Source organism: Rattus norvegicus, chromosome 10 (genome assembly GCF_021556685.1).
Source record: "Rattus norvegicus strain SHRSP/BbbUtx chromosome 10, alternate assembly SHRSP_T2T, whole genome shotgun sequence".
Lineage (NCBI taxonomy): Eukaryota > Metazoa > Chordata > Mammalia > Rodentia > Muridae > Rattus > Rattus norvegicus.
The window spans coordinates 46047186-46119274 of NC_141543.1; the positions used below are offsets into that span (position 1 = coordinate 46047186).

Below are 72089 nucleotides of genomic sequence, written 5' to 3' on the forward strand. Positions count from 1 at the left end.
AAAGCAAAAATAATTTTAATTAGTAGGCAAAATAAAAGGGCTTTCTGACATTTTTATACATGAATATCATGAATTTCATCCATATTTACCACCTTTTTCTTTACTCCCTCTTGTTTTATCTTCTGAAGTATCTGGTCATGTTCTTTTGCCCAATGTCCACTTTCTACTTTTATATCATTTTAATATATAAAATATATATTATATATGATATTTATGCATACATATAGACTATAGAAATATATACATATACACACATACACACATGTATATATGTGTGTGTGTATGTGTATATGTATATCCTACATATGAGAGAAGATGAATATTTCAATTTTATTGGGAAGAAAGTACACAGTGGTGCTTGACTCAGTGGATAAAGCGCTTGCCAAACAAGCTTGAAGACAAGAGTTCACATCCTGAGAATCTATATGAAAGTTGAATGGGTGCACTGACTTGTCTTAATCCCAGCACTGTACTCGGGACGTGGAAATAGGCAAGCTGGCCAGATAGACTAGCCAAATTTGTAAGCTCTGGGGTTCAGTGAGAGACCCCATCTCTGTAAATAAGCTAGAAAGAAATCGAGGAAGATATCAGTTGTCAACCTCTGCCCTCTACATCTGTACATATACATTTATGCACTCACAACTACATACATGCAAAAAAGGAAAAGGATACATTGTTATCATTTTTTGATCTTCTTTTAAGAGTCAACATAGTGAGCTCCAGATTCACCAAGAGACCCTGTCTCAAAACAAGGTATTATCAATTGGCATCCATGTGTACATGCATGTGTGAGCATAACACACATACTATACACACATGCACACACATACACACCACACACACCACACACACATACACATATACACATGCACATGCATATACACATATGCACACACATATACACATATGCACACACACATACACACACACATACACATACACACACATACACACACACATACACACACACACCACACACACATACACACACACTACAACACACACACACCACACACACATACACACACACTACAACACACACACCACACACACATACACATATACACATATGCACACACACATACACATATGCACACACACATACACATATGCACACACATATACACATATGCACACACATATACACCACACACACATACACACACACACCACACACACACATACACACACACCACACACACATGCACACACACAACACATACACACACCACACACACCACACACATACATACACATATACACATATGCACATACACATACACATATGCACACACATATACACATGTACACACACACACACACACACACACACACACACACACACCCCACATGCACCGATATCCACTGATACTCGTTCACCTTTCTTGTCCTCAGTAGAAACCAGTGGCCCTGGACCTGAACAGTCATAAGCCACCCATGCCTTCTTCTTTTCCCACAGAGCATCCCATATTCCTTCAACCCCTCTTCAGAGCAGACTACGCATTCCTGCCGAGCCTGTGTTAGTCTGGCATCTGCTGTGTCCTCAGACTGGGAGATCTACAGTTGGCCAGTCTTTCTCCTGATCAGTTAAATTTGTTGCAACCCTATTTTACTTTCAGTGTTCTTCCTCTGGGGAACCCGTTGTTTCAGCATCTGGGTTATAAAAATTGAGCTGAATTTTGTAATGTCATTGAATTCATGTAGCCCTGGGTATAGTGCCTTGAATAGGAAAGGACTCCACATCAGTTGGGTTTTTTGTTTGTTTGTTTGTTTTTTAATGTTGTTGAAATCCGAGCTAAACAGAGAGCACAAAGCATCCGTTTTCACTTCCCCTGCATTCTAAGCATCTCTGTTCTGTTTCTAACACCTTAAAACCACAGGAATCACATCTCCTTATCAGATCTTGAGTTCAGCTTTTATATCTTGAGGGTGTGGGAATGCCTGAGACAGAATCTTGCTGCTTAGCCCAGGCTGGCCCAGAGCTCACTCAGTAGCATAGACTTGTCTTAGAACACATGATTCTTCCCCTGCCTATGTAGTACGGGGCTTTCAGGCATGGGGCACCCAGGCTTCATCTTCTATTTCTAACCAGCAAAAGAAGAAATGCATCTATTAGAAATCACTGGCACTGTCTTAGCCAGTTTTCTGTTGCTGTGAAGAGACACCATGATCACAGAAACTCTTAAAAGCATTTAACTGGGGTCTGGCTTACAGGTTCCGGAGTTTAGTGCATAAAGCATGACAGGAAGCAAGCAGCACACAGGCAGACATGGTGCTGAAGAGCTGAGAGTTCTCTGCATCAGGATCTCCAAGCATCTGGAAGGAGAGACAGCCACTGGGTCTAGTTTGGCTACTGAAACCCCCCCCCCCCGTCCCCAACCACTTCTTCCAACAGGGCCACACCTACTCCAACAAGGACACACTTCCTAATCCTCAAGTAGACCACTTTCTAATGACCAGGCAGTCAAATTCATGTGCCTATGGAGAACCATTTCAAACCAGCACAGGTACTTTCTCTGTGTGTAAAAGTTCAGGTAAATTAGCTCATTTAACACACATGATGAGCTATGGTGTAAGTGTTTCAAAACACATGGATGTTCAGCCAGGGTCAGCCTTTGGCTAAGGCTTCCCAGCTCCCCAGCTAAGGAGCAAAAGCTGAAAGTCAAGCCCAGATCGGGGAGTTCCAGGGTTACATTTTTTTCTTTATTATAAGGTGTCTTTTCCTACCTAACAGTGTATTGATGCATCTTTCTGGATATCTGCACTTAGCAGTGGTCTTTAAAAGTTAGTGTTTATGACATTTAGAGAGATTCTGGTCATTTCGTGTTTTGTAATTCTTTGGCGTATCTCCCAGGATTTTGCAAATACTGGTACTCCAAGACCTCTTACCCTCCCCAACTCATCCCCATTAGGTGGCTGGCTCATTGACTCGCTCAGAGCTGGCTAACACTAGTTCCAACCTCAGAAGAAAATGAGGCTAACACCTTTATAGAAAGTGAACCAGCCTTCCTTGCAAAAGTCCCTGAGCTGAGTTTTGAAGCATCCAGGAAGCCCTTTAAGTAAGAATGCAATTTTAAAACCAGACCTGTGTGCATCCTTCTAGCTTTCTGCAGCTCACCAGCAGCCCCTAGTGGCTCAGGGCTGCAAACTCAATTGGGCTATGAATCCTGGCTTTGGGATGGGTTGTAAAAACTATGCTAAGGGCAGTTCTAAGTGCCCAGATACCCAGTCAATATTATGTAGCATTGATTCAGAAAAACAAAATAATCAAGCCCCAAATTCAGGACATTGTGGAGACATTAAAACGGTGCACAAAACTGTATGAAGTCAAGGATATGTGACCCCTTAACTTTTCATTGACCATGAAAGAGTCAAAATAGTTCCTACCTATGAGGGGTAGATATATAAGAGTTAAATGAATTTTTACATAGCACCTGGCAAGGGTTAATCCCATTGAGCATATAAGTAACTTGACATACGACACTGACCATGGTGCAACCCTACCCAATCTTAGGTACCACAGGCAGGGTTGAGTTGTGTCTCCCTGCCTCGTGCAGCAACTAATTTATTGAAGCAAAGCCAACATACTGAAAGCCATGGGCCAAGAATGCCTCTAAAAGGATTAAAATATTGCGAAGATGTAATAACCAAGCCTTTGTTGGAAGCCACAGCCCCCAGACCTCTTGCCAAGAGAGTATTGACTCTTGGGAACTACAAGAGACAAAGCCACAAAGGAATTAATTTGCCTCAGAAGGAATGGTCGTGACTAAATGACTGTATTGAACCCTAAGTATTATAGCCCACTGACTTCCATTTTCTGGAAATCAGAGTCACAAGTGCTGTCTCCCCAGTCCTTACTGGTTGATTCCGGCGTTCTTCCTCTTGTCGTGCACCTCTGTTTACTGTGCTCATGTCCATTACTTGGCAACTAGGTTGGGCAGATGTGCTGATGGCCAGGCGAAACTTCAACATGCCTCACTGACTGAAGACCTTGGCACTAGCTGAGTGACAGGTGCCCTTTCAAGGCTCTTGGTGCTAGTTTAGCCGTAAAATGAGTTTGAGAAATCTGTGTTCTTCAAACAAGCTCTGGAAATAAAGAGCCTGACTTTGGGAGTTCTTTGGGATGTTTCTTGGTAGCTACGTTGAGGGATGGAAGAAAACATGTTTCGAGCCTCAGTATGTCCCAGCGTCAGCTGCACAGAGTCCTGAATAAGTAAAACCCACCTTAGGCTCAGATGTTTGGACACCGAGTTCCCAGTAGGTGGCGCTGTTTGGGGAAAGTTGTGAAACCTTTAGGAGGCAGGCTCTAACTCCCCATTTCTCCCTCCGCCTGACTCTCTGGAGTTTGCCCTCATGGCTCTTGCTGTGCTGCACCGTCCACCCAGGTGGAATTTGAACTCTTTACCCCTTGCGTGTAGCTCATTTTATCTCTCATCGTCTGAAGCTCAGCCATGCCACCTTGTGTCTGACTATCGAATTCTTGCCTATATCTAAAGAATTGTTCTTCGTGTGCTACATTGTCTTGGTTTGTACAAGGACATCATTTGTCTTTGATCTCAGCTTTAGGAATCACTGGTTTGGTATTGTCCCCAGCAAGGTGGATGCCTCTCAGGAGCAGATTTCTGAAGTGTGTTGGGTGTGCTTGGCCTTTAGAGGGGGAGCCAGGACAGCATGACTAAATTAGGCAGATCAGCACTGTATCCTGATGTCTCAGGTAAACCCAGAGGAATGACGGTTAAGGGAGATGTGACTTGCAACCCAGGTCTTTAGGTTATGGAGGAGCTGCTTCAACTCTGACCCTCTCCTTCCTTGTTCATAACACTGAATTGCTTTCACAGTCCTGCTGTTCGAGTTAGATGAAGTCATATGTATTAACACTTGCTAAAGGGCCTGGCACAGGATGAGCAGCACGCAGTTGAAAACAGCCGTGGGTTTCTTTTTTTATTCCTTTCTAGAAAGGGGACGATGTGGAACTGGCTGGTAGGTAGGTTAAGCAGACAGAGAGGAACTCTCTCAGAAGTATTTTTTTTATATAATACTAATGGGCCCGTGTGCATAACATTAAAAGCATTTTCATTATTCCTTGCTCTGAGTGATTAAATTACAGGTAATTGTGAAGCTGGAGAGTGGCTCTATGGTTAAAAGCTTTTGCTGCACTTACAGAGGACTGCAGTTCAATTCCTAGTACCCTGTCCTTGTCTGGTGACTCAAAACTGCTTGTGTCTCCAGCACTAGGGGATTAGACGCCCTCTTCTGGCCCTCAGTGAGCACTAGACACATGTGAACTTTACACGCATTGTGCTCCCTAGTTTTATATCAATTCAACACAAGTTTGAGTCATTTTGGAAAAATGAGTGTCCGCTGAGAAAATGTTCCTACTAGATTGGCTTGTGGGCAACTCCGTGGTACATTTTCTTGATTGACAATAAATGTGGGAGGTGATCCTGGGTTGTATAAAGAAGCAAGCTGAGCTTTGGGAAGCACAGAGAGCAAGTCAATAAGCAGCATCCCTCCATGGCATCTGCTCATTTCCTCCCTCCAGGTTCCTGCCTTGAGTTCCTTGCCTTGATTTCCCTCAGTGATGGAGTGTGACCTGGGAGTTGTAAGCTGAAATAAACCCTTTCCTCCCCCAAGGTGCTTTTGGTCATGGTGTTATATCACAGCAGTAGAAACCCTAAGGTACACCTATGCGGAAATAAAAACAAATCTTTAAAAAAATACATATAATTTTATCTGTTTATATCTTATGCAATTTCTAGTGTTTTGACACTTCACATGCAATGAAATACAACAGTGCTAAGGGTGATGAGTTTCCTTTGCTCTGATGATGGTGTTTTCTTAGACCTTTAGGGTGTGTGAAGTCTTCAACAGTACCCGCTATGAAGATGAGAAAGCCCAGGGGAGCTCTAGGAACACAGGTATCAGGCAAGGCTACTGCAGCCTCTAGAAGGACAGCATGCTCTTGTTTTGTCAGTGAGAAGATGCTCTCTAAGCATCCCTGTGTCCAGCCTTGACTCTGTGCTTTGCCCCAAGCTGTAGTATCTTTGGTCCACATGGAGACAAGGTAGAGCCTCTCGTTGCTCAGCAAATCGGCCATAGACTAGTTTCAACCAGATAAATTTGAACCTTACAAGGGATGAATTGACCACGCAAATTAATTCTGTCCAGGAAATTAAAGGGAAAAGAAAGAATCTGGGCTGCAAATGCATAGAAGAAATAAGCATTTCTGTTGAACTGGAAACAGAGATACTTGTCAAGCACTGGCTTTCTTATCTGTTCAGTTAAGTGATCGTAGTTCCCCATGCCCCAGGCCTGAGGCTTTGTTCCTGAGCCAAGGGAGGCTGTCTCACTTCGTCTTTTGCTCCAGAGAGGCTCCTGGGCTTTTTGGACCAGTTCACATCTCCTAGATGCTCCTCCAAGGACTGATAGAAGTGTCAGCATATTAGAGAGTGCAACTGACATTCATTCTGGGTTGTCTACAGAGTGTGGAAACCTACAACAGTGGTGTGCTAATGAGAGACTGACTCTCTCTCTCTCTCTCTCTCTCTCTCTCTGTGTGTGTGTGTGTGTATGTGTGTGTATGTGTGTAGGACCACACATATATGTGTACAGTCCTGTCCTTTAGTCTCCACCAGGAGTTGGTTCTTGGATATTGATATCCATGAATGCTCAAAGCTCATGTGTAAAATAGCATAGCCTTGAGATATAACCTATGTTCATCTTCCCCCAAGCTTTAAGTCATCACTGTGACACCAATACAATGACAATGACACTGGACAGTTACTATATTGTATTATTGAGAGTGGCTGTCATTTCTGTTGTGATAAAAATACATGGAAAAAATAACTTTTACATGAAAAGGGTTCATTTCAGTTTATAGTTCCAGATTACAATTCATCTTGGTAGAGAACTCAAGAAAAGAACTTGGAACTGTCACAGCACATCCTCAGTCAAGAGCAGAGAGAAGAGAATGCATATGCATTTGTTTCCTTGTGATTGGCTAGGGTTTTCTACTCTTAAATTCAGGACCCTCTGCCTAAGGAATGGTGCCACCCACAATGGGCTGTGTCTAAGCAACACAAATTAACTTAATAAGAAAACACCTTATAATATGCTCACAGGTCAAGCCAATGTAGACAATTCCTTACAGGGACTCTTCCTGGGTCATTCTAGATTTTATAAGGCTGACATTTTATGCTAATCTTCACAGTCTTGACAAGAAAGATATATACAACTATTATAGGTCTGACTAATATATATGAGTAATACTATGTAGAGAGACAATGCCCCAGTATAGAGAAATGCTGAAAGAATGGGAGACTGCACAGTAGTTGGAGTCTGTGTCATGCCTGCATGCCATTGTGTCTGTGTGAATTCTGTGTAGTGCCCAGTGTGTGGCAATCTCAACTTCTTCTTTTTGGATCTTTGTGGCTCCCCCTGCCTCCCCTCCCCCACATTTTCATTGTCTGACAACATGATGCATGCCATTAATACAGAAGTCATCCACAGGAAGACAGAAGCAGAGAAAGAAAATAGATAAGAAGTTGAGATCTATTCCAAAGTGTGATTCCCATGGTTATAAAGGCACAGAAGCCTTGAGAGCTGTGCTTGGCACACTGGAGACCAGGAAGCCTAGATGCAGAGCTCAGGCCTGACTGAGAAGGCCTGAGATCCAGGAGCAAGGCTGTCAGTTTTGGTCCTGAAAGCAGTATTCCAGTTCCCAGGCTGAGGATGCTAGGTGGGCCATAGCATCCGTAGGAGGGTCAGCCTCTTTCCTGTTTATGTTTTTAATCGTGTGGATGAGGCCCACCTGTACCAGAGACAGCAATTTGTTTAACTTATTCTATAGGCACAAGTGCTTGATCTAGAATTTTCTCACAGACTTGTGCAGTGAGCAAGGATTTACCCTTCCATGGTCTTGTCATGGTCTTGTCAAAAAAAAAAAAAAATCAACCCAAGATTACCACCATGCAAGGATTGTGTAATTCACAGGATTTTGCAAAGTTAATTGTGTTCTAATTTTTTTGTTTGGGGGAGGGCTGTATGCGTGTGTGTGTGTGTGTGTGTGTGTGTGTGTGTATACCTGTGTGTAAGCATATTTGTGTAAGGGTGTAAAGTTTGAGACAGGGTCTGTTAATGACCCCTTTACTTATCAATTGGCTGAGTTAGCTGGCAGGTAAGCTCAGGGGTTGTGCCTGTGCACCCCATCTCTATCCTTACCCCAGCCAACATTGGCATTTTAATTCCAGGCCAACACACCTAGTTTTGCTTTTGTTGTCATCTTTTGGATAGACCATTATGTAACCCAGACCAGTCCAAACTGTCCTTGTAGTTGAGGATGATCTTGAACTCCTGTCTCACCAGCCTCTGCCTCTGAAGCATTGGGATCACAGCCCTGTGTCACCACCTTTCATTCCATTGTAAAGATCAGACATTCGAACTTAAAATGTTTATGTTGTACGTGAATAACAATAGCTAGTGCCTGGGCTTTGGACCCAGTTAGGTGACTCTGGAGGGCCACATTCACAGTTGTGTGTTATAATAAATTAGCCTACTACTGACTAGTTACATATCTCAGACATAGAAAATTAACAAAAATATAAACAATAGTGATAGATCCCTAACTTTAACCATCCTTTAATACCAGAGGCCGTGTGCATCAATGGACCCAGCATTTGTATCAGTCTTTTAAGACCAAGCTTCACAACTGCTGCTAGAGAAGGAAGGTGCAGGTACTGGGTGGAGTGTGTTGTTTAGAACTCTCTGACCCTTTTGAATAGTTTGGTTTCCCTTTCTCCAGGATAATCCTAAATCAGAGAAGCTACAATTGGGGAAAATAAGAATTGGCGTATTACGGCATGGAGAAGATGAGGCGTTCTGAGTTGAAATTGCTTGTCATAAGAACAGGACACCTATATTGTCAACTCACAAGATGATTCCCAGAAAGTGGAATGCTGGGATCACTTCCAGAGTATCTACCTAGAGTATTTGAATGTGGTTAAATACTAACCCAGTGCAGTCTGAAGAGGAGTCTCAGATTCTGGGAGCTGACAGTTCTTCCGACGCCATGCTGCCTTGTGACACCCCAATATACCCTTGGTGGTCCCTCCCCTTACTACTCAGCCTTTTCTGAGTTGTTTCCATCTCTGAAATAGATTACTATCTGAAAGACGAAGGAGGCTCTGAATTCAAACTATTACTTTGGAAACACAAATATACCTTCAAGGTTTATTACAAGTTGACATATTTTTCAATACAAACTTCCTTAAATTAGGACACAGCTAGATTTGTAAGAAATGTCTCAATTACAATAATGGGATACAATTTAATATTCAGTTTCCCTAACTATTTAATACTTTGTCAAATAGATACAGGCTGATTGTTTTGTTTTGGTACTTTTTCCAGAGCACCTAGAGAGCAATGAAGCTAATTCAGATTAGGTGCTTATTTTCAACTGAAATCTAGATAATGCAGGAGAAGGTAAAAATGAGCAAAGAATCCCATAGAAATATTGTCATTGCTGAAATTGACTCGACAGCAAGGACTGTTGGTATTCTCTTTCTCTCCTTACAATCAGTATTTTATTTCATGTGTCTGAATGTTTGGCTCACATGAGTATTTGTGGACCATATGTGTGCCTGGTGCCTGAGGAGGTCAGAAGAGGGCTTTGGATCTTATGGAATTGGAGCTACAGACAGTTGCGAGTTGCTATGGGGGATCTGGGCACTGAACACACATCCTTTGCAAAAGCAGCAAGTGCTCTTTGCCACCGAGACATCTCTCCAGACCCATATGGGGGTGTTTTCATGGTACAGGCTGGTGGAGGAAGATAGCCCATGCTGGTGAGACTTCTAAATGGTCACACCGGAGAGACCAGTGTTCACCATTTAGAAGAATTCAGTGAAGGCAGATCTTAAACCAAACTCCCTCCAGCTGTTTCAGGAAAAGGAGAATTTGGAAACGATACAAGAATATTTAATGATAACGAAGTTCCCCCTGCTCAGTGCTCTTTACTTCAGGGAGAGATGTGCTTTGCTCAGAAGGTCCCTGGAGTGAATTTCCACATCTGTCTGGTTTTGTCTTTTTGGCTGCATTAAAATGCAGATTGATGCTTCTCTAAAGAAACTTCCTAAGGTGACTGAGTAAGCATGGGGCAGAGAATGACCGCCTGATGGCATCCCGAGTCCATGTGCACTGTTAGGCAACAAACTCACTAGAGTCCACCACAGACTTCCGCCTTCCTTTTCTTTGTTCACACTCCAAGGGCAGCGTGATTTGCCAATCACTTTGGGGATAGCTTTCCTTTGGTTGGTGGCATTTCTGGTGTTAGTTTCTGTAGTTGGCTATGTCCTGGAGTGGATCCCATACTGAATTCCATGAAGCTTAATTAACTCCTCCAATCTCGGTATCAGGGGCAATGGTGCATTTAGGAATTGCCCTGAGAAAGAGTTGAGACTTGCCAGTATCTTAAAATGATACACCAAAAAGAGTACCCTCCCTTTTTCATCAGTGGCATTGTCTGCATCCCCAGAGGTATCACAGGTCCATACTCCGTCATTTCCTCTAAGCAGATCTTCAACTATTGAGTGGGGGCTCCAGAGACAGGCCTTAGTCCAATAAGCTTGAATTCAAAACAGGATTCCAACTTCTTAACATGAATGGGGATGACTGGAAAACAGGACAGGGATTCTGGGAAATGCGTAAACACAGGAGCTGTTATCAACATCTACACAAACCTAGTAACCCACATGGGCAATTCTCCACAGAAGATCATGGGGTGAATATGACATTATATCAGTTTCTGAAATGCCTGACTTCTATGGTCCAAGGTGATTTACACATCCCACATTATTAGGCCACCCTACAGCAGCAAGGACCTGGGCAACCTGACTTCCAGTGATGGGCTCTTTGCTTTGACCTCCTGTTTCCTCCTCTGGTAATGAAGGTCATCACATCTCTTTTCTACATTAAAGAAATGCTTTGTCTTCATGTAAACATGGGCACTCAGACTGGATGGTTGGCACAACCTCGCATGAGCAGAAATACCAAAAAAAACTGCATTTTGAGTCAGGGCGTCTATACTATAGCAACTATGCTCTGTCACTCAGAGAAGATACAAGGCGATGAGAAATGTGTCTACCTTTGGGGTTGAATACCCATTTTGTATCTTTAGGGGTTTCCACTGTAGACCTTCCAAGCTCCAGGGCACTGAATGCTTGCTGAGGTAAGAAGATGGCACACTATCTCAAAGCTAACCCTGGTTCTAAAGCCTCTACCTCAACATGATACACGTGGGTGCAATTCCTATGCCACTGGCAAAGCCAAATCCCATTAATTAGTCAGGGGCATACAATCCTACTACCAGGCTAGAAGAGGACGGTCATTCGTACAGCCTAGAATTAAGGTGTAAACTTGTTTTCTATGGCACCTCTGGTATCTACAGGGTGCCTGGGACATGACCTGTGCTTAAAGATTTCTGTCAAATAAATGAATGAACAAGAAATAATACTTTATGTCACCCGGAGTTCACCTTGGTACCTGCACACAGTTCTGAAAGCATTTTGGTTAAAACGTTATAGGTGCTGGATGCTCGAAGCCAACCATTGAACTGAGAACAGGGTCCCCAGTGGAGGAATTAGAGAAAGGACTGAAGTAGCTGAAGGGGTTTGCAACCCCATAAGTGGAGCACAATATCAACCAAACAGATCCCCAGAACTTCCAGGGACTAAACCCTGAGAACACAGGAATCGACTTATGGCTCCACCTGCATATGTAGCAGAGGATGGCCTTGTTGGGCATCAGTGGGAGGAAAGGCTCTTGGTTCTGTCAAGGCTTGATTCCATAGCATAGGGGAATGTCAGGGTGGGGAAGTGGGAGGGAGTAGGTGGGTAGGTAAGGGAGCACCCTTATAGAGAAGGGTGTGGGGTGGGATAGTGGGTTTTTTTGGAGGGGAAACCAGGAAATGGGATAACATTTAAAATGTAAATAAAATAATGCAATTTAAAAAAGAATGTTATAGGTAGAAACCCACGAAAGGGCTATGTTTTAAAAAATAGCATTAATATAGATGATTTATCTCTTTAATGAGTATGTGTGTGTTTGTGCACATACACATGTACACAGAGGTCAGAAGTCAACGTTGAGTGTTGTAACTCAAGGTTTACAACTTCAATTTTTTTGAACAGAACAACACCATTTCAGATCCCTTATTCATGATTGGAAAGCCTTAGTACTGGTGAGCCCTGGTGGAACTGAGCTGGATGAGTTCCTAATTGTAGTCTGTATTGGTGCACAGAAAACTTTTTCATACCTATCCAAAATGTTCAGCAGGTCAATGTGAGCAATCATGTGGCTGTTGGAATGTCAAAGTGTGAAGGCTATGGCACAGGACTCAAAAGAACCAAATGTAAACCTACCACAAATGACCGCTGGCTTTGCAGACAAATGTCTGGGGAATGTTAAACAAAAGTATGGCTCCCTTTGAGGCTAGCTAGCATTGGTTCTCCGTGAAATGGCTAAGGATGTCACTTAAGTGATTATGCTGAGATAACTGGCTCCCATATCCGTAGACACATTGAGACTGATGGCCACTTCTGTCCCCTCTACTTTGTTCCTGGTAAGCAGCAGTCCAAAGAGTCACTTCCTGCCAAGAGAACAAACAAATGTGCTTAAAGTGTCCCTTCAGTTTCCAGGAGGCCTAAACTCTACCCATAATTTGGTTAATTTGTACTTGATCGTGGGCAGGATAATGAGTAAGGAAGATGGAGGAATCAGAGGACAGGTTGCTAGGAAACAGATTTTCTTCTCACATCCGGACAAATAAACTAAAGATGTGGTGCTAATGAGTCCAGTGACCGCCAGTCTCAGCATCAAGGAAGTTCATTATTACAGAAGTGCTCTGATCATGAAGAAGTACCCGTCGGAGGCAGAGGCTGTGGAGGAGGAGGGTCAGGATAGGCCTAGGAGGTGGGGGGTGGGGGAGGAACAGGGTAGGGAGGAGGAGCAGTGTAAGTCTGAGATGGGGGGAAGAGCAGGGTAGGTCTAGGAAGGGGAATAATGGTGGTCATTTCTGAGAACAGACTTGCTGATTGAATGAAGACCTTTATGGAGGTGACGCAGCACAGAGAAGGGTTGGTCTCATTAATTTCTTCCTTTCTTTTTATATTTGAGGGAAAAGAGGAGGGAAAAAAAGCAGGAGTGGGATGAGGGAGAGGGAAGAGAAGAGGGAAGGAGAAGGGAAAAGAGAGGAAGAATCGGGAAGAAGCTGGAGGAGTAGGAAGGAGAGGAAGAGTGGCCTTTTAAGAAAACGACCTTCGTTGTATCACCCAAGGCCAGGGTGCAGGCTGCTCAGGGGAGAGGGCTACCTCTTTATTTCTTTGTTAACTTTTAAAGACACATTGTCACTGGTCATATTCAGAATTGTCCAGCATGTAGGGCTTCACCAATCGGGACTGAATGGGATAGACTCAGGCATGAGGTGTGTTTGTTTTGTTTTGTTTTGTTTGTCTGTTTTTCCAGAAAGATTTTGAAAGCTATGGAGGACACAGGGATAGCAATAAGGCTGCCGATCATAGCCTTGAAATAGAGAAAAGCCAACAAGCTTACGTGTAAAGAAGGCAGAAATGTGCTCTTCCAGGTTTTTGTGACAAACACTTCAACCAAAAGCAACTTGTGGGAGGAAAGGGTTAATTTCTCTTACACTTGCTGGTCACAGTCCATCACTGATGCAAGTCAAAGCAGGAACTTAAGGAACTCAAGTGGAGACCATGGAGGGATGGTGCTTAAGGGCTTGCTTGGCTGGCTTCCTGATACAGCCCAGACAGGCTTGCCTGGGATTATGCTGCACACAGTGGGCTGGGCCTCCCTCTGTCTATTATCATGTAATCTTCCCAGACCCTACCACAAACCAGTTTAATCTGGTGATTCTTCAGCTGAAGTTCCCTCTTCCCAGAGGTCTCTGGTTTGTGTGAAGTGACAGTGACCACTTACCAGCTCACAAGGCTTGGGCTGAGTCAAGTGAGAAGATTCTGATTGAATGGAGGAGATCATTAAGGGATCTAGTGGAGCTCTTAAGAGAAAAAGGGCAAAGGAGCTGCATAAACACCATTCTCCAGCTGATAGTCTTTCCTCCGTGCTGTACAAGCCAACTCTGAAGCTACTGAGCATGTAGCTGACCTCGCTCTATTAGAATGATGGACACTGGGAATTGGGTTTCATTGTCAAAGCTGGATATCATCCTGCATGAAAGCTATCGTCAGATTCTTTCCCACAGTCCACACCCCCAGGAATTATTTCATTTCTTCAATTATTATGTTTTAAATAATTTGTACACATTAAGGTTCTTCACTTGCACTATTTGTAAATGCAGATTTTGACAAATGCATAGTGTTATACATTCATATAGTATGGTTCCCACGCCTCAGGTTTACTATGCTTGGACCCTCTGCCTAAATTCCTTGAAATAGCTAGCATGCTGACCAGTCTATGCTCACCATTCTGTAATGTAATCTATTTTGGAATCTCCAGTTGTCATGCTGGGCAATGATCTCTTGAGATTCAGACTACTGTTGTTTCGTGGTTATGAATCGTTGCATATGGGAAATGCAAAACAAAGTCACCCTGGTGAAAGGCAGTGGGGGCAGAGTCCAAATGGAACCAGGTCTAGACTTCGAAGGTTAATTTAGCTTAACTCAACTCTGAGTCATGATGACAGGTGTGAGCTGAGTCTTGGGAAAAAGTCATTAGACATTCACACCCAGGATTCCTATTGGAGGCTGGCCATGGCCACCCGCTGCCTGGAATGTATCAGATCTCCAGGAGATGGGCCATGAGCAGAAACCCCCAAAGTGTTTACAAATGAAGTCTTGTCACAATAAGGCAAGCTTAACAGCACTTGGTGTAAAGAAAACATGTATAAAATCCAAAATCTTAGACTCTAGTCAAAGAATTATATTGCTAGCAGGTCTTTCTGGGGGATAGCAGTCTCACATGTGCTATGTTAATCCTCCTGCACATCGTACAAAATCACAGAGTGTATAATCTTTTTAGTCTGTATAATATATGCATGCTGTTTATGTCTGTGTGTGCATACTTATGTGGTATTTGTGAGTTAATTCGTGAGTCTTCACGTTTGTACAGCAGGCACTTATTCATTGAGCCATCTCCTGAATTCTATATTCTTTCAAGAATGGCGTCTTTCAGTTAGCAACATGTGCTTAAGATTCATCTAGGTATTCACAAGGTTTAATATCATATTCCTCCTTATAGCTGGGTAGTATTTTAGCTCTTGTTGTTTTTACCTTTGACATTCCAGTCTTTCTGATAGGCCAATATCATAGCATCTGATTGAGTTTACAAATCCTCAAGGACATGTAGTCTTTGTCTGTTATTTGTGTTTGATTCTTCTGGTATCATTAGTTAAAAATATTATACTTTTTCCATTGAATTGTGGTTTTGCTCTGGCTTAAAAAAATCGACTGACTCTGTATGTGGGGGTGGCAAGTGTGTGAGTGTGTGTAAATGTATGTGAGTGTGTACAAGCATGTTTGTGAGTATGTGTATAAGTGTGTGTGTAAGTATGTCTGTAGGTATGCGTGTGTGTATGTGAGTGTGTGTTCTTATGAATTCCATTCCAGTGACTGTATCTCATTATTTCATTGATTCTACCCTAACGTGACTATCACAGCTCTGTAAATAGTCTTGTAATTGAGTAATGTGAGCCTTTCTTTACACATCTTCATCAGGTTTATTTGCTAGCTAGTTAATTTATTTACTTGGTGTCTCAGTTACTGTTCTACTGCTGTGAGGAGACATCATGACCAAGCCAACTCTCATTAAAAAAGAAGCATTTAACTGCTGGCTGGCTTAACGTTTTAGAGGGCTACTCCATTCTCATCATGATGATGGGGGCAAGCATGGTGGCATACAGACAGGCAGAGTGCTAGAGAAGTAGCTGAGAGTTCTACACCCTGATCTGCAGGCAGCAGGAAAGAGAAAGGGGAAGAGGGAGTAGGAAAGGGAGAAGGGGAGGGGGAGGGGAAGAGAGATGAAGAGAGAGAGAGAGGGAGAGGGGGAGAGGAAGAGGGAAGGAGAGGGAAATGGGGGAGAAAGAGAGAGAGAGAGAATAGGCCTGGCATGGACTATTAAAACCTCAAAGCCCACTCCCAGTGACAACCCCTCCAGCAAGACAACACTTCCTAATTCTTCCTAAAACAATTCTACCAACTAGGAACTAAGCATTCAAATATATGAACCTATGGGGGAGGCATTCTCATTTGAACCACCACAGTTAGTTAGCCAGTTAGTTCAGGGGATAAAACCACTTTTTGTTTGTTTGTTTGTTTGTTTTTTACATGCCAGGCAAGGACTCCATCTCAGGGATACTTACCTAGCCCCTGAATCCTTCAACACTCTACCAGGAATCCTAGTCTTTTGCCTTTCCATATAAACTCTAAAATCGTATTGTTTTAATCTAAATGGTTTGCATAACGTGCTTCTATTGTGGGCTCCTCAAAGTCGTGAGTACACTAGCATTGTTCACAAAAACCTAAGGAGGACATTCTTCTACAATTTCCAAACTTAGCTGACTGTAATATCCTAATTTTTCCTGAATCCTTAGAATATGGCCCCTAGAGATCATGTCCTGTGTTTGACCAGGTGTCTTACTATGTTAACAATTTAGTTAGAATCAACTTCTGGATGAAAAGTTGCATCTTCATTTAGTGGCTGTCAAAGTCTTTGGTTACATCCCCAGGCATATCTTGGATGTTCTGACAGTTGTAAAAGCTCATCGAAGCCCAAAGCAGACACTGTCTGGCTTAAATGGTCTCAGCGCTTTCATGGTGGTTGGGTGGCTTTTCATCCAGCTTATTGTCAGTGATTAATGGTGATTCTATATAATATATAATGTAATTTTCTTCTCATTCAGATAATGTAACATTACACAATTTAGTAGAGGGATAACGCCATAAGTCTTGCTAGCCCATGCGTCTGATGTCTATTGGCCATCATCTAATAAACACTAAGGGGGGCACACTTGTTGAAACTCTATGTAGCAACGAGCTGAAAATCTATGCCAATCACTTTCTCCAGGTTTCTGTTGCCCTTAGGGCTCATTTTTCTGCCTCTTTTTCACATGCCTGAAACAGGGCTGCTCTGTTTCTATTCATTTGGTTAGCATTGTGATAATAAGAAACCCTGACTTTCTCCAAGCACTTCATACAATCCACCCCTAATTAAATGCTGATTTTCTTCCAAAGACCCTTCAGTTTGTCCAAGATTCTCTGAAAGAGCATTGGTGAGCTCCCTGATACTTTGGGCGTGATGGTCCATAGGCAAGGCAAGGTATTATACCTCTAACATCTCTAGGTACTTTCTTGGTTCAAGTTCAATTGTTGGTCCTGTTAAGAGACTTGTCCTTCTATCTGAAGAGCCAGGTTAGCAGCATGAAGAATTTCATGAAGGAGCTTTTGAGAGGGGACCCAACAGCCACTCTCACTGTGGTAAATCCAAGTTAACACTTGGTAACTTTGAATTTGACCTTATTTGAAGAAAAAGGCTTTTTGTAGTTGTAATTAAGGATCTTAAGATGAGCTCATACTGAACTCTCTGGAGGGTTCTGGGACAAACATCCTTCTAAGAGGAAAATGGGAGTTTCAGGAGAAGAGAAAGCATGGGGAAGACACTGGCAAAAAGCATTCAGTGCCACAAACAGAAAGCTATGCAGGGTGAGGGGCGCAGACGAAGTTAGGAGGACTCCTCCTGAAAGCCTTTGGAAGTGAGCATGGTCACAAAAGTAATTGGATTTTAAACTTCTGAATGCCAGGACCAGAAGTGGATGATAATTGGTATTTGGTCATGAGAAACTAATGTATCTTCCTTCTCAAGTTGTTTAATCTAAGTTTAAAAATTCCAGCACATCCTTCTGAAAACCTTAGGTTCGGATTAAATCCAGGGATGGATGATGACCTCACCAGGCTGACACCAAGAATTGGTGACAGGATTGGGGTCAGGAACTGATCTTAGAAATACATACAAAGGCACTGATTGCACGATGGACCAGATGAGCAGTCCTGAGAATGCGCCTCTGAGGTAATGGGACACTAAAGAGAAGGCCTGGAAGTGCAAGCTCCTTAGAAAACTTCAAATGTTAATAAACAATCTAAACCTGGGCATTTCTCAGAACCCATGGAAGCTCCTTAACGAGACAAGAGCTGGCTTATGTAGCCAGCTGAGAGAGGCCGATCTAACTCTTCCTTTTGTATGACCTATGTTTTATACATCGGGTAATTAATACAGTGGCTTGATGATTATAGATGTTTTCTGGATTTTCATTCAGGAGCAAAACCAAATCACATCAGAAATACAAAGAAGAGGAAGTGAGGGGATGGCCCACTGAGAGGACTTACCTCAAACCCTACGTGTTGAGATCATCTGTCTGTGAGATTGGGCTACTAAGAGGACTCAGCACAAAGTCTGTGAGGTGGGATCATTTGTCTGACTAGTAATAGGAGGAGACAGAGGTGGTCCCCATGCAGCATTTTGTTGGTGGTGGTTACTTTTATTTTTACTAGTTTTTTAAAAGTAATTTCATACAGTGAATTTTGGTCATAGTCACCTGCCGACCAGCTGCTTCCAGATCTACTCCATTCCACTTCCACTCACCCAACTTTTCTTTTCTCCTGTTTAAAAAGTCCATCAAGTCTGATTTGTGCTGTCCATATACTAGGGTATAGGAACCATCCAATGAACCATGGTTGACCTACCTGACATCACACCCTTAAAGAGAACAGACTTTCCCTCTTCCAGATGGTCATCTCCTGGCATTGCTTGGTCTCTCCCAGTGTCCTTGCCTCACACGAGTGTGCCACAATACCTCATTCATATGACCTTGGAAAGAAAACCTCTGTAGTATCTTCTTGTAGCTACCCATCTGTCTTCTCACTCAGTATTCATAAAATCATGTTCTTTAGTCATTAGAGAAGCCAAGACCACAATGTCACACCCCTCCAGCCTTACTGGGGTAACTATTAAAAAAAGATAGATGGGGAGTTGGGAGGTGTGTGTGTGTGTGTGTGTGTGTGTGTGCGCTCATACATGCCAGCAGTGCACTACCTTCTGAGAATGTAAATGATATCATCCCTTGAAAAGATAGCCTGGAGGATACTTAAAATGTTAACCACAGAGTATGAGCTAATGATTCTATTCCTAGATGGCAATCATGAAATAAAAAAAAAAAAAAACGGACCCAAGTGTCATTGTTCTTCCTATTACAGATCACAGAAATTCTACTTTTTAATTCATTTGGGACCCAGAACCACAAAGCAGCCAGCATCCCTGCATTATAATAGTGGTTGCTTTCTATTCTAGCGGGAATCCAAACTCTGCCAGATCTTACGTTAGCAATTAGGAAGCACACATTGCTCCCACTACAATTTAGAGGCCAGAATTAACCACAGAGATACAATAACAATGACATGCCTTCCTGCACATGCCTTGCAGGTGGAGGAGCAGAAACCATCAGCCAACAGGGATTAGTAATGACTATTCACATCCCTCTGTCAAAAGGAAGGGTGCCCTTGATGTGCCTTCCTTGATGCAGTTTTTAATCATTTGTGTGTACGTTTGACGTGTCTCATTTTCTCAGATCCCAGGACTTCCCTGTGAGAATCATCTGCACCACATATGTCCAGGCTATGTCCCTTGCCCTTCGCCAACTCATCCCCTAATGTATCATTGTAACTCAGTTCATGAGCTGAAATTAACATTGCTCTTTGCTTATTTCTTCGCTGGGCCGTAGTGTAAATGTATATGTAGTGCATGCACATGTGTACAAATATGAAGAGGCATGTCTGTCTCTGTGGATGCATGTGGAGGCCAGTGGTGGACATGAGTGTTCTTCCTCAATTGCCTCTGCACCTTATTTTTTAATTTAACTTTGAGATAGAGTCCCACTGAACCTGGAGCTTACCATTTTGAATAGACTGGCCCACAAGCCCCTGGGATCTGCCTAACTCTGATGCAAAGATACACATCTGTGCTTGGCTTTCACATGAATGCTGGGCATCTGAACTCAGGCTTGTGCAGCAATCATTTTACCCACTAAGCTCTCTCCCCAGCCAACCTCTCGATCTTTCTCTGCTTATTTTCTTATCATGTCCTTCTTCCCACTAGAAGGTAAACTTTTTGAAAGTGCAATTATTAGTCTTCCCTGTCTTATTCCTTCCTGTCTTATTCATAGCATTTAAAACAATACCTAGCAGGCTTGTGATAAAAAAATCAATAGATATTTATTAGACAAATGGTTGATCAGACTTTCTTAACTCTCTGGCATTTCTCAAGCTGTCCATCCTTCTTTCTGACAAAACACCGTGCACTCTCTGATGTCACCTACTCTGCAAATCCTTCCCTTTGTTCAAGGTAGTTTAAAACCCAGTCATGCTCTCATTAAACTCTACCTGGCCCTCATTCATGCCAGTTGATCTGCCTTCTACCTTTGTAGCTACATGTGTGGCATGTGCCCACTGTTTGCTATCCTGCGGCTCACATTAAGCCTTTGGGGTCTTAACAGCACTTATCATGCTTTGTGAGCACCACACAGCCTGTGCAGTGACCATTGACCAGACATCTTTCTTCAAGGGAGTGTTCTGAAAAGTGGGGTTTGCTTTGTATTGGGGAGGAGAGAGAGAGCAAGAAACACAGGAATGCATCATTAGGGTGCTATTAGTAGTCACCAGAAAAGGAAAACCAGGAGAGGGGAGGGGTCTGTAGAGAAAGGGCTTAGTTCTTTAAAAAGGGGTGGTTGTGAGAAGCTTTGCTGAGCTATGATGTTTGCACAGGCATCAGTGTGGCATGATAATACTAACACTCCAGGAATCTCATGCCAGTCACTCTGTGGGACAGGCATAAAGCCTATGAATAGGAATGAGCTAGAGGAAGTAGGAGCAGCTAGTGGAGAATGGAGGGGCATAGAGGGAAGGAAGTGGTTGGGATTGTGTTATCTGGGGCTGATGTAAGTTAAGCAGTGGGTTTGGTTTTGTTCTAAGTGTGTTTGCGCAACATTAGTAGATTTTGGACATATTAAGGAGTTTTGATACATCAAGTCAACTGTGGCTGTCTTCTATATGTAGAAGGATTTTGGGGTATGGGCAAAAAGAAGGAGAATCAGTAAAACCATTTAAGAAGTTCTTTGGTGGGAGGAAGAGAAAGAGAGAGGTAGGGAAGAAAGAGGGCAAATTTAGAGCAGTCAGGGGTGTTGGAGTACCAGCCAGAAAGTGAGAGTGGTGTGTAGGGACCCAGGAGGAAGCGCTTCGATAGTAGAGGGGGTTAAATAAAGCAATAGTGCTAAGAGACAGAACAAAAAGAGGGTTAACAATTGGTTCCGTAGACCATGGTTCACTTGAAGCAGAGGAAAAAAAGAGTTAAGTGGATTTTCCCCTCGTCTTTTGCTAAAGTGCTTGTGTGTCTGTGTGTCTGTGAATCTGCGTGTATGTGTGTGTGTGTGTCCATGCGTGTCTATGTGTCTATGAGACTGTTTACCTTCATGTATGTATGTATGTATGTATGTATGTATGTATGTATACGACATGCATGTCTAGCATCTGCAGAGACCAAAGGGAGAGTCAGATCCTCTGGAAGTGGAGTAACAGATGGTTGTGAGCCACAGTGTGGATGCTGGGAATCTAACCCAGGTCCTCCCACAGCATAAGCTTCGGTGCCAACTTTGTTCTGCACCTCTGGCTCTCCTGTTCAGACCACTGGTGCTCTGTAAGCCATGGCTAAGTTCACTTTCTGATCCCCTCTTCCCATTCCAACACTCAAAGTCTCTGAGTCCTAGCAATTTTTCTTGAAAGGTCGCAGCAAGGCTGGAGAATGCTGCTGTCCTCCAACCTAACCACCTTGACCCTTTCAGTAAAGTGTTTTTTGATGCATGGTTCCCTGCTACAGCGCATGGTGGGTGGTGAAGGGTAGGGGGTGGGATTGAATAGTCCTGATCGTGCATGGGTTTAAAAACCTGAAATATCCACTCCCTGGATCTTACAGAGTATGTTTCCTGACGTTAAATGTACACTAATGTTTTCCACAATATTTCCTCAGTGAAGCCATGAGACACAGGGGTGGAAAGCTTCTCACTAAATGACATTCATTACCTCTGTTCACCATGAGGCTTTCAGTGACTGGGGACTTTAGTAAACCAGTATAAGCTGCAAGTCTCTGAGGTGGCGATTTGTTGTGTTTTCTAGATTTAAGGATGAGGTTGTAAGGGCATAACACAGCGATTAGGGGTTACAATCTTATAGCAAGACTAGAGACTGCATCAAAAAACAAAACAAAACAAACAAACAAACAACAACAACAACAACAACACCCTATTGCTCACCCTGAGAACAATAACACTGAAACACAACTTGTAATAGGACCCAGAATAGGACCCAGAAAAGAATCCTATTCTGCTTCTGATTCAAATCTTGGAATTGTTTTACATCAGGCATGGATAAAGGAAGTTACAGGAGATAGTTGAAGGTCAGTATGTCAGGTTAATAGAACAGGCCTAAGTTTAGCTTCTATTTCTAGTGGACATGTAAAGAGAAGGGGATGGTCGAGTCTATATAGAAACAGTCACATCTGCACAGACGCAATAGCTCAAGAGCGCATCTGTAAGAGGATTGGAGCTTTGGTTGTGTTTTAAATGTATTATTGATGATATTGGGGCACATGCTCCATGGCATGAATATGGAGGACAGAGAACAACCTTTTGGAGTCATTTATATCTACCCATTTTTTTGTGCATTCTGGAGATTGAATTCAGGTCTTGAGGCTCATGTGGTAGCACCTTTACTTACTGGGCCATAGTTATGCTTCTAATGGACAGTGATTGCATGGAATCATGAGAGACTCAAGAATCCTGAAGCATCTGATACCCCATTCATCTTTCTTTGCTAATTACAGGTATGGCTAAAAAGTAAGGACACAAGTGTCCTGGCTCGACAGTGGGATGGCTCGGCAGAGTCTTGCCCTATAATTAGCAGATGATGACTTCTGGCTTATCCAACTTCAATATCTTTTTTTTTCCTCACAACTTTGCAATATTTTGGCCTAAGCCATAGTCCTCAGTTTTGAGTGTGTATAAGGATTGCTTGACAGCTCCCAATAATAATTCACACTCGCCCAACAATATAGTCACCCAGCAGGTTCCAGCATGTTCAGAGCCTGTGCTGATGAAGTAACTCCCAGCCACTCACAAAGCTGGTCCTCAGCCCCATGATCATAACCTGAGAAACACTGGTCTCATCACTCACTGCTTGTATCTGTCAGCTCTCCCCCACAGTGGCAAATCCTTCAGCAAAATAGCTGAGGAGAAAAGATGTCATCTGCTTGGGATTTTGGAGGTTTTGGCCCATGGCGTTTGACCCCACTACTTTGGATCTGTAATGAGGCAGAGCATCCTGATGAGGAGAGTGTGGTGTGGCCAAACTTACAATTGCTGGAAGGTTCAGAGTGAGAGAAAGAGGTCCCAATTCTTCCTTTAAGGGCACACACCCCATAACCCAGCCCTTCAACTCTGCATCACTGTGTAAAGTTTCTACTGCATCCCCCAGCACTGTCAGCTAAAGACGTGCTGGATTAAGATCCAGATCACAGCTCTGAATGACAAAGGAGTCCTTAGCTGTGTGTCATGCTCCCCTACTCTGCAGAGAGGTCTTGGTGGGGGGACCTTCATAGAAATGGAACCTGAGCCTGATGCTGAAATTAGAAATAATGTCCTCCTTGGAGGTCCCAACACAGACAAGGAGTTGTTCATCCTGTGATCCAGGGTTACATAATACCATAGCTATGAAATGTAGATGCCACTGTGTCGGAAGACTGGGTAACACTGGTTGCCAGAATCTTAGTCTGAAACCATGGTAAACTGAGCTCAGAGGTATGGCTGGGAGGCTTTGAGAGGTTTAGGGACCATGGACCTCTTTGTGTTTCAGTTTCCTGAAGGAAATGATTAGTAGGGCGAATGTGGAAGGTTCAGATCTAGGTTAGATGCAAGACATCTCTCTGGCTATTCAAAAGTGATGTCTAGAAAGTCACACACACACACAAAAACCTGTTTTGAGAAATAGTGTGAACACAGTTAATAACAGTGTAGATGAGATCCAGGCATGGTGGCATGTACCTAGAACTTGAATCCTGAGGCAGGGGAATAGCAAAGTTGAGGCCGACTTTGGCTGCATAGTTAAGACTCTGCTGCCAAAATAACTAAATGAATGAATAAGTAAATAACTGGTGCAGAGGACATAGGAGACCTCACATCATTTGTAGATAGAGTTGAATGACAAAGCTAAGACTTCCAAGGACAACCCTGAAGCGACTGTTTGAAGAGCAGCTGGCTCTCTGGGCTGAAAAGGCATGCTGTGGAGTCCACTTCTTGACATCAGTCCAGAGTCTTTAGGTCCCTCCAGCTCCCAGATCCCCGGTCTGATATACCATCAGTGCAGCGCATTGCATCTGCTTTGTTTGGATGACGTTACTACATTAACATTTCATTTCTGGAAGAATATAACTCGTGTGTCCACTTGGGGGTAGTAAAGCATTTTTCAGAGTCTCTAGGGAGTCTTCAGTTTCTCTGCAAGTGCGTTGGAGGTGAGTAAAGCAGAACCAACTAGACGAGCTCTGCTTTTCATTTTGCATATGATTGCTCTTCCAGAACATAAACAAATACAATAAGAATCATGCGGGTCCAGACTTCATTTCCTTGTTTTCTTCTGACTGGATGGCTCAGAGAGTTATAATGCTAGAAAATGTTATCCTCTCAGTAGAAAGTACATCCGGACTGGTTCAGGCTGGATGACATTTGAGTTCAGTCAATACTGATGGTCCAATTATGTTAAACTGAATTCAGTAAGAGTCTCAAGATGGTGTGGAAGCTTCTAGGTGATGGAGGTATTGATGATTGAATTATGCTAATGCTTGAATTATTCTTCTTAAACTACTTCAGGATTCTGACATCTTTACACTAGTAATAGTAAGTTAATGAATTAAACCAACACCTAGCGGCTGTAAACTCTTCAGGAGTTTACTGAAGAGGTGGCTCAGTAGGTCACAGTACTTGTGCTGATAGTGTGGAGGACCTCAGCATCCATAGAAAAATATAGGTGGCCTTGCACAGGCCTATAACCTTGGCATTGTGGGAGATGGAGCTGAGACAGGAGGATTATTATTAGCCTAGTTCCAGGTTCAGTGACAATCCTTGTCTCAAAGGAACATGCTGGGGAATTGCAGAGCAGGAATCTGATGTTCTCCACCGGCCTCTGTGTATGTGTGTGTAGCTGTGAACCATCCCATGCTCACATGTATGCATTCACTAGACACACACATATCCCCAAATAACAACAACACTTCATTATCGTTTCACAGCTTCTGTATCATATATGGCATAATAGGGCACCCTGGCTTGCCTCAGGGCCTCTTATATGTCTACATTGAAGATATCCAAAGACTGCAGTCTCTGTAGGACTTAGCAGGATCAGGGATGGCAGGGACCTACTGACAAGCTCCTGCAGCTGGTTTGTCCAGAACAAAATGTCTGGGGGAAGAATAGGAAAAGAGAAAGACATAGATGGGATGTCTCTATCACACTTCTACCCTCAAGGCTTGGGGTCTATGTAAATTTTTAAGGGCCAGGGGTGAAGGACAACTCCAAGGAAATGGTCTTTTTCATACACAGCAGGATGGATGCATACATGACCTCACAGAGACTGTGACAGCAAGCACAGAACCTGTACAGGTTCAAGACAAACAAAATCCCTACACAGAGAAAGAGAAGTGGCACAAAGTCCCACCCCTAACCAAAAAATATTATTTGCAATTGGTAGATGAGGGGGGAGGGAAAATTAGGATTTTTTCTCTTAATGGAGTAAATTTGTATATCAACCACACTTCAGCACTGGCCCCATGCTAAAGAGTAGTTGGCTAACACAAATCAGACTTCGTGTGTGTGTGTGTGTGTGTGTTTATTTACTTTATTTACTTGTTTGTTTATTTTTGTTTTTTTTTAAGAAAAAGACCTCGAAGTGATATTGGGGAATATCTGGGAGGGGTTATAGAAAAGGAAAGAATGTAATCAAACTCTCAAAAATTAAAAGGAGAGGGATGGAGGGAAGAAGGGAGAGAGGGAAGGAGGGAGAGAGAGGGAGGGAAGGAAGGAAGGAGAGAAAGAAATGAGAGGAGGAGGGGAATGTGTTGCATGCTCAGGATAGTAGAGAACTGGTCTTTTGTTAATTAATCATGAAATGATTTCCTACTATTTCTGCTATGTTTTGCTTATTAGAAACAAGTTGGTATATAAGCCATACTCAGTGGAAGGACACTATGTGGGTGCCCAGTTGCTAACAAGAGGGATCACTGCGCTGTGTTAAATATTTCTACTCTTAAGGCAGGCATATAATTTAGAGACAAAACTCAAAATGGTTCCTCATTTGAAAACACAGCTCAGGCAGTGTTCACCAGCTCACCAGACTTCTGCTTTGCAGTCAAGTAACCAGCACCTTGTAGCTGGAGGTCAAGAGACATGCCCCTCACCCTCGGCTCTTCATCAACCAGTGACTTAGGGGCACTGTGGGAGCCCTGAGTCTTGATCTTTATGTCAACAACACTACAGGTCAGGTAGGTTATTTATAACAAATTTATTATATTATATTATTTATTTAAGGTTCCCTCTAGTTTCTAGTGTTTTCAGTAAACAATCAAATTCTACTCTAACAGGTCCAATTCTCTTCACTCAAGTTCTGTGGGGTTGGATAACTTCATTTTGGGGAAGGGACAATGCCTCAGGAATCATTGATCACACAGTGCTGGGTGGCATCTCAGGCCTCTACCCATCAGATGCCAGAAATCACAGAAACATGTTTTGGGATATGGGGATATCCCATGAACTTGTGTTTGGTCCACGGCACTTGAAAAGCAGTACGTTTCAAGTTTTGGGGAGCATGGATCTAAAGATATTCATATTTAATTAAACACACAAAAATGATTGCTTTTTATGTAATATATTGATTTTTCTATCATTAATTTCATAACTTAATATACAAACGCTCATAACTTACATGTGTGCATGTTCTGACTTTTTCAACTTTCCACGGTGAAAACTTGGTCCAACTCCTTAGAAATGAAACTTTGATTCTAATGTCACTTTGGGGTAGTGATATTTGCTAACTTTCTTCTTCAACAGTGAATTGTGGCTCCTGTCAGTGATGTGACCACACAACACAATACCCATGAGCTAGAGTGCTCTGTGTTTTGAGATTGTCTTCCTAGTCAGGGTTCTCTAGACTAGTGGAGCCCAGGGAATGAGTATACACTTTGAAAGAGATGTAGTAAACAAGCTTCACAACAGCAAGAACTGAGAACCAGAGAGCAGCTTTGTCTACGAGGCTGGACACCTCAGTGTCCCTAATCTGGTGCTGAAGGCCAGAAAATTCCTGGAGAGCTTCTGGTGGTCTTCAGTTCAGGTTAGAAGACAAAGAAACCAGGCGGTAGTAGCAGCAGCAACAGCCATAGAGTAGATGCACCAAAGAGTAAAGGTAGGCAGGCAATTTTTTTTCACAAGGCAGGTAGGTCAAGAGGACACTGAGATGGGTTAGTTTGATTAATTAAATTGACAATCAAGATTAACCACTGCAAGTATGATGCATGGCAGGTTAGATGCATAAGGTATTTTCAATTTCTGATGGGTTTATTGGGATTTAACTCATTATAAGCTAAAGAATTAGAATTAAGTTTGATTCTGAAAAGGGCTTAGACTAGAACTCATACCAAGAACTCCATAAGCCTCCAAAACTTATGCTACTGATTCTCCAGCCTTCAGAGTCAGATTAGAATTTGTATTTAACTCTCTTGGTTTTCAATTTATAGATTCCACATCTTGAGCCTTTCGGTCTCCATAGTCATATGAGTCACTCCCTAAATTTCTGTCTATGGGTCTGCTATCTATGTCTGTCTGTCTATTGCTCTATCTATCTATCTATCTATCTATCTATCTATCTATCTATCTATCTATCATTTACCTTTTAGTCATTCATCTATCATCTGTGTCTCATCTATTAATCATGTTACAACCATCTATATGTCTAATCTATCATTCCTATCATTGATCTGTCATCTACCTAATCAATCAATCAATCAATCAATCATCTATCATCAATCCATTTATCCATCATCTATTTATCTTTAATCTCTATCTGTTTGTCTATCATCTATCTGTTCACCCATCCATCCTTCTGTGGGTCATCTATTCATTCACTTATCCATCATTTTTACTGTGCTTCTCCAGGGATTTCTCTCTCTCTCTCTCTCTCTCTCTCTCTCTCTCTCTCTCTCTCTCTCTTATCTTTATTAACTTGAGTATTTCTTATTTACATTTTGATTGTTATTCCCCTTCTCGGTTTCTGGGCCAACATCCCCCTAACCCCCCCCTCCCCTTCTAGATGGGCTTCCCCTCCTCATCCTCCCCCCTTCTCCAGGGATCTTTACCTGGTAGAAATCCTGGGATTTATAATAAGAGGAAAGATGGAAATAGGAAACTTCTAGAAGAATTAAAGATGGTAGAGAGGAGAATTTTAGAGAAGCTATGAGTTTTTCAGGGTCATATTCCAGGACCTGGCACTTTGAATCATGGCAATGTTCTCTGTCATGGGTCGCAGGTATGCCCTCCTCAACTCTTGGACTAGCCCTAGACAATCTGTGGCCCTTGCGCCAAACTTTACCCTGTGCCTTGGTGCATTTGCATTAGTGAGGCATCTCCCTGGTCTTCCACCTGCTGAGCCTAGTTAGAGCAAAGAATCCTGCTGAGGTGCTTAAAGATTCCCTTCTGCACTTGACACCATTCAAACTCCTTTCCTCCAGCCTCTGTCTAATCGGGTGTCTCTGCTCTGAAACACCACTATTCTTAGCAATTTTCCATCCCTTCCCTCATCCTGAAGCTGCCTATAAATCTCATCTATCTGGGACATACTTGGGCTTGAGCTCATTCTCTCCTTATCACAACCACAGCTCATTGCATTTTCTCTTTTATACAATTGTGTGCTTATTGCTCCAGTAGGTAAAAATTGCATGGGCTACACTGAAAATAAATTTTGAGACTTTCCTTCAATTGAGTGTCTTTGAATTTCAGTGTGAACCATCTAATTATTACCCAGGCTTGCTTTAAGGCTGTATCTTTTTGCTATCAAAAATTAGAATGTGTACAGGGAATACTAACAGATTTTGAAGCTACTCAAATTAGAAAGGAAACTTACTAATGAGATTCTCATTAATGAAAAGAATTATGCTAATTTGAATGGGTTCTATCCCCTAATCACCAGGCTGTAGGTAGTCTTCCTTTACTCAAAGGTAATGAGCTTTGGGAGGAGCCAGCCCCAGTATCCACCTGCCAATCATCCTCATATTCAGTATCAGTCAACTTCCTTCTTTGCACTTTAGGTGGGCAGGATAGATTTGTAGCTAGAATCTGGAAGTCTCAACTCCCAATCTGTTAGGTCCCACTCTGTTAGCTAAAGGCTAGGCAGGCCACAGCCACTTGCAGCAGCTCTTTCTTATAGCTGCTGAGTGGAATCCAAGTCTATAAATCTCATTCCCTCAGTCCTCAGGTACCCAGAATCTAGGAAAGTGACAAAGGTCACTTACATCACCCCAAAAAGTTTTACATACCTAGGCCACCAGGCTCTAGGGCAAGAGTTGATATGTGATTATAATGGATTCTCCTCAGCTAGATGTGTTCCTCCTCATTACCCCCACATCCTTCTCTGCACCCCTCTTTCCTCAGAACTACAGCACTGTCTCTGCCACCTAGGAATCAAGCACTGTTGCAGACCCATGCTGTGGACTAATCAATAGTGTGGGGTGAGTCCCACAAGAAAGGACCTCCATTCTACCTCTTGGGCCTGTACTTTCACTGGGATCCCAGGAATGTAGTCTGTCTGTCTATGGTGTTAGGGACTGAACTCTCCTCAAGGATGTTACTGTCTGTCCATGGTATCAGTAACTCTTCTAATAAACTTGTCACCCAAATGGACATCCTGCCTCAGCTTCCCCCACACTCCCTTGAGCCTCAGAACTGAAACCTTTCACAATCTTTCCTTGTGCTCATCCCTTGTCCCAGTCCTGGCTGTTGACCCTGAGGAAAATCAGGAAACCTCTCTGCTTCCAGTGTGTTTTTTCCTAAGGGAGGCGTTTAAACCTGAATCCATCTCTTAGTGTTGTTGGGAAGGTAATCAGCTAATATGTCAAAAAGTTTTAGCATGGTCATTGGAAGAAGTCCAAATCAGCATTTCTGATGTATGAATATGTTAACGAGTTGTCTAAACAATCAATGAGTTCCACGTTTAGTGAGAGATACTGCCTCAAAAAGTAACACAGGGGGATTGATGAATTTGCTGACCATCAACTTGTGATGTGTGCATGTGCATTCTGCATGTGAGTGTTCTCTCTCTCTCTCTCTCTCTCTCTCTCTCTCTCTCTCTCTCTCTCTCTCTCTCTCCTCCTTCATCTCTGATCTTGATGTCCAGGCAGGAATGATCACATGATCTTTGTCCTTAGCCCCACCATCTGACTCTGAGAGACAAATCAGTTTCCCAGCTGGCAGGGGCTGAAGGCCTTCAAACACAATTAATATGCTTAGCCATTCTGAACAGTCTAGGCGCCTCATTTTGTTGACTGCCCTGTCATAATATTGATTAATCTTTCATGTACCAGAGAAGCAATCTGTAACACATGTCTGCGCCTTCATTATTCACGAGTCCTAGCAGTGGGCGATGGAATCTTACAGAGTTTGTTTATCTGAATTGTGAATGAATAATGATTTTTTAAAAAGCCTGACAAACTTCCTAGGATGTTGATGTGAACAAGGTTTCTAGAAAGACATTCCACACCCAGCTGAACCTTCTGCCAGGTCCAGTAACTGATTAGAACTTCAAAGATTGTGGGGAGGTTGGAATGTTGCAGGTCCAGAACCCAATTCAGATTTAGCCAAACCTTTCTCATGTCTACATTTGATTTAACATACTTGGTATGGTCAGGTGAAATCTTTTGGAAATGTGTTATGAAGGGACTCTGGCAAACCTTGCCTTTCTCTCCCACTACACCTACCTTGCTAAAAAAGATTAGATTACATTCCTAAAGCTAGCCATCAAGGTCTGTTCTGTTATGTGGCTACTTTGTCCTCCTCAGGCTGACTACAAAGGTCCAGCTATCAATATATTGAAGTCCAGCAATCAAAGCCCATCTTTGGCTCACCCAATTAACATGCCCAATTAAAATTAAACACTTAACCCTAACACAGGGTTTCTCTTTTTTCTTGTATAAACTGCCATTTCCCTGTGGGTCATGTCTGTCTGTCTGTCTGTCTGTCTGTCTGTCTGTCTGTCTCCCTCTCTATCCAGAGGCAGTTCTTTATCTCCAGGGCACAAATACCCCTCATCCCTCTCTTGTTTCCTTCCCCTTCTTCCTCTGTCTTCTACCTTCTGTCTTTGTCTCTTATTTCCTGCCCTCTGTCCCTCTAACACAAATATTCTCCTTTGTGCTGAGTTCTTGATCTTGGGGGTTCTGAGCTGATACATTTCTAACAAATCAACTTAGTGGACCCTTGTTTCCCACCAACCAGAAAGCTAAGGTTGCCATGCGATGGACCCAAGGAGCCAGCAAAGTGCCACGAAGACCTATCTTCCTGAGTAATACGTTCCTGCTTATTTATATAGTTTTGGATTTAGTTTTCTTTCTATAGATGCTATTATAGTGTTTCTGAATACTGCCCTGAGGTAGCCATCCTAGCAGAGGTGAGGCTACTCAAAGAGACACCCCTACTCTCCCTTTGAGCTATCAGACTTTTGAAACAGTAGGCTCCAAGAAACGGGGACTTCTCCAGGATCTCACCCTAGAAGAAGGAAGATGGTGCAGCAGCTCTTCTTCTAAGAAAAGATTTCACCCGGTTCTGACAACTTCTGTTAGAGCGTTTGGGGAGTTTGGAGAACTTGGAGCCCAGATGACGATGGACTCGCACTTTGACTGGACTGTTTAGTTACGCATGCCTCCTGTCCTCTATACATAAACCTCTGGCATAATCCCCAAAGACGGAGTTGGGACCCATGGATGACTGCATTCCATGCCGTCGTGTGGGTGCTCTCCTTAGTCTGCTTGTCAATGTCACCTGCTTCTTTACCCGGCATACAGGTGTCAGCACAAATCACAGCTCTCAACTCGGAGGTGAGGAGAGCAGGTTTACTGTGGAGTCAAATGTGAGTGACGCTGGCCCAGGACGCAGACAGAGCTCAGAGGTCAGGGAACTATGGCTTCTAGCTCTGACACAGTGAATAAAAGCCCCAAGCCTGATTCATCTCTTCCTTCTGGCTGTCAATGCAGAAAGCACAACTGTCACCTGAAAAGGGATAAGAGCTTATTCTAGGGTGGCCTCGGCCCAGGAACAGAGATTCAGGTCAACCCAATTTTCATGTTTAAATGTGGTGACAGTTTGATGAAGTTTTATAGTCAGAACAAGGGGAGTCATAAATCAAGGTACTTTCTTGTAAGACATTGGTGGAGACATGAAGTCAGTGGTTAAAGCAAAGCGAGGCGCATTTCAGTGTTTCTAATGGCATTGTCACCCTTTGGCTGGAAGCTAATACACATATCCTGTATGTGCTATGGGGTATGTCTAATGGACACAAAGCTGTTGGGTTGCTGTTCAAAATTCAGGCTCTTGAGAGAATTAAGCAGTACTCTGAGAGTTGGGGAAAAGCTAGTGCTATCCAAAATCCAGCCTTCAAAGGGTGATGACACACATGCCAAGCTTGATGGGGCCACAACTCCTGATAGGTTGGTTCTAGAAGGTTTCAGGTTTGGGATTGAAGGTGAGGATTCTTTTGAGTAAAAGCCTTAGTAAAAGAGTTGTTAACACTATGGGTATACGACAGACAGACAACAGCATAGTATGGGGGAATGAGGAGAGGTAAGGCTCCCCTGAGGTAGAATGGAAGTCCCCTCCTTAGGTTTCAGAAGAAGGAGGAAGGCTTCACAGAGAATGTCTTACTCAAGGCCATTGGTTCCTCATTCCTCAGCATCAGAAGGAAGGGAATAAATCCCCAGGAAGGAATCTGTGACTCTGAAGATACAAGAGAGGGAGGAGGAGGAGGAGGAGGAGGAAGAGGAGGAAGAGGAGGAAGAGGAGGAGGAGGAGGAAGAGGAGGAGGAAGAGGAAGAAGGAGTAGGAAAAGTAAGATGAAGAAGAGGAGGAAGAGGAGTGGGGAGTGAGGAGGAGGTGGGGAGTAAGCAGTGAGGTGGAGGAGTGAGGAGGATGTGGAGGAGTGAGGAGGAGGTGAGGAGTGTGGAGGAGGAGAAGGAGTAAGGAGGAGGTGGGGAGTGAGGAGGAGGTCGGGAGTGAGGAAGAGGTGGGGAGTGAGGAGGAGGTGGAGGAGTGAGGAGGAGGTGAGGAGTGAGGAGGAGGAGAAGGAGTAAGGAGGAGGTGGGGAGTGAGGAGGAGGTCGGGAGTGAGGAGGAGGTCGGGAGTGAGGAAGAGGTGGGGAGTGAGGAGGAGGTGGAGGAGTGAGGAGGAGGAGAAGGAGTAAGGAGGAGGTGGGGAGTGAGGAAGAGGTGGGGAGTGAGGAGTGAGGAGGAGGTGGAGGTGGAGGAGTGGGGAAAAGGTGGGTAGTGCAGTGAGGTGGAGGAGTGAGGAGGAAGTGGGGAATGAGGAGGTGGAGGAATGAAAGGAGGTGGAGGAATGGGAGGAGATAGAGAGTAAGGAGATGGTGGGGAGTGGAGGAGAGGAGGGGTGAATGAAAGGTCCTGGGAAAAGTGCAGAGAAGAGGCACTTGTAACTGAGGTGTACAGGGTGGGGCTGTTCTTGACCACCCTCCTTAGGGACATCCAGGAATCTGACAATTTGTGATGTCTATAGGCTGCTTTAGGAGGAATGACACCAACTCTTCGGTAATCTGGACTGCTGGAGAGTCTGTTTATAGACTCTTACACAGGCCCTTAGTAGGCACTCAGCATTACTTTTAGGGGTGTAAGAAAGAGGATGCTGCAGGCGGCAAGGTCAGGTGGGGAACCTCAGACCTCAAACTATCCCAACCTGGAACTTTGCCAGCCCCTCAGGGTTTCTGAGTGAGATTCCAGGACTCTGGTGGCCTCATAGACTTGAAGATTGCTTGTGTAATTTTCCCAGGAGTAAGGAAGGTTGAGCTCTTTGCTGTCAACTGGAAGGGGGACAGGCAGACAGAAATTCTTTACCTCTCAAGTTAGATGGGAAAATCAGTGAGGGAAGAGAACGGGAGTGTGGACAGGGCAACCTTTATTCCATTTCAATACTGAGGAACGGGTGGTCAAAATCAGGACCTGAAATTTTCAGCATTTATAAAACAGAGCAGAAAGTGTTCGTAAAAGATAGTCTTTATGCTGTGGAAATATACAAATAAGCATGTTCTATGAAGCCTTTTAAGATCTATCTTCAAAATGACTACTAACTCACAGAATTTCTTATCTATGTGTCCATGTGGTTTCATAGCAGTGAATGAGTTTGAAAGGGTAAATTGCTTTTCTTTAAAGCAATTCTTTCATTATTACGTGTGAGGAGGTTTTTTGACACAAACCATGGTGACTATGGAGGTCAGAGAACAATTTCAGGCATTGGATCTCTTCCTTAACCAAAAAACTTGGACCAGCAGGCTTATGCACAAATGCCTTTGCCCATGAGACATTTCTTGTCTCTCCAGCTTTGCTTCTCTTTGTCCTGGACTTTGACTTTCTTTGCCTGACTTGTCCATCTTTCTAAGTCTCTAAGTTAATAGTCTGTTTTGTGTAATGAACATATTTCACTAGCAGTGATATCCTGGTATATAATGTAGGTAGATTCTACAATATGGGTCCCATACATAAATTAGTCAAAACTTTCAATTACTGACATTGCCTTGAAAGAGCTTCTACAGTGGCACAGGTTGAGTGACAGAAGCAGACTCCATGGAGCATTCAGGCAACCACTGGTTTTCTAGGCTTCTAGAAGACAGTATACCTGTTAGCTTCCACACTATGGATTAACAATATACTTCTTTAATTTTTTATATTAACTTATCCAGTGTGGCAAGTGTTGGGGTGGGGGAGGGCATATTGCCATGGTGCATGTTTGGAGGTCCAAGGACAACTTGAGGAAGTCAGTTCTCTCTCCTTCCACCATGTGTGTTCCGGGTATGGAATTCAGATCCTCAGGCTTGGTGGCAGGTGCCTTTGTCTGTTGCGTCGTCCCTCCAGTCCTAGGCTGAGTTTCTACCCGTTAAGAAGGAAATAAATCTGCAGCCAAGTGGAGATGACTATAGAAAAGTCATCTGTTTTGACAACATATCCTGTGGGCTCTGCAAATACAGACGTGTGAGGGGAAACAACACCCGGTCCATTGTTGTTTTCTGCATTAATGTTAATGGATGGCATCCAAAAATAACCCTTCTTCTCTAGGTTAATTATAAACCGCTGATGCTGCTTCCATTGGCTTAATTAGCAGCATTTTGCCTACTTTGTGTAGAAACTCTAGTTATTTTTTATTTTTAAATCTAGTCCATAGCATCTTTTCACAGTTAACCATGACTCTAAGTAGTCCATAATTGCAGCGTTACCAGCATCTGTTCTGAAAAAAACGAGTCACACGCGTCGCGGCAAGCTGGCACAGTGCCAGCTCATTAATAGCTCTCAACCTGCTCGTGGGCCAGCTCTCTGGGCGATAAAAATTATTTAGCTCTGATTTACAGAGCTTGTTAATTTCTGTAGCACAAATATTTCTGCCATGACTGATTTCAAGCCATCGCTCATTTGACAACAGAGTTGCAAAAGCCCTAACTATTGGAGGATTAGGCTTTTATGAGCAGTTCTGAGCCAGCCGTCCGAGTAACACCCAGTAGTTTCTCCTGCATCCTGGGTTTGGAGGTTGGGATAACTGTGCTGTGCTGCTTAGCTACTCTACCATGCCTTTAGTAGGCTAAACCCACCCATCATGAGAATATCGTTAAGTGAGACTCCGTAGCACACTGTAATCACAGTTATGAAAACTCACAATACAGAGATATGGAGTATAAGGACTGTGCTGGGGCCCAGAACGAAGTCTGAGTTTTAACATTAAAAAAAGTAGTGAGTACGTAGAATCTAAGAGCCTTGTTACCTCTCTTAATGGCACGCAAGGAGGCATAGGTGACAGGGTGTCCCTCCTTGCAGTTTTGGCACATAGATGGATGTCAATCACAGAATCCAGGCCTTCTGAAGAGGCCTTCTGACCACTCCTTTTATGGTACCTCTCCTGCACAGGGGGCCGTGGTAAGGTTGGTGTTGTGGATGGATGACTGACCAGGGAACTGGGGGCCTGCATCCTCTGTCAGCTCCACGAGGTGACATTCTGTCAAGAAGATGATCTTCTGGGCTGGAGGTCCCTGTGGCCGATGCCGGGGATGGCACCATTTGCAGGTAGGGGAGACAACATTTCGAAAGGCCGCCCGGAAGCGCCGAGACAGGAGGTTATAGATAATGGGGTTGACCGCGGAGCTCAGATAAAAGAAGACACCTGCAAATGAGGGGTTGAAGCAAGGTAGGAAAAAATGTAAACATTGAGCAAAGGCCTGTGATCGTCTCCCCAGGAAGCAGTGGGTGTACAGGACACTCACTGAGAATTTGAAATGTAGGGAGATCTCCCTGTGCACTCAGGACCCAAACACAGAGCTATGAAAGAGTCATGGTTTTTCCACGGTGCTGGGTAATGGCACTGATGAGAGACATTCAAGTATCAGGGGGGAAAAGGCTTGTTTCTTCACTGGATTTTTAGTTAAAGCTATAATTTGGAGCAGTAGCTGTGGCGAGGATGGGTAAGTCAGTCTACACACTGTCCCTGGTGAAATTCTTCATTTTGCTGAAAACCTCTGGGAGAGGGCGATCCCCAACTGCTCCAGTGCCACGCCCCTTCCCTACCCACTCATGCTTCCCTGATAGCACTTCCGCTGAGTAATTATATTTTACTACTTATTTTGTCCTCCAGGCGGCTTGTATATTGCCTTTTATCTGCTGTTATACATGCATTATTTTCTTTAGAGATTTATTTTTTAATTATGTAAGTCTCTCTCTGTGTATGTGTGTGTGTGTGTGTATGTGTATGTGTGTGTGTGTGTGTGTCTGTGTATGTGTGTGTGTGTGTATGTGTATGTGTGTGTGTGTGTGTGTCTGTGTATGTGTGTGTGTGTGTGCATGCGCGCGCACATGAGCATGTGTTCATGAGTCCTAGTTCCCACAGAGACTAAAAGAAGGCTTCTGGTCCTCTGGCACTGGCATTACAGGCAGGAGAGAAACCTGAGGGGCTGGGACCTGAAGTCGGGTCCTCTGTAAGAGCAGTATGTGCTCTTAACCACAGAGCTGTCTCTCCAGCTCCTGTATACTCATTTACTATCACCTCCTGGTTTGTTTCTCTAAGACACCACTGAAGCTTAAGGGAGGCTAGGAAGGTGACCATCTTCTGTTCTGGGCCCTCAGATAAACACTGGCTCTTCAGCTCCTTCTTCTGGAAAATGGAGTTTGGGTCTTCTGGCTGAAGCTGAGTGCTGAGAAACATCTTCCAGGCTGACTCAGTCACTGCTGTAGCTGTCTAGAACTGTCAGCTGCCATTACCCATTGGGGACTACACAAGGCTGCTCCCATTAACTTTGCATTACCGGGGAAGGGCTTTCTTGCCTTTCCTCAAAGATTTATGGACAGTTAACAGTTGTTTGGGGGAGAGGGTCATGAAGCTGAGTCTCTTCCCAAGGATCTATAGACAGTTAACCATTGTTGAAATATATTTTTTTTCAGTGTTACAGCTGCCTGCAAGTTGCTCACTTTCCCGTTTAGTAACCCTAGTGACTCACTGATTCAACAAACTAAGCTCAGATGGAACCCCTTTTGGTGTCTATGTTCAGTGCCCTCTCTGGGATGAGGAGACATGTCTATTCATCCAGACACTGATCGAATGCTTACTAGGACACCCTGGGAACTTCAAAGCACATTGAAAAATAATGGATCCAGACTTTTTTTTTCCTTCAAGCACTCCACATTTTTTTCCCTTACATTTGGAAAAATACAACAGAGGCAGGATCCTTGACAAAGCTAGTAACAGGGATGCACAACGGTATCGAGTAGAACCTTTGTGATACCAACTGCCAGTTTGTGGCAGTTATTCAGTCAAAGGGAGACTGCTGTGGGTCGGTCATAAGGGACTCGGTGGAGGTGACTGACACCAGCTGGACCTTGACATGGGTGGGAGACAGTTGATGAAGAGAAAGAAAGTGCATCCGGGTGAAAATGCTCAAGGGCAGAAATGGCTGCACGATAGGTACAGGAAATCCTGCGGTATGTGTTTTCTCTCCTTTCCATCCCTCCCCCTCTCTCCTTCCCTTTGTCCTGAGCCGGGATCTTCCTAAGTGGCATAGATGCATCTTACCTTTGCTCTCTGGTTATGTTCCTGATGATCCAGAGCCCACAGAATAAGCCAATGAAAACAGAAGTTGGTGGGTTGGAGTGCCCTGAAGCTAACACCATAGCTTCTCTATTTCGGAAGAAAAGCCCCTGAACCTGGAATTCAATAACTTGGACTTGAACCCAGTTTTCACGGTTTTTATAGCCTTGTGCCTTTGGGAAAACTGTTTCCTCTATGTGTCTTGGTGTCAAATACTGATGATTGCTGAGGATTCCCCTGTTGTAATTATCACGTGTAGGCTTGGGTTTTCCTTCAAGTAACCTCTAAACATTTTCAATCTTTGAATACAAATCACCACCCACTGCTTCCATATCAGAAGGCCAGATCCCTGTGAGTTGCTTATGTAGTGAGGCCTCAGGACAGTGTGAAGGAAAAGTTGCTTTAAAGTTGCATCACCAAACCCACCAGGCCTTTACCTGATACCACATGGATGAGGTTGAACACAGCAGCCAGGGACTCTGTCCACTCTTCCACAAAGCTGAAGAAGAGCCGGTCCACATGGAAGGGGGTCCAGCAGATGGCAAACACGAGGACCAAGACAACTGGAAGAGGAAGTGGGAGAGGGAATGCTGGAGTAGGCCAGGGAAGACCACGATGCTCGCCCAGCCTTCCTCTCCTTTTATCAGGTTTTTCCTGCCACCTTAGTTAAGTGATGATTGCTATAGGCAAAGGATCACCCCAGAGTTAAAGAATATTTGAACATAGGAATTAGTTGTATGGATCTAGGACCAACTTTCTATACAATTGCCTGAGTTTTCTTTTAATATATAATTCTATTTTCACTTGAAATTTTCTTGTTTTGAATTTTTCATAAATGCATGTAATAAAATATAATCATCTTTACTCCTTTCCTCTCTCTAAATCCTTCCATGTTCTCCAGCATGCCCCATTCCAACTTCATGTTCTTTTTGTTGAGAACTCTCCCTGTCCCTTTCTCTTTCTTCTCCCCTGTCTCTCTCCCTCTTCCTCACAATAGACCCAAAGATGAATGGAAGCTGTGAGCCTAGATAAATCTTTCCTTTGTTATGTATGTCTTATGTGTCATGTGTGTGTGTTATGTCTTACATATGTTGTATGCTTTGTGTGTTTGTGTGTCTTATGTGTCTTTTATGTGTGTTGTGTGCTGGTGTGTGTGGCACAGAGGTCAACTTTAAGGATTATTCTTCAGGAGGCTCACTTTTACTTTGAATTCACCAATTCAGCTAGACCGCTGGCCAGCAAACCCCAGGGATCCACCTGTTTTCACCCACTAAGCTTTGGAATGCAGGATTACAAGCAAACATCACCCAACATGCTCAGCTTTTTATTACACAGATGCTGGAGATCAAACACCTGTTTGTTTAGCAAGTACTTTACCAACCCATCCACACCCCCAGACTTCTTCCCTTCATAACAGTGCAAAGTTGTTAACACAAAACTAGAACTCATCAGGAGTTTCTTGGATCCTTTTGATTCTGTCCTGGGTTGGGCAAGATACAGAATCAGAACAACTGTAATCACAGTGTTGATTCAGAGAGGAAGAGCTTGTCACCTGGCATCAGAAGTACACAGAAGACCACATGAAGCTCAAAAAGAAGGGTGACCGAAGTGTGGATGCTTCAGTCCTTCTTAAAAGAGGGAACAAAAATATTCACAGGAGGGGATATGGAGACAAAGTTTGGAACAGAGACTGAAGGAATAGCCATTCAGAGCCTGCACCACCTGGGTTTACAACTCATTTACATACAGCCACCAAAACTAGATAATATTGATGAAGGCAAGAAGTACATGCTGACAGGAGCCTAATATAGCTGTCTCCTGAGAGGCTCAGCCAGAGCATATCAAATACAGAGGCGAATGCTAGCAATGAACCATTGAACTGAGACCGGGGTCCCCATTGGAAGAATTAGAGAAAAGATTGAAGCAGTTGAAGGCACTTGCAACCCCATAAAAACAACAATACCAACTAACCAGAGCTCTCAGGGACTAAAACCACTATCCAAAGACTACACATGGACAGACCTATGGCTCTAGCTTCTGCAAGGCAGAAGATGGACTTGTTGGGCACCAGTGGGAGGAGAAGCCCTTGGCCCTGCCAAGGCTGGACCCTCCCCCACCCCAGTGTAGAGGAATGTCGGGGGGTGGTGGTAAGGGGGGTCATTGGAGAGGGGGAACACTCTCATAGAAGGGGAGGAGGATGGGATAGGGGGCTTATGTCTGGGAAACCAGGAAAGGGAATAACATTTGAAATGTAAATAAAAAATATCCAAAAACAAAAGAAAGTACACAGAATTACCTAATCCCCTATCACATTTTCAGCCCCAGGGCAGGGATGGGTGTGCCAATAGCTTCCCCTTGGGACATTGAAGTGCCACAAAAATAAGCATTTTTCTCATCTAAGAAGTTTTAAATCCTTTTCTGTGACAGGCTGCTTGAAGTGTGATCTAACACTGAGTGATCTAACAGAGATGGAGAAGGAGAATCGAGCCTGAGGAGGAAGGGCGAGCAGCCATGAGATGACACCTTCTGAGACTGAGAGATGGGTACACAGTCTTCATTTTGCAACCCTGCCCAGGAGCACATTCCAGGTTTTCACGAAAACTGGCACTTTTGTTTCCTTTTGGAGTTAACTTTTAGGGTAAGCTGTCTGCCTGTGCAGTATGCTTGCAAACATAACTGGAATATTCTTTTGAATTTATCTCTCAATAAAATGTCTTCCAACCACCCACTTCTGGTCATCATTCCTGATTACAGTGAAGGCAAATGGTTTGCATGTTGTCATTATGACTTTTTTGCCTTTGTGTTTTTAACAGTACTGGAAACTGAGCCCAAGCTCCCACATATCAGGCAAGTACTCCACCACTGAGTTACAGCCAAGTCCTCTTTTACTTTTTGAGACATGGTCCCGTTAGGTTGCACAGGATGGCTTTTCAAGGAGCCCAGATCTATTTTTCTACATATGGTGTGCTAGGACTTGAACCCAGGGCCTTGCACATGCAGGGCACGTGCTCTACCAAGGGGCTACATCCCAGGCTTGCTACTGAGATGCTAACACCAGCAAACATGGGGAAGATCATTATCAAAGGGAGAAGGAGAGAAATAATAAAGACTCCTTGTCTCCTGACAAGACCCACCTAAAATAACCTCAAAGAAAATGATTATTAGAGTCAAAAGACCAACTTGGGAAACTTCGGGATTTTGTCCACAGATGGCCCAGTTTCCACGAGCCACACGCACACAACCTGGTTCTTTCTTTCTAAAGGTAGGCTGGGATTTGGACAGTTTATGATAAGTTTCACATACCTCATCAGTATCTCTCCTGGAGGATCAGTGCTGTTTTTCTTAGCTTTCATTTTCATGCGTCCCTTTGTATTGTGTGTTTGGAGGTGTGTGTGTGTGTGTGTGTGTGTGTGTGTGTGTGTGTGTGTGTGTATGGAGGTGTGTGTGTGTGTATGTGTGTTTGAATGTGTATGGATATGCACGTGTCTGTGTGTGCATAGGCCTAAGGTTGAATCAAGACTTGTCCTCAATCACTCATCCACCTTATTTACTGAGGTAGGGTCTCTCAATCAAACCCAGAGCTCACTGATATGGCCTGTCTCCAGAGCCAGCTTACTCTTTAGATCCTCTGTTTCCGCCTCCCAAGAGAGGAATTGTAAAATTTTAGTCACTCCCACTAGCATTTACATAGGGTTCTGGGGATGAAACCCCCAGTCCTCATGCTTGCCCAGCAAGTGCTTTAATCACTGTTCTATCTCTCTAGCCCAGGAGTCCATTTCCTTTTTCAGCATCCTTTTGAGAGAGGATGGTCAGCACCTGGATTTCTTAAAAATAACTTAAAAACAAGTATGTGCACTTCTAATAAAAAGGCTATTTTTACTGTTTTGTTTTTAAACAAGGTGATGTTTTGATACAATGTCCTAGGTGGAATGATTTACGCAGGAGAACTCATGACTAATTGTTCTTAATCTGGAATAAAAACAATCCACAGAGTCTACGTTGCCATTGGGAGTTTACAATCTTCTATTTTTTTTTTTTTTTGGTTCTTTTTTTTTTTTTGGTTCTTTTTTTTTTTTCGGAGCTGGGGACCGAACCCAGGGCCTTGTGCTTCCTAGGTAAGCGCTCTACCACTGAGCTAAATCCCCAGCCCCGTTTACAATCTTCTAAAGTGAGTTATAAAACTCTGTGTGTGTGTGTGTGTGTGTGTGGGGGTAGGTGTGTGTGTGTGTGTGTGCGCGCGCGCGCGCATTTGTGAATGCAGGACCCACCACAACCTGTTTCCTATGTTTGAAGAATGCTAGAGCACATACAAGTTCACCCCTACCTCATCTTACAGAAAGAGTGGAGCAGAGTTCAGGCTCAGCGTGAAAACGTGATTTATTATTTCATAGGATTTGGAAGGCACCCCAGCAACTGTAACCTAGCAAAAGGCTTTGAATGCCCAAAACCAAAGATGAAACAAAACAGGCAGGTCATAGAAGCTTCTGGAAACCAAGAAGAACATCTTAGCCAGCACCATTACGTCAGTGCCAAAGACAAAACCTCTGCTCCTATAAACAAAAGCGAACAAACATTAAACAAAGCAAGGAGCTTACACAGCATCTTGGTGACTGACTTTCTAGAGGGTCTGTGAATATTCACAGCCACTTTGTTCGCCTCAAGGGATTCATCTCTCTTCAGCTGAAAGAGAAGTGGAAAAGTGGTTAGGAAGAGAAGACTGCTTTCCCCACCAGAAACTTTAGAGGTATATAAACAGCACTTAAAGAAAGGTTTTGAAAAACTTAAACACTTCACTGGAGGCAGGATTCAATCTAAGTTCTCTGGACAGGGTTATGGGCAGGATAGAGTAAAACTAAAACTGAGCTTTAATGAGCGATTCCATGAGATTGTACTCCTGCAGTATGTTAAGTTTGGAGTGGGGACATGACGTCATCTGCCATCTCTACCAGCCTGCTTAAGGCCCACCTTCTCCTGACGATGCAGCAGCTCTGCCGCACTGTCCTCTCCTTCCTCCCAAGTCTACATGCACTGATGGGCCCTGCCATCTATTTGGTGGTGGATCTTTCTCCCTTAGATCTATTTCCATTGCCTGTGTTGCTGTCTCACCAGACGAAAGGAACTCTGATAACCTGTGACTACCTCACACCTCAAAGAGAGTCCAGTGTTGTTTAATTCCTCCCTTGCCGGCTTACCAACCTCACCCTAACTCTCTCTCTTAGACTGTTTATTCCTTTACTACACTTACTTCATAGTTTAGTGGGAGTGTCAGTTACTTTTCTTGTTGCTATGACGAAAATACTGAACAAGAAGCAACTTACCTTACGGGAGGAAGGTTTTGTTTGACAAGAAGTTTGAGGAGAGTCTATTAAGGAGAGGGAGAGGTAGTCACAGAGGCAGGGGCATGAAACAGATGGGCACATTGCATCCTAGCTAGGAAATAGAAGGAGACTGACGCTGTGCTAAGCTCACTTCTCTCTTTCCCCTTTTTATAAAGTCTGGAATCCCAGCCCATGAGATGGTGCTACCATCATTCAGGCTGGGTCCTCCTCCCTTTTCTCTGGAAAAGTCCTCATAAACATGCCCAGAGGTCTGATTCCAGACCCAATCAAGGTAACAGAGAAGATTAAGCTGAGTTAGCTGCAACTCACTTCTGGTCCCGTTACCAAATAACCTAGAAGATCAGAGTGTCCCAATCCCAAGTTCCATAGTTAGGTAACTGGGGCCACGGGAGCATCACACGCTGTACTCCTGGAACTGGAAGGGACCCTCTTCTTCACTGCATCTGAGGTAGAAAATACAGCGGTTGCTTGTGTTGCACCATGGGAAAAACCCTCACAACACTGCTGTGTGCAGGCTTTAAGCTCCTTAGAAAGCAGAACAAAATCAGAAAAGAAGCTATGTGTTTGACGACTTCAGTGAGAGCTATGTCTACCTTGTGGACTTCAGGTCTAAGCCCCCATTCGTGTGCTGCCAGACACGCTGAGATTCCTTCACTGGTGCTGACAGGGAGCCTGAGGGATCAATAGGTCATTAAGTGGAAGGAAAACTCGAATTACCCTACAGTCTTAAGCTCTGCTAGAATCAGCCCACTGAGGTATAAGGAGACATTTTCAAGTATGTGAAATGGGTGTGATTGTGTGTGATGATGAACAGGCCTCTTTGAGGATCAGTGAACTCTCTGGGCTGCAAGTTATCCCAAGGGAACACATTAGAGAAAGACTTTAAAGTTGGAGAAAACTTGGAACATGGCCCATTAAAGGTCACCCAGACAGATCCACAAATCCATATCTTATGTCTCTAAAGTACACAAGCTCCTTAAAATCAGGCAGACCTCAGGAAGACCTGGGCTCCAGGCATCCACATGTATGCTTAACATGTCTGCCTGTCTCTTGGACTTAGTGGTGACCTCTACATAAAGTTTGTCTTGAGAAAGCGAGGGGTTAAAAATGCTTTGAGATTTGACCCTTTAGACACATCTGGAACCTGGAAAGAACTGAGGGAATCCTGCAGTGATGTAGAAATAAGAAGTTGTGGTGGTGAGGGCACCAAGGTGTTCCTAACATGCTGAGCATGCCAGTGCAGTACGTGGTATTCAATGCATGGTAGATTATCATTACTTTCATGATTGATATTCATTCCACATCTTCTCAAAAGGCGTGGTATAAATGAAAATACCTGAGGGCAACTGTCTATATTTCCCTTATGAGGATTGTTGATCCTCTTCTGGGAAAATCTCCTTCTAACTCGGCTGTGTTTACTTGACAACATTAGCCTTCACTTCAGCTATCAACTGGGCACAAACCTAGAGTCACCTGGGAAAAGGGAACCTCTATGGTAGAATTACTCAGATCAGACCGGGCCTTAAGTCTTCTTCCTTTTCTTTAATTAAAAAACATGTGTATGGGTGTTTTGCCTGCATGTATGAGTGCAAGCACATGAGCACACTGCATGTACCTGTGCAAGCCAAAAGAGGGTATCGGTTCTCCTGGAACTAGAGTTACAGATAGTTATAATCTGCCATGTGGGTGCTGGGAAAAACCACCAGTGCCCTTAATCATTGACTATCTCTCTAGTCCCTGGCAATCATTTTCCTAATTGCTAATTGATGTGGGAGGGCTGTCCAGTCCACTGTATGTGGTGCCATCCCTAGACGTATTTGCCTCAGCTGTACGAAACTGGTAGCTGTGCAAGCCATGAGGAGTGAGCCATAAGCAGAATTCCTCCATGACTTTTGCTTCAGTTCTGCCTCAAATTCCTTTGATGATGGACATAACCTTTAATAAATATTTTCGCTTTATTTTATATTATGGGTGTGATTGTGTGTCTGACTAGAGTCCAGAAAGGTCAAAAGAAGGCATCCAATCCTCTGGAACTGGAATCACAGACAGCCATGAGCTGCCTTGCAGGAGCTGGGAACTGAACCTAAGCTTCCTGAAAGAACAGTGAGCAGCATAGTATTCTTTAACTTGTGAGCCATCTCCCTAGCCCTGGATTTTAAACTGAGATAAACCCTCCCTCCTCCAGTCATTTTTTAAAGTGTGTGTGTGTGTGTGTGTGTGTGTATGCACATGTGTGTGTATTGTATTGTATACATGTGTGTGTATATACATGTGTGTATGCACATGTGTGTGCATGTGTGCACATATGTGTATACGCCTGAGTATGTATGTGTGTATATGAGATAAACGTGTAGATACACATTGTTCTGATCTATACATATTTGTCTGTCTTTCAGTTTTTCTGTCAGGTCATTTATCCATCCATCCATCCACCCACCCACCTATCTATCCATCTGTCTCTCTGTCCATCAGTCTCCTCTTCTGTGTATCTGTCTATCTGCCTAGCCATCCATCCATCCATCCATCCATCCATCCATCCATCCATCCATCCAGTCATCATGTGTCTCTATGCATCCACTTCTACCCATCCTGTTCCCCCTTCCTCACTCACTCTTTCTTCCTCCCTTCCTTTTTTCCTTCAATTCACCATCTGCCTCTCTGTGCATCCATCTCTACATATCCTGTCCATCTGTCCATCCGTCCATCAATCCATCTATCCATCCAGTTATCATGCTTCTCTATGCATCCACTTCTACCCATCCTGTCCCTCCCCCATCCCTCTCTCCCTCCTTTCTTCCTCCAATTCACCATCTGTCTGTACATTCAACTCAACACATCCTGTCCATCTGTCCATCCATCCATCCATCCATCCATCCATCCATCCATCCATCCATCCACTATATTGCTTGCTCATAGCCTGTCTGGCATTGCTGATTTTTATGCAATTCACAAATGTGCCCTCAGCAACACAAAAGTCGTGTGTGAGAGACATGGAACAGGCTAGATTTTGCCAGTACTTCCTCTTGGATGGATGGGAAGCTACTTGTGGGCCATCCACTTTCCATCTCCATGGTGTTCTGAGCCTAAAGTGCACCTCTATGGAAATTTGTGTCCTGGAACGAGGGGGCATCAGTGAGTATTCAGCTTTGAACACACACAAGCTTCTTTTGTCCCTTTTCTTCCTCTGGCTGCTTTGCAAAAGTAGTGGCAATCAGACTTAACCACATCTCTACACTTCTCAGCAGACCCAATAACTCAAATACCATTAGGGCATAGGTCTTTTTAATTCATGAACATTCGAAGGACCTTTGGGTCATGTTTCTAACTCTTTTATTTTAAATGTAGAGCAGCTGAAGCCCAGTAATTGAGCCTTATCTCTTGACTGTGCTTAGTCTGGTTTGGGGGGAAATCAATGAACTAAAGTGTCTACACAGAATTATAAATTGTAATGAAGGAAATTACTGGAAGCCAAGACATCTACACCAGAGGCAGGACAGCTAGGGCTTCTAGGTGAGCTGCCCCAGGGAAAGGTACTTGAAGCCTGACTGACAGGGTGGAGTAGAGTCAAAGAGGCAAAGGAAGCTTGGTGGTGGGTGGCAGGAACCTTCCAGGGGAAGGGATCCAAAGGCTCTGATGCCCATAGCACTGAAGGGACTTACTTTGCCAGATGGCTGTTTAAATCTTCAGAATGACAAGTCAGACATCTCCTTTCTTAGTAACTCTCTGGTCCATTCCCATCGACTTCACCTCTTCTGAACCAAGCTGTCCTCAATTGCATTACTCACACAAAGCAGGATGGCTATTGTCTGCCACCAGCTTGGGACACAGACACTGTGGATTCATGCCAGTGGAACAAAATGAAACTTAAAGACCTTAGAGGAATCTACGCTTGCTGTTAAACTTAGGCATTTCCCCCAAACTCATACAAGACAAACGATTGCTTAGCATTGAACAATAATAATATTGTTATAGTCGGGGTGAGGAGGTAAGAAGGACTTTTGGGATGTGAGATATTTGGAAACGTATGGAAGTCTTTTCCTCTGGGTTAGATACATAGGACATTCTGGAACTGTGGTGATGACATCAATAAAGTGACAAGGGTCTAGGGGAAATGCCACCGGTGTCTGGCTGGTCAGATTCATTCTTGTTCTTACATATCTATGACATTCATATATGCTCTTCCTACTCGGGCCTGGCCACTCATTTTAGGGACAGTAAATAGGAAAAAGGATCCTCTTTGTTGATAACTAAATGCCTTTCTCAGAGATGGACTGGAGTGGGACTCTGCATCCAGAGCCACAGCACCGAAGGGCATGATAGGTTCTATGTGGTTATTTCTTTCATGAACAGCTCGTGTCTACCTCCTTCATAGTCTCTTTGCCTTTTTAAAAAGAACCACAGACTGTTAGAGCAGGAAGAAGCTTTAGAAATGATGTGATGTGACCTTTCCTTTCTCCAAATGGGAAAGTAATTCCAGGAGAATTGTGTGTGGCTTGCCTAAAGGCGTGCGTCGGCCAAGGACCTGAGAGGCTAAATAAAACAGTTTACTTTGTGAACCGCTTCCTTAAGTGAATACAAAACTGTCATTGTGAGGACTCACACCTATGAATTTGGGTACAGCATACAGCCAGAAGCATAAAGAATCATGCCTACATTTCTCAAACAAACAAAAACAAACAAAAAACCAGATTCTCTCAAGTAATTTAGAAGCAGAGAAAAGGAAAAAAAATATTTATCACCACAAGCTTAGAGAAGGAGTCTCTAATTATAAGGTTCAGGGGAAACAGAGTGATTTCCCCAGAAACTCACATATCTCTTAATCATACCTCTACTGCTCTAACTTATGAGTTCTGTTTACTTTTCCATCCCTCAATCTCTACCTGCTATAAAACTGGTTTCAAGGAATATCTGTATATAGATACACAGACACACACACACACACACACACACACACACACACACACACACACCCCACACAGGATTTAATTTGTTATTTCAATCAAAGGTCAATGCAGCCACGGGAAATATTTGCCTTCATGGCTGTTTATCTGTCTCAGATCATAAAATGGGAAGAGTTCATGTAATATCCTCAAGACAGGTTGGTACAGAGAAAAACTTGAACACAGGCAGTAAAGTAGAGCAGGGGCAGCAAAGAGGCCCCAGGGTGTGGAAGCATTCCCCCTAGAATATGATCCTCTAAGCCTGGATCACGCATATACATACAAGGTGAGGCTTCTCCTTAAGGCCCTGGAGTCAGATTCCCCCAGGAGTGGTATCTACATTGATTCCCCTAGGAAGCTGTCTAGCACTTTCATAGAAACACAGTTGGACAAGCACAGAAAGAATAAGGGACACCAGTTAAAGAAAGTAATGGAGTTGTGGTTTTGCTATGTTTAGTCAGTAGCGATTCCCACCTGTTCAAAAGGAGACCAAGCTGACTTTACTTGGCGAGATAATTCTTGAGTACCTGTGTGGAATTTTCATATGCAACTATTTTATATACACATAAACACTTGCTTCTTAATTTCCCACTTAACGTCATCCTCTGTGCCCCTCTTTGATTCTGCCTTCCCACCATGATAAATCTTTCTTTGAATTCAGAATAGACAAGAAAGGTGGGATGCAACTTCAAGCCAGCAACCTTCGATACTCACCCTGAGCCCCATGAGGTAGTAGAGGACGCTGATGAGGGTCATTGGGAGGATGTAGAAGAGGAAGCTGGTAGCTTGGATGATCAAGTTATACACCCACATGGGTTTGGTGACTGTGCAGGTGGCTGAGCCAGGTACGGAGGACCCGTTGGGAAAGTGCTGGAACTTGATGCCATGGATGCTGGTATTGGGCAAAGAAAAGACCACAGAGAAGCTCCAGACTAGGCTGAGGATCCTGAGGGCCCGTCGCCGCGTGCTCTCCAGCTTGGCTCGGAAAGGGTGGACAATGGCCACATAGCGCTCTACGCTAACCGTGGTGACACTGAGAATGGAGGCAAAGCACACAGTCTCGAAGAGGGCTGTCTTGAAGTAGCATCCCACAGGCCCGAACAGGAAAGGGTAATTGTGCCACATCTCGTAGATTTCCAGAGGCATCCCCAAGAGCAGGACCAGCAGATCTGAGACTGCCAAGCTGAAGAGATAGTAGTTGGTGGGTGTCTTCAAAGTCTGATGTCGGACAATCACCATGCACACCAGAAGATTGCCCATTACCCCCACCAGGAAGATCAGCGCATAGGCCACAGACACCGGAAGGGATAGGTCACTGCGCTTGGGTCCACACAGGTGGGCCAAGTACTCCTCTGTGCTGTTCAAGTACTTCATGAGAGGATCGTGGATCCAGGAAGCATTTTCAAGTTTTCCCATTACTGAGCTTAAAATCCACAACCACAGGTGTCCCTTGTTCTGGGTGTCTGTCCCAAGCTGAGCCAGAAGGAGTCTGAAAGCAGAGGCTCCTGGAGAAGGTCTGAGAGAGTGAAAGGATAGCATCAGCCTCTAGGGCTCTCCACTCACGCTGTTAATGCCTTTTGAGGACCACCCAAGCCCCGCCCCCGGCACGCTGTAGGCCAATGAGTGTGTTAAGCTGCACCGTGGGAGAGCCCAGCCGGTCGGGTTGGCGTGAGGACTTTGTGTTTGGGGAGCAAGGGAGGAGGGGCCTCCCTGTGACTTGGAAGCAGCCGGAGAATCAGCTCACACAGTGAACTGCCTGTGCCACCTGAGGAGTGAACACTCCCAGCCTGGTCTGTCTCAGAGTTGTGGGGCGCTGGGGAGAAACACAGGAGGAGCTGAGGAGCCCCTACTGCTGAGCCAGTCTCCATTGCTCTCTGATCGCTCCATGTCCTGTCAAAGAGGGGAAAATCAGTCGATTTCTCATATTGTTCCTTTGGGCAATCAGGGCTCTCTGGGGAAAGCATGAGACATACGATTTTGGGGATCTCAGTGGCTGAAAATCAGCTTTTAGGTTTTAGCTCTGCGTAAAAATCTATCTCAGCAGTTAAGAAAGCAAGTGGGTTTCAGGACCTCATTAGAAAATAAGAAAATTGAACTCTCAGAGCCTCCCTCCCTCCTCCACTTTCTGCCTCTCTCTACCTCCTGTCTCTCCCTCTCCATCTTCCTTCTTTTTGTCTGTTTGACTCTCTCCCTCCCCCTCTCTGCCTGTCTCTATCTCTCTCTGTCTCTCTCTCCCTTCTCTTCTACTCCTTCCCCTCTGTCTGTCTGTCTCTGTCTCCTCTCTCTCTCTCTCTCTCTCTCTCTCTCTCTCTCTCTCTCTCTCTCTCTCTCTCCCCCCCCCATTCCTCACTCTCTCCCCCTCCCCCTCCTCCCCTCAGCATTATTTATTTATTTGTGTCTTAGGGTCTTATTGCTGTGAACAGACACCATGACCAATGTAAGTTTTATAAAGGGCAACTTTTAATTGGAGCTGGCTTTCAAGTTCAGAAGTCCAGTCTGTTATCATCACGATGGGAGCCTGGCAGCATTGCAGCATCCAGGCAGGCATGGTGCAGGAGGAGCTGAGTTCTACATCCTCACCTGAAGGAAGGAAGCCAGGAACAGACTGAGCATCCTCAGGCAGCTAGGTGGAGGGTCTCCCAGCCCACCCTCACAGCGACACACTTCCTCCAACAAGTCCACACCTTCTAATAGCGCCACTCCCTGGGCCAAGCATATGCAAACCATCACAGTCAGCACCCACTTCTATGGATTTACTAGATGCCCTGTGCTGTCCCAGGCTTTGTGGAAACATGAACCTGTTAGTCACTCTTCTCATTGCTTTTCACAGAATACCCAATGGAAACAGCTTACATGAAGGACTTATGGGGGCTGGTGAGATGGCTCAGGACTAAAGAAGCTTTCCACCAAGTCTGGACACCTGAGTTCATTCCCCAAGACTCACAGGTTGGGAGAGAGAACCAATTCCCATAAGTTATCCTCTGACCGCCACAGCAGTGGCATCACACACACACACACACACACACACACACACACACACACACACACACACACACACACACGTGGGTAAGCCAAAACAAAAAACAAATAAATGCAATATTTAGAAAAGTGAAAGAGTAGAGTCAGAAGGACTTATTGTCACTCGAGGAAGTGTGGCACGGTAGGGTTGGCAACAGGAACAAGGAGCTGCTCACACTGGAGCCACTCAGAAAGCAGAGAGATGAATACTAATGCTCAGGGCATATTTTCCCTTTTATATTCAGTCCTGAACCTTACTCCATGGGAGGGTGCCTTCCACATTCAGGGAAGATCTTCCCTCTCCAGTAAAACCTCTCAGGAATGTCCCTCACAGACATAGCCAGAGATTGTCTCCTGGGTGGTTCCAAACTCAATCAAGTTTCGAGGGAAGATGAACCCTCACAGTAGATTAGATGGCCACCTGTGTTCCACTGAGCTTTTTTTTTTTACAAGCAAATTAATAAATTCTATGTTTTCAGATAAAAGTTGATAAATAACTTTAACTTGCAAAGTAAGTCAAAGAAGGCTTATTTTGGCATATGCCTTTGAGACCAAGATCTGAAAGGCTTAGGGAAGGATTTAGCTAGTAAATGGTCCTAAAGCAGAAACAAGCTTCAGAGTGGAGTGCAGCAAGTTTCTTTGAAGATAAACCTCCCATTATGGATGAAAGCTTTTTAGGATACAGGATTTTTTTTAAGATTTATTTATTTCATGTATGTGGGTATACTGTCTTTGTCTTCAGACACACAAGAAGAGGGCATCAGATACCCATTACAGATGGTTGTGAGCCACCATGTGGTTGCTAGGAATTGAACTCAGGACCTCTGGAAGAGCAGTCAGTGCTCTTAACCACTGAGTCACCACCTCTCCAACACTACAGGGTGTTCTAAGAGGAGGTAAAACATCTCATGCTTCAAGGAAACTTGTTAAGTTCAGGAAATAAACAACTGGAAAGTTTCAGGAAGTCCCTGAAACTGACCAGATTTACTGGACTCTTTCCTACTCAAGAATGCATACGGAGGTGAGATAGCTGGGAGACAATCTTAGATAAGATGAGCTGCCTGGGGTATGCTCCAGGTTTCCAGTTTTTGTGAACTATCACTGATGCTGGTGTGGGCTTTGGTGATACAGCTGTCTTTGAGTAACTTCTGCTCCTGTAAGAACCCCAATGAAACTCAGTCATTCACCAAGTTGAATGTAGGTGGCATCTGAAGTTGGTTCCCTCTCGGGTGTGAGTAGAATTTTGTTCACATCTCCTCCATAATTATGCCTCACTGTTAATGTACCATAATTATCTGACTCTTGGGATATTTGAGCATGGAGACTGTTACAGAGAATTTCCCTCTTCTGCCAGTCAATAGACTTTGGATCTATTCAAACACAGAGAGATTTCTTAGGAGAGTTTTGAACAGGAACGTAAGGCTAGGAAGAGACAGGAGTGGCTGTCATCACTGCAGCAGCAGTGAGGAAAGAGTTACATTGAGACTTAGAGATAATTTGGCAATAGTGACACCTGGTGCAGCTTGTGAGACTGAAGGAGGTGGGTACTAGGGAGATGACTCAATGGCTGAGAGCACTAGCTGCTCTTCCAGAGAACCTAAGTTCAGTTTCCAGCACCAACAATATTTAAAATAGTGTGGATTTGTTCCCACACTGCCTGCTTAGCAATCATTAGTGAAGAGAGTCTTCCCTTTGCTGTGATCAGGCCCAGACTGAAGTGGTTGCCACTACCTGGGATCTCGTTGATCGGTTGGGAGAGGCCAGGGCAATCTCTAGCCTATGATCATCACCTCAGAGACAGAACTGGGGCACGCTTTGAGAACTGCAGAATGACGGAATTAGTCAAGTACTTGCCTTGCAAGCATGAAGATATTCAGTCACTAGGACCCAAATGGCAACCATGGGCTGGAGGTATGGTTCAGTGGATAAAGCACATACCTCAGAAAGTGCACATGAACCCATGTAAAACTTTGTAAAAATGGTCTGCATTTGCAACATCAGTGCTCCTAAAGCAAGGTAGAAGTCAGCAAACTGTCCTGAAGCTAATGAACCAGATACTCTGACATGAGTATTGCCTAGAGCAAAGAAACCTTGCTACAAACAATGTGGAAGGAAAGAACTAATATCTGAGCTTGTCCTGTGACTACCCTATGGGTGCTGTGTCTCTTACATACCTTTTACATGTGTACATATAAATACTTTTAGGGAATCTGGGCATAGTGTCACATGCATATAATTCTAGTGCTGGGCTGGGACAGAGACAAATAGATTTCTGGGATTCACTGGCCAGTCAGTCCAGATACCTAGAAATTTCTAAGCCAGCAAGAGACCCAGTTTCCAAAAACAAGGTAGAAGGTACCTGAGAAATGACAGCCAATGTTGTTATCCAGTTCACATTCATGCATGTGTATGTACATTCACATATGCTAACATGAGCATGCTCATATACACACAAATGCTAACATGCCCACATGAACATGAGGGGACACATAATATAATCCCAAAGCGTTTTGATGTTGACATCGTTGTTAACAAATTTTAAGGAAAGATAAGAGAAATCAAGATGAAAAAAAAAATCCCACTGAAGTGTAACGATCTTTAAAATTATAAAGGTAGAGAGTGGCAGATTTTAAATTCAGGGTTAAGGAAATGTGGCGATTTGAGTGAAAATGGTCCCTATAGCTCATATGTTTGATTACTTAGTTTCCAGTTGGCGGAACTATTTGGGAAAGATTTGGAGGTATGGCCTTATCGGAGATGTGCTACTGAGGGTAGACTTGAGGTTTCAAAAGTCTATGCTATTCCCAGTTAGCAATCTCTACCTTGTGGTTGTTGTATCAACATGTAAACTCTCTACTGTTCTAGCACCATGCCTGCTTGCTGTCAACGCTCCCCACTATGTTGATCGTGGACTCATCTTCTGAAACAGTAAGGCCCATATGAACTCATTCTTCTATAAGTTGCCCTGTCCATAGTGTTTTCTCACAGCAGTAGAAAAGTAACCAAGATGGGGTGATGCTTCTTAATTCATAAGCATCACATTAAAGATCGAAAAGTAGCACAAGTTAGGACAGGGTAGGTCCCATCAAACAGGATAGTATTTCCTACCATCAGTGCAAGGGGATGGAATGACATAAAGACATGAATTGTGGATGCCTAGTATGAACGTGGACTTTGAATTCTCTGTTTACCTTTTACTAGCTACTGAATGCACATTACTAAGAGTCAAAGGCTCCGGGAGAGAACCTATTGATGTTTCTCTAATTGGGGATGTTGTCAAACTTCCTCCCAGATATGTGTGTTTATATCCATACATTTGTGCTGCTTTCAACCTTGGGTCTGAGAAGCTTCTCACTACAGAGGGTAATGATGGTTAACTCATAACTGAGCAAAGTTCAGAGGAGAAGCAACTGTGAATGTTTAGCTACATTCCCTCTCTGAGCTCAAGGAACTTTATGGAAGAAGAGATGGAAAGAATGTAAGAACCAGAGGATGGAGGGTTGGGGATTTAGCTCAGTGGTAGAGCGCTTGCCTAGCAAGCGCAAGGCCCTGGGTTCGGTCCCCAGCTCCGAACAAAAGAAAAGGAAAAAAAAAGAACCAGAGGATGGGGAGGAGAGCTGTGAGATGCTTTTTTCTGGACGTGGCATGGTATGCTGGTGATTCATGGCTGCTATAGTTACCTGTACAAGACCTGTGCAAGATGTAGCCAGCTAAAAACTACAGCACAGAAAGGGAAGTGGCCCAGATCTCCAGCCCTAGCTGAGGAGTTGTTGCAGTTGGTGCTGCTGGGGGAAGGGCTGTAGATGTCCTAAACTTTTCTTTAAGAGTGTAGCCACTGGTGTAAACCCACACCCATGTGCATATAGGCAGCATTAATTAGATTTAACTAAAACTAATTAGATTAAAACAAAATAATTGGATTTTTAAAAGTAATTTAAAAAGGTTGTAGAGTTGGGATAAAGATGCTGTTGGGGGACTTGGAAGAGAGGAGAGGGTGGTGGCTAAGAGCAAAATACACTTACAGTTATTCCATTTTCAAAGAACAAAAGACAGAGTTGTATTTAGTTCCCATAAGTTTCAGTTACCCATTTGTAAATAAATAAAATAGCTTCCGTACCTTGCAGGATTGCTGTGACGGTAAGCAGTTCCTGGGAAAAGCATTCAATATAGGTCTACAGTGTGGTTCAGCATTAGAGGCCTTTCCTAGTAAGGAGAGAGTCCTGAGTCTGATTGCTGGCACTACAGAAATATTCAGTATGAGTTATTTAAAGTTATACAGTATTCTAAAATAAAATTGAATAGTAAGATGTGCAATAGGATAATATTATGAGAATTGAATAATCCAAATGTGTTTACTTGTATTGAGGTCAAAAGGGGCTATTCTAGCTGAGGCCACTCTGGGTTTCATAGCAAGAATTGGGTTTGGGCTTCTCTGTGAGCTTCTTTCTGAAAAAACAAACAGGTCTGTTATAACCTTTTCACACTGGGGATGTGCTTGGAGTGGTTGGTATGAAAATGATTTCTCTCTCTCTCTCTCTCTCTCTCTCTCTCTCTGTGTGTGTGTGTGTGTGTGTGTGTGTGTGTGTGTGTGATATGTGCATGTGCATGCATATTTGCCCATGTGGTTGTGGGTATGCATATGCCACAGAAGCATATGTTAAAGTCATAGAATAATCATGGGTGTCACTCAACTTTCACCTTGTTTGAGTCTTGTCTCTTGTTGCTTGCTGCTCTGTGAATCAGACAAGCAGCATAGACAGAGAGTTTCTAGGATGCTACACTCCATCTCCACATAAGACTTGCTGGAATTACAGGCAATCTTCCTTGTCCTGCAGACTTCTGAGTTTTAATAGACTTGTGCTAGAGCTGCTAGGAAAACGTATGGACAGGTCTCTAGATCCCCAGAGTTGAGACCTACATCCAGCTATATGATGATGATAGAATGAGGGGCTCAATGTTCTGTAAGGACACTTGGGAATAAATCTCAACTGTCAACTTGAAATCTAGAATCACCTTGGAGGTGTGTCTGTGGGATGCCTGAGGGGATTATCTTGACCACATTATTTAAGATGGAAAGCCCTGCCCACTGTGGGTGGCATCATTCCCTAGATTGGGATCTTGTATAAAAAGGAAAAAGATAAGATAGAGTGTGAGTGAGGTCAGATGAAAAACCTGGATAGCTTATCACAGCAACAGGAAAAGAAGCCCAGAAAGAACCAGTCATTTTACACAGGGATGTCTCGCCTAAAGAAAACTCAGTAAAGTGGAGCATGAAGTCACTTTTACGTAACTGACCATGAGCATGGGTGGCATCCAGGACTAGAGGAGAAGCTGATCTGTAGACAATAGGGCAACATCAGAGAGCGGGTTCCATGAAACTTTCCTATGGCTAAACAGGGAAGCTTTAAGGATCATCTGTGTTCATCTAGAGAAGCTGGGGTGCCACCACTGTTTAAACCCCCTGGTTGTGAGAGGGATGCTACTGGGGTAAGAATCCTGCACCATCTCTCAACCAACGATTCCTTGATTGTTCAGAGAAGATTGAGAAGCAGAACAGTGGGAAAGCAGTATGGACGGATGGTGCCTGAACAATGACAGTAAGGCTGAGCCTGCACAGGGCTCTGCTTTTGTAGACTGAAGACAGGGAAGCAGAGAATGTGACACCAGGTAGTGGCATCTACAAAATCCTCAAAACAACCGTAGCCATATTTGTTGAGTACCTCTTCTCAGCTGTTACTGTGAGTGTCTCATGACTTTGCACCCTATGCAACAATGTTCGTGAGGTCCTTGTCCCTTATCCCTGTCAATACAGGGGAAGAAAATGAAGCATAAGAACTGATGAGCCCTGGGGGACCAGTCCCATTTGGGTTAGTCTACATTCTGTGATGGTTATTCTTGGTTGTCAACCTAACTACATTCTTGAATTAACTAAGACCCAAGTGGCTGGGTAGAGCTGTGAGGTTTGTTTTTTGGTTTGTTTGTTTGTTTTGTTCTGTTTTTGTTTTGACCTTAAATCTTTTGAAATGGAAAGACCTAGTTTTAATCTACATCTTTTGGCATAGGAATATCTACCTTCATTCTGGGTAGACATTCTGCTGGCAACCTGTATAAAGGATATGGAAGAAAATGGTTCTCTTAGCCTGTTTGCTCTTGCTGGCAAGTCCCTCTCTTCACTGTCATTAGAGCCTACTTCTTCAGGATTGTAACGTATACTGGAGACCAGCTGAAAGATTTAACTGTGTAGTTGAATGAACAACTATTGGATTCTTGGACTGTCCATTGGTAGACAGCTATTGTTGGAATAGCAGGACCACAACCTAAAAGTTATTCTTGTAAATATCCTTTATATTCTCTCTCTCTCTCTCTCTCTCTCTCTCTCTCTCTCTCTCTCTCTCTCTCTCTCTCTCACACACACACACACACACACACACACTCACACATGCACAGTCTATCAGTTTTGTTCCTCTAGAGCAGTGGTTCTCAATCTATGGGTCATGACCCCCCTGAGGATCCAAATACCCTTTCACAGGGGTCACTTAAGACCATCAGAAAACCAGACATTTACATGAAGGTTCATAACAGTAGCAACAATTACATTTATCAAATAGCAACCAATGTAATTTTATGGTTGGGGGTCACCACAGTATAAGGAGCTGTATTAAAAGGTAGCAGCATTAGGAAGGTTCACTATAATCACTGCTATAGAGGATCCTGATTAATGTATGATTCCTAACAACAGTATGTGAAGCCTTAGGAAGTTAAAGGAAACAAAGACTTATTGCTTGTTTGTGCTACAGACCCACCAATTATTGCCTACTCTATCTCGTTCTTGTATCAGGGCAGGCTTCATCCAGTGTTACATGATTCCTAAGCAAAATGCTCAGAGAGAACTCTGACATTTTGTGCTTGAAAACGACAAATTGTAATTCCATTCACATTTCGCAGGTCAGGTCAGGTCAAGTTAGAAGTCATAATCCTAATGAAGGTCAGAGGAACTACCTCCCAAGCTAAAACGTTTGTTAAACAGAATTGATGACTAAGTATCCTACTTTCTTGGGCACATGCTAGTTGGCTCTTGTCCTTCCAGGCAGAATGCCTTTCTCTGCATCACTGGAGACACCTTGCAAATTGTAGCCAGTCATGGTTCCAAGTCAGATATCCTAACAGTCTCTGTAACAGAAAGAGCAGAGTCTCTCTCATTAGATCCACGTGGCTGTTCTCCTGTTCCATAGACTTGTAAACTTCAAAGGCAAATTACAGGCTGTCCCCCGCAGAGTCTCACACAGTCTCTCATTGTCAACATCAGGCTTGTAGACTCACGTTACACGTGCTGAGGATTTTTCCTGTGGCAATGTTCTGCTTCCATATTGAGACGGGGTGAATAGATCAACTGTGTCACACAGCTTTCCTTGACACTAAGGCAATCAGGATTAGCAGTTTCTACCTCATCGAGATTGTTGTGAGCAAATGGTAACCAACATAGGAATAGTGCAAAGTAGTGTTTGTTATACAGTAAGTCTCTAGTAAGTAATCTCTCTTGACCTCTCAATATGTCTTAATGACCTCTTAATCACTGTCAAGTAGTGCTATTCCTTAATGGCCAAACATTAATGTGCCTATGGGAGCCATTCCTACTCAAACCATCACAATTAATAGGATTAAATTTAATTTTTTCTTATGATATATTTATATCTCTCTCTCTCTCTCTCTCTCTCTCTGTGTGTGTGTGTGTGTGTGTGTGTGTGTGTGTGTACATACACACATGTGTCCAGGTGCCCTTTGAGGCCAGAAGAGGACACCAGATTCTCTGGAGCTGGACTTATAGGCAATTATGAATGGCCAAATGGGGATGTTGGGAACTGAACTTAGGTCCTCTCCAGGAACAATGAGAGCTTTGACAGCTGAGGCTTTTCTCCATTTGCAGTATTAGCACTGCTGCTGCTTCTTCTCTTCCTCTTCTTCCTCCTCCTCCCCCTCCTCCCTCTCCCCCTCCTCCCTCTCCCCCTCCTCCTTCTCCTTATCCTCCCCTCCTCCTCCTCCTCCTTCTTTGTTTTTAAGACATTGACTGCATAGTTCCAACCATTTAGTATTATTTAAATCCCCCTTGGCTATGACCTCTCAACTATAATTGTGAATGTATGACAATTTGGGAAGAAGAGTCATTTTGGTAAGAAAAATCTGGTCTGCGCCTGTTAACTTCGTTGTGTAGACTGCATTAGCTAATTGTTTATGATGGAAGACATTCATGCTGCCGCTGAAGCCATCACGTGAGCAAACATGGCTTATTTAGTTGGAGCAGGAAGGGGAGAGCCCTGGGTTGGAAGAGTTTAGGGAAGGGGGACCAGGATGGAAGTGACACCCAGTCAGGGACAGCACTCAGTGACCTCGAGTCTCTGTCCTCCGAGCTCAGCCTTAACTAGATTTTCTCTTTGAATGTCTGCTTATGAGTTAAATTTTCCCAAGAATGAGATTTGTTTAACTTTGATTTCTTGCCTCATCTGTGACTGGCAGAGGACCCATTTGCTGCAAGAAGGGAGGAAGGGATCACAGAAGTCAATAATGATCAAGGCCACCTGGGCCTATGAGGTTCACATCCTGTGTCTCGTTTCCGTCCTTCTCTTTGCCTCCTGTTAGTGGCCATGATTGAGCAGAAAGAATCAGTGGCAGGAGCCAGGGGCCCTCTTGTTGTCTCTGTCCTAGGTAAGCTCTCCAGACAAAGGGTATTAGAATGATGGAACTGGTCCTCCCTAGCAGCAAGTGGGCTTGAATGCTTTCCTCTGGGCATGACATGCCACTGTTCTCTTGAGTGGTTGGCAGCTGTGATTACCCTCAGGACACCTGCACAAGATGGGAAAGGGGTCTATGAGGCTCCACCATTCCCTCAAAGATGCATAGTCAGTTAACAGTTGTTAGAGCAGAAGGGGGTCACAAAACCTTACCATCAGGATCTGTAGGCCATTTGAGTCATTTTCTTCAATGGTGTAGTCACTCCTAGGAAACCCATGCTCTTGTAACTGTCTCTAATGAAACCCATTGGTTCACTGAGATAGACTGGATTAAAATCCTTTCTTTCTCCATCACTGGTGCCCTCTTGGGGGTGGTACATGTTCTCCCAGGAAAAGAACCATAGTATATGTAGTCCTTTGCATGGCTGAATGAAAAGAGTGTAATCAGCCTGTTCTTTTCCTACCTCAGGCTTTTGCATACGCAGCTTCTTCAGCCTGATGTCCTCTACCGAGGGTGCTTCCCAAACAGTTCTCTCTCAGCTTTCCATTCTAGGCTTAGTAATTGTTCAGAGGTGTTCCCTTAACCTGCTAAGTCAACTGCCTTCATGGCAACCTCAAGTCACAAGCATTTGGAGAATATTTTCTTTTGTTCATTCGACACACTTTGTTTCACTCCACTATTTGTAAGGGTACAAATTTCATGAACATTGGGACTCTTTTATTTGTGGCTGTACCTCTGCTACTCTTTACCTCAATTGACGTCTAAGCACTCAATAAAATGAGCCAAATGAAGAAAGAAGTAAGGCTCTGACTTACTATCTTTTTGGGCATGAAGGTGCTCTACATCACTGCCTATCCTTCTGACTCTTTTTTTTTCTTTCTTTTTTTTTTGTGTTTGGAGCTGGGGACCGAACCCAGGGCCTTGCGTTTGCTAGGCAAGCGCTCTACCACTGAGCTAAATCCCCAACCCCTCATTCTGACTCTTGATTCTTTTTTTTTTTTTTTTTTTGGTTCTTTTTTTCGGAGCTGGGGACCGAACCCAGGGCCTTGCGCTTCCTAGGTAAGCGCTCTACCACTGAGCTAAATCCCCAGCCCGCTGACTCTTGATTCTTTAAATGGGAGAACAGCCTTCCTCTGGGAAAGCATGCTTCTTCTCAATTATAATTGTTCTCTTCTCCTGCCTTTTTCCTTCCTTTCCTCCATCTTTCATTCCTTTCTTTTTTACTGTTTTCTTTTCTTCTTTTTTCTTTCTTTCTTTTTTGTATCTTTGTATGTTTCCACTGGCTGCTTGAGCTGTACATTCAGTTTTGCATGTAGCACGCATTAACTAAAGTGTACACCAGGATAACAATGGATTGGCCATCAGAAGGCCTGAGTTGAGGTCTTAGATGTATGTCTGACTCGCAGTGCGCACCTGAGTTCCCTCAATGACCATTTTGTACTCTCTGTTTTCTCTTATTTTTAAAAGGAAGAGGTTTGAATGGATGACCCCAAAAATATCCTTTGCACTTGGAATATTATCTAGCTTATAGGGTTTGTTTGCCCTTCATCCATCAACCTAGACGGTTGCTGGCATTTGGCTATGCCCACGGGGCCCAGGGCTGTATATATCTATTAATTCATATTCGTGTTAGAAAATTTACAAGCTCTGAGAGAAAACCAGCTTTAGTTTGTCTGGCAAATAAACAAACATCCTGTGCCCCTGCTGTATTGCGGATGCTTTTGGAATAGCCTGGGAGTTACGGATGCCTGGGAGAGCAGAAAAGACAAGAATAATGTCTTTGTGGTGTTTGCCATCTGCCAGTCTTCCTGGGTCTGCCAGAATTTCCTCAGCATGGCATCTCCAAGTTTCTCCCTTCATCCCAGATGACACATAGCTCAGCTCTGGCAGGAAAGTCTGCATTCATGGCCAGCTTCAGAACTTTGGAGACAATGGAAATGTTTGATATGTATGGATCTTTTAATATTTATTACCCTGAATTTAATGAGAGAGGAGAGAGGGAGAATGGATAAATGGGTGAGAGGATGGACTGTAGAACCAAGGCTTAGGTTTATTCACTCAGTATTCATTCATTCATTCATTCATTCATTCACTCACTTACTCATTCATTCACTCATTCACATCAATTGTGTGTGTGTGTGTGTGTGTGTGTAAAAGAACAAAAGATTGACTTTGGGGTGTCTTCCTTAATTACTCTTCATTTTTTAAAAAAAATTTATTTTATGTGTATGAGTGTTTTACACATTTAGTATGTGTACCATGTGTGGCTGTGGAGATCAGAAGAGGGTAACAGAGGCCCTGTAACTGGAGTTAATGGATTGTTGTGAACCACAAAAGAGGTGCTGGAAACTGAACCCTGATCCTCTTCATGAGCAGCGAGTGTTCTTAATCACTGAGCCATCTCTTCATCCCCATCTCCACCTTACAATTTCTTCGAAGCAGAGTCTCTGACAGAACCTAGAAATCATCCATTCCATTAAAATTGCTGGCCGGCGAACTCCAGGAAGCCTGCTGTCTCTGTCTCCCCAGCACTAGGATTTCCGGCATGCACTCATCATTATACTTGGCTTTTTAGGTGGGCGCTGGAGATTTGAACTCAGGTCTTTACACTTGTGGCAGGCATCATACTGACCCTGCCGCCTTCCCAACCTCATAAGCCAGGATCTAAACATGATGCGATCTGGATCACGATAGGAACATGCTCGAACAACTTTCTTCATCTAGGAGACCAGAGTAATATTAGTTAGAAAGCATAACGGTGGTCTGAGGAGGCAGCTCAAGGGTAAAGGGAGTTGTCTAGCATGAGTGAGGCCCTGGGTTCAATTCTCAGCAACACAAACAAACCAACCAAATCTTAGCAGTCAATCAGCCATGCAAAGCTTCACATATCCCTGCCTCCTGCTCAGCAGGCAGTATGCACGATTCTCTCTATTTCATAACTTGGGTGAAAATTCTAGAATCCCAGTACAGTCTGCATTAGCTCTGTGCAGCATACCTAACTTCCATATCTTTGTCTACAAGGTAGAAGTTTGGATTGTGATCCTTTAGACACCCCCTACCCCCAAAGCCAACATGAATAGACTAAGGTGAGGCAGGCACCTCAAGAGGTCAAGTCACAGGCACTGTAATTTCTTTAGGCCCTGTGAGAATGGCTGAGCGCTGGTCACGGCCTATCACATAAGATAACATAGCAAAGCTCCTGTGCCATGACCAGAGATGTGCCAAACTGATGACCACTGGTTAATATTTGAGAGGCCTCAGGATTATAATTTTTTTCCAGTGATGCAGCCAGCCTCACATACCTGGCTCTGTCCTCAACTTCTAACTGAAAGTGCATCCCACTCTCACAGATTCCTAAGTTTTCTCTCAGATCACCACTGGGACGTCCGTGCTTTCCAGCTCTAAGCTTCTCTTTTCATTCCTGGAGACATGGAGGGCCTGGGAGAGGGTATAACTCTCGTTGTATCCTCCATAGCTAATAAATGGTACGTCAGTTTGCAATGACACGCCGAATATCACTCCAGGGAGTCTCATTCTTTTGGATTGCTTGCTTTTGTAGTTTTTAATGAGTCTGTTAGCAAGTTTGCATTTCTCTTGGATAAGGAACATACTAAATTGATAGGCATAAATACTTTACTTGGGATCATTAAGAACAGTTACAAGCGAAGGGAAGACAAGGCTCAGAAGGATTCCTGGGGCTTTAGAGGGACCAGAAAGGAAGGAAAGGGGAAATGCAGACAGGGTTGGAATCTCTGTTTGGTAGCTGAGGTTTGTTGGTGACCTGTAAGCAGTGGCTTTGATGTGGTGACAATGAGGAAGATGAACCCAGGGAGGGTTAAAAAGAGAAGAAGAATTGTCCTAATTTCATTTATGCTGCTTTGGTAAAGTACCTGGCAAAAAGCAACTTAGAGGAGGCAAGGTTTGTTTGGCTTATGATCCAAGGCCACTCTTGGTTATATATCGAATTCAATGCCAGCTTGATTTACATGAGATCTCAAAACAATAGGAATATCAAAACTAGAAAGCAAGCCCAGGTATTTGAAAGGGCAATTAGGTTATCAGAGATATCAGTGCTCAACCAATGGCCCCGGGCTGAAGGCAAAGGCAGGTGATAGGGGTAAGCTAGCTAAGACGATAGAAGCTGTGAAGCCAAATGGAGGTACGTGTGTTGGCATTCTAAAGAGCAAGGGAAACAGTACTGACCCGGGTGAAAGTGAAAATGGCTGAAGGTGACAAGACTGTGAACCCGGGGCTTAGGCTTTTGACATTTGAAGAAGTGGACAATGGGTGGCTGAGGTTGGCAGCACATGCTTCACAAAGGATAGAGGACACACAATGACTAAAGGGCTGAGGAGTGAGGAGACCACTTGCCACCCACTCCTCTATGCTCTGTAGTGGGTGGAGGACTGAACAACCTTGGTGGGGCCAGGAGAGGGGCAGGATTAATAGGATGGCTGTTTCCCACGAACACAAAGTGCTGAAGAAAATGGAAGTCTGAAGGAAAAGGAGACTTTGTAGAAAACAAGGATATAGTTATCTTTGCTCTTTTAAACATTCATTTATTTATTCCGTGTGTGTGTGTGTGTGTGTGTGTGTGTGTGTGTGTGTGTGTGTGTGTGTGTAAGATCCCTTGGAGGAGTCAGTTCTTTTCTTTCACCAATTGGGTCCCAGGATTTGAACTTAGGTCGTCAGAGTTGGAAGCAAGCACCTTTATCCTCCATTCCATCTCTCTGCTCCTAGGCTCTACCGTGTGCCTTGAAAGAGTTGGGAGGGGACTGTTTGATCATAGCTACTTCCTCACATAAACAGACGCAGAGAGTGCATCCGGATGATAGCTGGAGATCTCGTGCAAGCCTCCCGAACTGGAATGCATGTGGGAATCTCTTTGGGATCTTGTGAATGTGAGGATTGAATGGGTACTTTAGAGTTGTGTACGATGCGGGGGATGGAAAGCTTGAGATTCTGACAAACATTTCTACTTGAAAGGTAAGGTCAATGTTGCTGAGTTGTGGTGCCTAATCTAGGGAACAGGGGATTTGGGGATTGAACTCCCTGGTATGATTAGGGTCAGGGTTGGGAGCAAGGATGCCAGGGGTGTTTGTGGTCAAGAACACGCAACATATGCACATTCTGCAGCCCCGTTCATTCCAGGAATGGCCCAAGGTGTCATCATTTCTAGACACCATTTTTGTTCATCTTCGCCCCTCATCTTTGCTCTTAACAAGCGCATTACCCTAGTCTCAGGCACACACGCATCTTTCCAACAAGATTCTTTGCTTCTTGGAGCCAGACACAGTGGGAACTGTTGGAAATTGTTGGATCATGAGTTATAAGTCCTAATTTCAGTTCCCATTTCTGCCATTTAGCAGCCAGGGGAAGCAGCAGAAGAAGCCATTTACCTCTCTGTTCATTTTTTTTAATATGTGAAGTGGGGATAGTCACATCTGGCTGCCGCTGTTAGGAGACTTGAATGAGATACTCGATAAAAAAACATCCTGTAATCCAAAAGATGACAGAACAATGAGCTATTATTATAAGATCAGAAGTTTTCTGGACACCTGTAAGAAGGTGCAATGAGTCAAGTCATTGTAGCAGGAGGCTCTGGACGAGTTCTTACCAAAGCTGCTTCCAGTTGGCCCTCTCTCTAGTACTGACCCTTGTTCCTTCACAGCAAAATGTTTTATTTAATTTTCTTACTTTTTTGAGAATTTCATACATGAATTTATTTTTATATTTACATCACGTAAATAACCCTTCCTCTCTCTTCCCCACATCTCCTGTTCCCACACTCTCTGTCGGATTCATGACCACTCTTCTTCTAATTATTACCACAATACACAGACACACAGACACAGTCACACACAGCCACAACCATAGACACAGACACACACACACACACACACACACACACAGAGACAGAGAGAGGGAGGGAGGGAGAGAGACAGAGAAAGGGAAGGAGGGAGGGAGAGAGGGAGGGAGGAGGGAGGAAGGAAGAGAGGGAGGGAGGGAGGTAGGGAGGGAGAGAGGGAGGGAGGGAGGGAGAGAGGGAGGGAGGGATGGAGAGAGATAGAGAGACCCTACTGGATCCATGCTTGTGGGTAATGCATTTAGGCGGCCACTTGAGACTGGGCAAACTATCAGTGAGTTCATACTTGAAGGAAACTGATTCTCCCTGTCTTAGCACCCTTTGGTTGCCTGTAACTCTTTATGTAGGGGTAGAGCCCTGTGCAATATTCCTTACTCACTTGGAGGTGTCAACTCATGCTATCGTTATGCAGGTCTTGTTTAGACAGCCACATCACCGAGATTTCATGGGTGCAGCTTCCCGGTCATACCTAGTTGACATTACCTCCCAGCAGATGTCCTGGCCCTATGACTCTTGCACACCTACCTTCTTGTGATGTTCCCTGAGCCTTCGTTGTAGGGTTTGTAGATTGTAGATGTGTTGAGGGCTGGGCACTCACAGTCACTTATTCCTTGCATTTGGGCCAGACCCCTGCAACAAATTTTAGAGTGACCTTGCTTTCATTTGTTGTAGTTTGTCCTCTCTCAAGATGACGTCTTTCACACTGGCAGTGGACTGGTAGTAGATTTGTGTAGTAATACTTAGCTAAGGGAGGGATGTTAGACATGGCGAGTTATAGTTAACCTCATCCCCAATTCCATTTAAGAGCCAAGTTGGGTGTGCCAACATGTCATGGAGACCCAGGTCAAACTCTCCCAAACCTTCTGAGATGCTTTCCATATATGGCAATGCATTTATGAACAAGGCCTGCTCTCTGGCAGTAAAACCACTTTGCTTTGCTTTTTCTTGGAGAACTTAAACTAAGGGCTGATTTACCCGAGCGTTTGGAACAGAGGCTTAAAAGCACAGTTTGGGAGAAAAAGCTCTAGGTTTACCTCCTACTACTTGGGATCACTTAATCATGTTATTTAATCTCTCAAGTTCTCAGGTTTCTCATCTGTAAAGTTGAGTAATTATCACGCTCTTTCTCCAAGGAGTGTGGAGAGATGGACGTAACTGAAGCAAGCAGAGCAGAGCTAACACACAGTGAGAGCTTTATTTTAACTCCGTGGTTACAGTTGTTGCTCCTGCCACTGCAGAGAATGGGCTTCTGTCAATTATTCAAGAATATGTCTCTGCAGCCAATAGCTGAAACACACAGTTGCATGCAATGAAGCACATGCAGGCAAGCAGTGGCCAGAGCTCTCACTGACGAGCCGGCCAGCTTTTCTGAGTGAGTTCTAACTCAAAAAAGTGTAACTTTTTGGTTTACCTTTTAAAAAACATTTCTTACTTGGAGAGGGATATAAATCCTAACCATGCTTCTGGATGCTCTCACTGTTTGCTCTAAAGACCCCTTACTCCTCTCACCCTGCTTACGAACCTCCATTGTTGACCCTGACTCAAATGTCATCATCATCATCGTCATCGTCATCGTCATCGTAATCATCTCTCCTCTTCTCACTCCTCCCAGTATTTGGGGTTACAACTTGCTTGTGCTGGGATTTCCCCCTCAAATGCTAATGAATGCTCCTTGAACTCCCCATACCTCTCAAACGGGCAGCAATGGGGCTGGGGATGTAACTCAGTTGGCAGAGTGCTTGCTTAGCATGCACAGAACACTGAATTCCATTCCTAGCACCACATAAATCTGACATGGTGGTCCATGCCAGCCTCCACTGCACAGGTGGAGGGGGAAGGAGTTCAAGGTCAGCCTTACTGAGTTTCAAGACAATTCTAGATACAAGAGACCCCATCTCTATAAGAAGAGGGGGTGAAACTAAAATTTTAGAACAGATGCTTCAAGAAGTCAAGTATGGTTGGAAAATATGCAAATGAGAAGATGCTTAACACCCTCCCTTGCTCCTCAGGGCAACATGAATCCCAACCACAGCAAGATTCCAATTCTTGTCCTTCAGAACCAACAGCCAACTTTCCCCCTGACCAAAGCCTCTGAGAAGCTGAGCGGGCAGCTGGAACTCTCAGACACAGCTGGTGGGCTTGAAAAGTTGAAAACCACTAAGGAAATGCTTGTCGGTTTCTTAGGAAGCTGTGTATTTTGGCACAACCATGCTGCTATTTGTGCACATCTACCTCTCTCTTTGTAACACTTCAGGACTGGAAATAGTCCAAATTTCCACGCATGTTGAATGGATAGAAAAGTGGAAGTATGTCCACGGAGTCACATTATGGCTCTGAAACAAACTGAGATCAATTATGGATACACCCAGAAGAGGGTATGTCTCGGAATAACAGGGTCGAGTGAAGAAAGTGAGACAAAGACTAAATACCTGCATGGTTGTATATGTGTATGTGTATATAATATATATGCCTATGTTGTATTTGAATATTCACATGTATATGTACATACACACATGGATACATTTATGTATATACATATATGTGTATATATAGATGGATATTGATACATACATATAGAGAGATACACACATATATGTGATACAGCAGATAGTGACAGAGAACTGAGTGCTCTGGGACAGGGTGAGAAGTGAGCATCAGGAGTAGGAAGGATAATGTTCAACCAGGGGAAGGACAACGTCATTGTGTTGATTGTGTCAGACAGGGTGATGCTTTCACAGCTGTACACAGATGTTAAAATGTATCAGAGACCTGTGGAGCTTATTGGACCTCAGTGATCCCTGGAGGAAGCTACCAAGGAAAGTCAAGAGTCATCTCCCCTTGACTTCACTGTGCTTGTAGACCTGGAAAATCCTCAATGATCTTATCCCTTTTATTTATTAACATTGTCTGTCACTGTGCTTCCTAGGGCCTTAAGCCTAATTTCTCTGTTTCTTCTCCTGTAAGACTGGATACTTCTCTTCTTCCTGCCTCTCTGTGGTATGTTCTTTCTGTAGAAAATGTTCCCCCTTTCAATCCTAAAAGTATCTTACATTTATATCCTAGAATCTCCATTATAAACACCTTTTAAAATGCATTAAAATATGTTTTTATAGATAATGTGGTGTGCTTGATTGTCTGTATGATCACTACATATATGCAATTACCTGTAGAATTCATAAGAGAACTTTGGATACCATGGAACTAGATTTGCAGATACTTAGGAGCCGCCACAAGGGTGCTGGGAACAGAACCCTCTGCAAACATTCAGTGCTCTCATCCTCTGAGGAGCCATCTCTCCAGCCCCCAGCACTTCCTTATATGTGTTAGCCATATATCTGTTGGGCATTTGTTCTTGGGCTGGGATTTAAACATTTACTAATGGTTAAGCTGGTCAGTCCCTGCTCTCCTGGGGCCATACAGTCTGGTGAGGGACACAGATGGCTCAGTGGCTATGCCTTTACACATATGCTTGGATATTTTTTGGTCACTTTTAATGTTTATATATCTCTCTCCATCAGTGGGAAATGGGGCTTGTTTCTTCCTAAGATATTTAACGAGGTCAGATAATTTTTGTCCTGCTTCCTGGTCAGTGAGCACTTGCTGGCCATGTTAGGTAAATACTCTTTGGTATCTGCGTCATAATCTGTGCGACACGCTGGAGACAGACGGATGATTATGTGGGGTGACAATAGTTAACAGTGGCAAGTTGGAAGTCAGTGGCAGCCCAGTGAGGACCCACAATGGCCTTGACTGTGCCTGTGAGGACCTGTGGTTTATACCTACTTCGGACCCTTGTTCTCCATGCTCCAGATGCCATGTGAGAATCTCTCTAGTCTTTTTCTTTTCCAGTTAATTTAGTGAGGTGACTTGCCATGATTGTACTGATATTACCACCTACCTCTGCTGTGTAGAAAAGAATATCACTGCCCCCACTGTCCCAGAGGTGTAGGAATGAACTGCACTGGTCCAGGCAGAAGAACTTAGAGCCTCCATAGGAAACTGTCCCGTTTCTCTGTAGTCTTCTGACCGATTTCTATCTTATCACTCACTGCTACCAGAAGGATGATGTTTAAATGCTTCAAAAATTGGCACCTAAGTGTATGGTCTTTTCACAGATGTTTCAATAGGATGGAGACAATGTACATCCTTGGGAGGGAACTACCTATTCTCAAGCTCATCTTCTCCCATGTTCACCCTGGGTTAAACGTACTCTAGAGATCGGCTAATAGCATTAGACCACTTTCCTTACATGCTAGGATAAAAACATTGCAGTGTCTGCCTGTAGGCCCGCCCTCCTCCTCCTCTTCCTTCTCCTTCCTCATCTTCCTCTTCTTCCTTTTCCTCCTCTTCTTCCTCATCTCTCCCTTTCTCCCCTGACCTAATCACCAGGATAATAAAACAATAGATGCAGTAAACATCAACTTGTTAGAACCACAGAGTTGGGCCAAAGCCTCAGAGGCACTCGGCTTTTCATTATGTTATCCTACATATATACATGTATTTCATATATGTGTATGTGTGTTCATATATATATCTGCATATTCATATATTCATATATCCTTATATTTCTATATGTTATATTTATATATTTATATATTCATACATTCATATATTAAGCATCTAGGAATATGGGCATGGCTACAATATGAGACACAGAAAAAAATAAGATTGTTTAAACATCCCCATGTTTCAGTTAGAAAACAGTACATTTAGGAAAATCCTGAGGGATCCTTGCCTTTAACTTTGGCTTTGTGCATTGAGGCAATGTTTTCTAGAAGGAATATAATGATAGAAAAGCTATGATGGGGTTGACTACAATACCTTGAGCTCAATCTTGGAGAAACCAAAGAAGGATTCAACAGTACACACACACACACACACACACACAGACACCAAAACAGACACACTCCTGGTAAGGGTTGTGAGCCTACAAATGGTGCAGAATTGAAGATCCTTAAGTCTCTTGCATTTAGGATTGACCACAGAGTCCTGCTGCCCCTAGTCTTTTCTCTTTACTGGAGACCTTATCCTTTTCTGTTTAAATGTTCGTGAATTCATTCTTAATCCAGACCCACCTTTGACAGAGTAGCATCAAGACCGGATATCTGAGTTCTGAGTTCAGACTCCCTAGGGGCTTAAATCTTGCCTCCGTAGTTGATGATCTGTTTCAAGTCTCTTAGTTTCTTCCTCAGCCTAACGGTATGCATCTTAAAGAGTGGCCAATGATGTCACAGAGACCTCAGACCATCAGAATATGGTTTATGACTGTTATCCTGACTTTTGTGAGTATATTAGTACTTGAATAAACCCTGCAGCCACATGCAGTCATCCAGTACGTAACTAGGATGCAGCTTTGATCCAGAGATATGGAGTGACTGGATCACAAGAGGCCAAGCTCTAGAGAGGTTTATGTTCTTCCACACCAGAGATAGAAACTCACATGACCACAGTCTACAAAGCTTCAGTCAGAGCTTCCAAACACAAGGTAAACTGGAATTCATGTAATCAAAATTCAGTCAAGGCACAGGGCCCAGCCACCTTTGGAAGGGCTTTGTCTGAAAAAAAAATGAGCCTCAATTGCTGGGTCACGAGTGTGAAGACAAGGAAGCTAGACTCAAGGACTTCCACATGAATACTAAAAATAGCAGTTTACTAGTAATCAGAACAGTCTCCCACTGAGAAGAACTATATATCATTTTGAGTAAAAGGAC

General features: G+C 43.7%; 1 protein-coding gene and 1 long non-coding RNA gene across 3 annotated transcripts; one reads left to right on the plus strand and one right to left on the minus strand.

The window, feature by feature from the left end:
- Positions 1 to 34310: 34310 nt before the first annotated feature.
- Nmur2 (neuromedin U receptor 2) lies at positions 34311 to 50914 on the minus strand. 2 transcript variants are annotated; one of them, NM_022275.3, is given in 4 exon segments: positions 34311 to 36574; positions 38926 to 39051; positions 43084 to 43168; positions 49482 to 50309. In NM_022275.3, coding segments are annotated over 4 exon segments (1188 nt in total). In that variant the 5' UTR covers positions 50184 to 50309; the 3' UTR covers positions 34311 to 36299.
- Positions 38118 to 41212, plus strand: LOC102552546 (uncharacterized). The gene is made up of 2 exons (XR_015631217.1): positions 38118 to 38382; positions 40916 to 41212. It is a non-coding gene; the product is annotated as an uncharacterized LOC102552546 (long non-coding RNA).
- Positions 50915 to 72089: the final 21175 nt, after the last annotated feature.

What these genes read in the sequence shown, in the direction of transcription:
- Nmur2 (XM_087574125.1), bottom strand. Translation starts at nt 50,306, where the DNA reads ATGCTATCCTTTCACTCTCTCAGACCTTCTCCAGGAGCCTCTGCTTTC. An exon ending in ACTACCTCATGGGGCTCAGG is followed by an intron (nt 39,052 to 49,481) that starts GTGAGTATCGAA and finishes TTCCTCTTCCAG; the next exon opens with TTGTCTTGGTCCTCGTGTTT.